The sequence below is a fragment of the Dromiciops gliroides genome, chromosome 1, assembly GCF_019393635.1.
Source record: "Dromiciops gliroides isolate mDroGli1 chromosome 1, mDroGli1.pri, whole genome shotgun sequence".
Lineage (NCBI taxonomy): Eukaryota > Metazoa > Chordata > Mammalia > Microbiotheria > Microbiotheriidae > Dromiciops > Dromiciops gliroides.
The window spans coordinates 566,877,633-566,949,721 of record NC_057861.1 but is presented as its reverse complement, the minus strand read 5'-3'; positions in this window follow the sequence as shown (position 1 = coordinate 566,949,721).

The following is a 72,089-nucleotide window of genomic DNA, read 5'->3' as shown; positions in this document are numbered from 1 at the left end:
ACAGGGTTAAGTGACTTGCCCAAGGTCACACAGCTAGTAGGTGTCTGAGACCAGATTTGAACTTAGGATGATAAGTTTTCCTGACTCTAGGTTTGGCACTTTATCTATTGTACCACCTAGCTGCCCTTCCTCAGCTTTAAAATGGGGGTAATAATAGCATGTATCTTATATGAATATTATGAGGATAAAGTGAGATTAGATGTGTAAAGCTCTTTGTAAACTTTAGAATGTTATAAAATACTATTGTTATTAATTATTATTGTTAATTTGTAGCTATAGATAAATCTGTATCTGAGCATACTCTTGGATTTAGCCTTTAAAAGGGGGACAGGGAAAGTTGATACAGAGACCAGAGAACCAGAATTCAGAGACTACACACAGAGAATGACCTAATGTCTTCTTATTAGGCAACCCTCTCCAAGGAGACTTTGGGCCCCAGTTATACAGCCATGAAATGGCACTGGTAGAACTTTTCTTTCCCAGAGATAGCATTCAGGGAGAGGAATCAGCAGAATTGAAGTGTTTCTGGACTAAGTCTCCTAGAGATAAAAGAAGCAATTGTCCCTGTCCCCAACCTGCTTAGCACTGAGTACAATGTTTGGCACATAGTAAGTACTTAATAAATACTTTGTAAAAAAAGTCATTGATTCACTCCTGCAAATCCTTCACACCTTTTACATATTATGGTTATTTCTGTTCATTTTAATCATCAGCTTTTGAGTTCCTCAGGGCCATTCAAATCCTGGAGTACCAGAAATCCAGGTCTACAGAAGCAGGTATGTCTCTGCAAGCAAAAGTTAATTGCCAGTGATAATGACTCAGTTAAGGGCACTTGAGTTAGGGCAAGTTTTCTCCCTCATTAAATATAGACACACATCATCCTAGTTATAATCACCTCAAAGCTGTCTTCCTTTCCATCCTTTTCCACTTGTTCTTTATTTAAGAACCATAACAAAACAATGGGGAATTTCATCTGGGGAGAAGGTCCCTTAAGGTTTCATTCTAACATAGGGAAGATATCACCTTTATGGACTTGTCCCTTCTCCCAGTCATCCTCAATAAATCCCAGGACATCACAAAAGCAGGGTAATACTTTAAAGGTATTGAATCAAAAGGAACATCCATGTCTCATTCTTCAGCACTAAATTGCCCACCCCTGTATAAGTGACTGCATCTTATTCATAGTTCAGTGATCTGCACAAAGTAGATATAATTCAAATGAACAAACATTTTTATTAATCGCCTTAAGGTTAGAAAGCTGTCCTCCTTAAATTAAGATCAGGGTTCAAGTCCTACCTCAGATACATACTGGTTGTGTGACCCTGACAAGTGAATTAACCTCTCAGTATTCTAGTCAACTCTCTGTGACTATAAGTTGCAAAGAAAATGAAGACATGTATAGGGCTGGGTGGCATAGTGGATAGAATGACAGGCCTGGATTCAGGAAGACTCATGTTCTTAAGTTCAAATCTGGCCTCAGACACTTACTAGCCATGTGACCCTAGGCAAGTCACTTAAGCCTTTTTGACTCAGTTTCTCATCTGTAAAAGGAGCTAAAGAAGGACATGGCAAACCACTCCAATCTCCTTTTTTTTTTAAGGTAATCAACTTTGTTTATTTTTTTTAAGTATTTTATTATTTTCCAGTTACATGTAAGGATAGTTTTCAACATTTGTTTTCATAGGATTTTTAATTCCAAAATTTTCTCCCACCCTCCCTTCTTTCCAAGACAAAAAGCAATCTGATATAGGTTATATATGTACAATCACATTAAACATATTTCTGCATTATTCATATTGTCAAAGAAGAATCAGAGCACAAGGGGAAAACCTCAAAAAAGAAGGAAGAAAAAAACAGCCCCAAAGTAGAAACAGTATGGTTCAAGCTGCATTCAGAATCCACATTTCTTTTTTCTGGATGTTGAGAACATTTTCTATAATGAGTTCTTTGAAATTGTTTTGGATCAATGCATTGCTAAGAAGAGTGAAGTCTATCACAGTTGTTCATCACACAGTGTTGCTGTTACTGTATACAATGTTCTCCTGGTTTTGCTCTTCTCAGTCAGAATCAGTTTATGTAAGTCCTTCCAGGTTTTCCTGAACTCCTCCTGCTCACCATTTCTTACAGAACAATAGTATTCCATTACATTCATATACCAGAACTTGTTTAGCCATTCCCTCAATGTCCAATTCTTTGCCACCACAAAGAGAGCTGCTATAAATATTTTTGTACATATAGGTCCTTTACCCTCTTCTATCATCTCTTTGGGATACAGACCTAGCAGTGGTACCACTGGATCAAAGGGTATGAACAGTCCCATAGCCCTTTGGGCATAGTTCCAAATTGCTCTCCAGAATGGTTGGATACCACTCCAGTATCTTTTCGAAGAAAACCCCAGATGTGATAATAAAGAATCAGACATGAGTGAACAACAACAGCAATTGGTAGAGGGTGTTTCCTCACCTGGGAGTTTCCAACACCAATAAAATCAGAGATCTGTTCCCTGTCTCTACTTCTCTTTATCTTGAGCTTATTGTTATTCAACCTTGAAACATGTAGACAAAACAACCTTCATTAACAAAAGGCAACTCCATCATTAGACAAAGAGAAGGAGTAAAGAAAAAGAGATTAGATTTATTTCTAAAGTATCTACTAGATCACAACACTGTTATTGAACACTTTTACTCCGAATCACATCACTTATTCTTTCATTCATACCTCACACAAGTTATAACCAGCTCAATACAGCAAAGACTTTAAAGAAAGAGATACAACTCTCTTCAGAGCTGCTTGAGGACAAAGAGGTAGCTTTAACTTTTACCTTAAGCCTGGCAGAATAATAAACTTAGGTATGGGGAGGCCACATTTTCAAAGATTATTTAATTATGTTCTCTATCTCCTTCCTAACCCTGTAAGTTAGATAGTCTACATCAGTCTTACTTCTTTTTCACAGTTTGACTATGTACTCTTTGGAGGTCTGGATAATCAGGTTGCAACACATGGGGCATGACAGGGCAGGAGAGGGAGGAAGGATGGGAAGAAAGAGAAGATGAAGGAAAAGGAGAAGAAAAGAGAAGAAAAGGAGAGAAGAGGAGAAAAATGGAAAGAAGGGAGGAAGAAGAGAAGGAAAAAAGAAAAAGAGAATTGGGGAAATGAAGAAGAGAGGAATGAGGAAGAGGAAAAGAAAAAGGAGGAAAAAATGAAGAAAAAATGAAAACTGAAGAAAAGAAAGGAGTGAGGAGGAAAGAAAGGAGAAGCGGAGAAATGAAGAAAATAGAGGAAAGGGGTAGATAGGAGAGGAGGGAGTAGAAGAAGGAAGAAGATAGAAGGAGAAGAAATGAAGAAAAAGAGGAGACAAGAAGAGAGAGGAAGAGGAGAAAAGGGAGAAGAGGAGGGGAAAGGGGAGGAGGAGAAGGGGAGATATGAAGAAATAAAGAGAGGAGAAGAGAAGAGGGAAGAGGAGGACAAAGAGGAGGAGGTAGCATTTATACATTATACTTTCTTTTTTTTTTTTTTGCAGGGCAATGGGGGTTAAGTGACTTGCCCAGGGTCACACAGCTAGTGAGTGTCAAGTGTTTGAGGTCGAATTTGAACTCAGATCCTCCTGAATCCAGGGCCTGTGCTTTATCCACTGCACCACCTAGCTGCCCCCATTATACTTTCAATAAAAATAAAAGGGTATGAGCTTTCATACCCCTAGGACTTGGCACAGTGCCTGGCACATAGGAAGAACTTAATAAATGTTTGTTGACTTGCTTTGACTCCCTGAAGGAATGAGGAATGGCTTCCCATAGAAGAGGTTCCCAAACTGAGCCAGGATGAAGGAAGCTTCAGATTCTAAAATCTGGAAATCATAGCCTCCCAAATATTCCTGATGCCCAGGGCAACATCCACAGTGGTAGTGACCTTCTCTGGGTCCAGTCCATCAATTAACATTTTTAAGCACCTCTCATGCACCAGACACAATGCTAAGCACTAGGGATTCCCCCCAAACACACACACTCAAATACAAAAACAGTAAAATGAAAGTTCCTAAAGAGCAGGGGCTGTTTTCATTTTGGGGTTTATATCTTTAGAAGCTAGCACAATGCCTGAAACAAAGAAGATAATGAATGCTTGTTGAATTGAATGGAATGAATGTTCACACATGCATCAACACTGGAAAACAATACACATTAACCCAATAGGACTGAAGTGACTGATGAACTGAACTGGCCCACTCCTAGAAAATTGGTTTTTAAAATAAAACTAAAAAAACCCACTTCTGTTTGACATTCATAGTTGGCAATGGAAATTTGTTGCTTTAACTTTCAATTTTTCAATAACAGCCCCATCTTCTCCCCCAGCCCTCATCCTAATCTCTGGGTTGTTACCTCCATCATACTAGATACATGGCTATTGGGATGTTGATTTTAATAGTCTGCTTAAGGTTCTTTGGCAGATCACATGTTTCACTTAATTAAATAATGTCCTGATTAATTGATTTGTTTGTAGACATTCTTAATTTAGTAAATGCAGAGTAGAATGCTAAAAATACCATTATGTTTCTGACAGGGGCCCCAGTAAAGTCTGATAATTGATAGCTTTGCTGTTTTCTCTGATGGCCTGAAAAGCTTTTAAAGCTAAATTCAGTAATCATGTTCATCTTTGGAAATTAGTTTTGTGAAACCACACATTTAGTTCTTGCTGAGAAATCTCATTTTAGTCATTTTAACATAATTTATAATGCATAAACTAAATTAGCTTTTGTAGCTAAGCCAGCACATTTTTCTTTAATTTTTATCTCATCCTAATATATTTTTGACCTTGAAAACTGTAATGTCTGTTGGATATTGAAGCCTCTGAACAAAGGAAATCATTTCCATTCCATCACTATGGTTACACTTTCTTCTGTCTCCAGCACTGAACTGCGCTGAAAGTGTTGAAGCTAGATTCCTCAGGAGGGCAAGGAGAACTTCATGTAATATCATTTAGGTCTGATTAAATAAACACATCCACGTAATGGAACCCTGAAAGCATCAAATCGTTGCACTCTGTTTACATTGCATAGGATCTGACTGATATTAAGGGGTAATATATCACTTACAATGGCATTCTCTTTGGGGTCTATTTTTCAGTCAGCCACACATATTTGTCTCAAAAAAAATCAGCTGAAATGCCAGGCTGTTCCAATACCTCTAGTGCTGCTTAAATCAAAAGGGTTTCATCCTTTTTAACAATGGAGACCAACTGAAAGTGTGAAACATGACCCCTCTCAGGACACTAGAAATGGGTTGTGAAATGCACATTTTGAAACTCCTTTTCCCATCCTAAAATGGCTTTGGCTGTCCTATCCAAACACAAATAAAATAAAGAACTGGTCATTCAAATAAATCTGATACATGCTGTTTCTGTTCAAAGGAACAATCTTTTCACAGATGGTACCATTTGGTACAATGTTGCTTGAGATTCTTTCATTACATTGCTGTTCTTCAAAGATTTCAAAGGCAATGGGATTTTCCCCACCCTCCCTTTTCTGCCCCTCTCCCATTCTCTCTAGGAATTCCTTTGTAATATCTTCTCCTGCCTTAGTTAAAATAAATACTAACCTATTTTGGCAATATTGGCAACTAGACAACATTTTGAAGGCATCATGGTTATGAGAAGTCATAAGTAATATATAGCCACCTTGCATACTGCAAAGTCAAATGTTAATAATATCTTTATTCATCCAACAAGCATTTGTGAAGCACCTACCATGTGCAGAGCACCATGTTGGGCATTTTTATATATACATGTATACAAAGTATAAATACTATGTTTTCTTTGCCTTATAGAGTTTGCCATCTAATAAGAGAATAAGATACAAGCACAAATAGATCTGTGATATTTCCACCTAAATGTACCATGGTTATCTGAATCTCTGCATATTCCAAACAGAAAATCCCTTCTTTTTTTTACTTCTACCCAAATATTCCCTTCTTCCTATTTTCCATATTTTTATAAGGGTATTGCCACTATTCCAGTCACCGAGGTTCACAACCTCTAGACACCACACTCTTCCTACCCATGCCCATCATAGTCAATCTTTTGCCCGAATCTTATCTGTTGCATCTCAATCTGTTCCATTCTCTCTAATCGCACAGATATTCTGATAGTTCAAGCCCTGATTTTTTTCTCATTTACATCATTTCAACAGCTTTCTAATTGACCTCCCTACCTTGTGACCCTAACGTTGGGAAAGATTGAAGACAAAAAGAAAAGGGGGTGGCAGAGAATAAGATGGATACATAGTGTCATGGAAACAATGAACATGAGATTGGACAAACTTTGAGAGTTAGTGTAGAAAAGAAGGTCCTGGCATGCTATGGTCCATGGGGTCACAAAGAATCAGATATGACTGAATGACTGAACAACAACAAAACAAGGCCTTATGACAACAATCTAATCCACCTCCATGTTGTTGCCAAAGTGATATTACTTCAGAACAAATCTGACTATGTTGAGTTTTTGCTCAAAATCTCTAATGGCTCCTTATCACCTCTATGATAAAATAAAGTCCATTTGTTTGGCATTTAAAGTCCTTCACAATCGATCTCCATCCTTCTTTTCCAGCTTTATTACATACTACTTTTCAGAAGCCAAACTGATCTAATTGCTAGTCCTCACACATGATCATTCATTCATTCATTCATTCATTCATTCATTCACTCATTCATTCATTCTTCATCTCCATGCATTAGCACAGGCTGTCCTCCACTCCTGGAACAAATTCTATCTCTACCTCAACTTCTCAGAATTGCTAGCTCTCTTCAAGAGTCAGCTCAAGCATCACCAACTATATGAGATCTTTACTGTTCCACCTCCCCTAACTTCTAGTATTTTCCTCCACCCTGAAATTACTTTGTAATTACTTCATATATATTTTGTAGTTATTTATATGTCCATGTTGTTTGCATTAATAGAATATAAATTCTTTGAGGAAAGTGACTAAAACCCAGAGAGGAACTACTAGTGAGAAAATATTTCCTATCTTTCTCTATGAAAATGAAATATTTATACTTCATATGTGGCAAATAAGGGGCTCAAAAAACAAAATATTCCAAGGAGAATGATATTGGTAGCTAAAATTTGGAAACAAAGTATTGATTGGAAAATGGCTGAACAAATCATTGTATATTAATATAATGAAATATTATTGTGCTTTAAGAAACCATTAATATAAGGAGTTCAGAGAAAACAATACATGGGAAGACCAATACGAATTAGTGCAGAATGGACTAAGTAGAACCAGGAGAACAACAGATAAAAATAACTACAATAATGCACCTCAACTCAGATTAATTGCAGTGACAAAGCTTTGTTCTGAAAGACAGATGATGAAACATATTTGGATCTACCATTGAATAATATTGCTTTGTCAGTTGACTTAATTAACTATATTTCCCTTGTTAAAAGTAAGGTTCCATGAGGGGTGGGGGTGAGGGAGTAACTGTGATATGAGAGTCATCACTTTTTAAAAGTTTTAAATCTGAAATATTGGAATAATTAGAATAGAAGTTACTTAAGTTGTCTGAATAATGTTTTTTAAAAAACAGGGTGTGGGAAAGAAATAAAAATAATTCTCTGATTTTCTGCATCCCATTATGATCAGTCCCTTCACTCCACATTCCTAACCATCACTTAAGACTTTCATGGAGAGTGATTAGGAAGATGGACCATTAGTATAGAGAAAGAAAGGTATAAAGAAAGAAGAGAGGAAGGAAAGAGGAAACATCCTGGAAAAAAGAGAGGAGAACAGGAAAAGTAACTGGAAAGGACCTGCTCCAATGTGGAATGATGGAAAAAGTCACAGAAACAATGAATGGTCACTATACCCCCACGACATTCTCCTCCTGTGCCATTCCCCTCTACCCCTACCCCAAACACTTAATCCAGGGTTTAAATTCTCATTTCATAAGTTTGTCTCCCTTAGTCCTTTGTAGTTAATGTAATCCATCCTAGGCAGTAGCGGGGTATCTCTTTGGGGTCCCCTGAGATTGCAGAGTGCCAAAAGCTGCCGCTCAGATAGCATCTTTGCAGAATCTCCTTGGCAAGCTCCCAGCCTTCCTTTCCATCACTGCTGAACAGCATTCCCCCCCCCTTTTAAGTGTTTTAAGCTTCTAACCATCATAATTTAATTTGAAATTATCTTCTGATTTCCTACGTGGGCTGAGAGTGAGAATAGTCTGGGGAGAAAAAGGAACGACAATGAATGAGAAGGGAGGCATTTGTTAAAATCTTTTTCTTCTTTTTAGGAAGAGCTGTAATAGTGTTTTCTATCAACATGACTCCTTCCTTCAGCTATAACAAAGTTAGAGAAAGTGTCACTGCTATAAATTGAAAGTTCAGGGGGTGAATATATTGACTGAACCTTTTCACTAGGCTTGCCATTGTAGCTTTCCTCCAATGCAAACATAGGGATGGTGATATTTCTAAAGCAATTTGCTCCTTTCCAATGACCCTTTTCTCCTCTCACTCCCTTCAATCCTTCTTACTCTCCAGTCTTTTCTTTCCCCCCTAGTGTTCCTACACTCTTCAATCTCCTAGGGTCTTCTATCTGCACTCCTCTTCCAAATTCCAGGCCCTTTCTTCTATTTAGAAGATCAGAATTGGGGCAGAATTGGGAACATAACTCACAGTTTGTCCAACTGAGTTTGAATTTTCTAGCACCCACTGTACAATTTTCTCTAAAACAGAAAAGCTTTTTATTACAAATAGACCAATAGAAAGTATATAGACACAAAGAATATGAAATCTTTAACGCAAACATGACATTATTGAAACAAAAAGAAAGCAGCATAACTGACACCTAATTTTTATGGGGGGGGGCAATTTTTATTCATGTAAGAACTAGACTTGTGGTTTCATTGTTATAGGGAACTCACAGATGAAGAAACATCTCTATCAGTGTAAATCAGCACCTTGTTTTAATTCATAGTTTATAGAGCACTGAGAGGTTAAGTAACTTGTCCTGCATCACATAGTTATTATGTGACTTGGGTAGGACTTCAGCTCAGTTCTTCCTGACACCATGTCTGTCTATCCTTTATGTCATGCTATCCCTCCAATAGTTATATAGAGAGACTGGGCAATAAATGGCTTTTCATTGCAATCATTTCTTTTCTTTCCAATAAACATTTATTTTATTTTCTATTTACATGTAAGGGTAGTTTTCAACATTCATTTTCATAAGATTTAGAGTTCTAAATTTTTCTCCCTCCCTCCCTCCCTTTCCTCCCCCCTCCACAAGATCGCAATCAGGTTATATATGTACAATGCACAAGTGTTCTTTTTATCAGTTCTTTCTATAGGGGTGCATAGTAAGCTTCCTCATTAGTTCCTTGGGATTGTCTTGGATCATTGCACTGCTGAGAGTAGTTAAGTCATTCACAATTACTCATTAAACAATACTGCTATCACTACGAACAATGTCCTCTATACATCAATGTTCATTAGTCTTTCAAGGTTTTTAGGGGATCATCCTGTTTGTCATTTCCTGTAGCACAAGACCATTCCACTACAATCATATACCACAGCTTTTTCCATCATTCCTCAATTGATGGACATTCCCTTGATTCTCAATTCTTAGCCTCCACCAAGAGTTGCTATAAATATTTTTTGTACAATTTTCCCCCCTTTTCTCTTTTTCATGATTACTATTGTTAACTGTTTCCCTTCCATCCTATTCCCTTCCCCATGATATTTATTCTATTATCCATCTTCTTTCATCCTATCACTCTTCAAAGGGATTTGCTTCTATCTGTCCCCTCCTCCACTTTGCCCTTCCTTCTTTCGCCCCTCTCTCTTTATCCCTTTCCCCTCCTATTTTCCTGCATATATTACTCCACCCAATTGAGTGTGTACATTATTCCCTCCTTGAGCCAATTCTAATGAGATTGAGGTCTTTGAGCCAATTTTGATGAGTGTAAGGCTCATTTACTGCCCAGATTAAATAGATTACTCCACCCAGTTGGGTGCGTCTATTAGTCCCTCCTTGAGGCAGCTCTGATGAGTTTAAGATCTTTGAGCCTTTTCTGATGAGTGTAAATTTCATTTACTGCCCTGCTCCTCTCCCATTTCTAACCCCCACTCCATAAGCCTTTTCCTGTTACTTTCATGTAGGTTTTAACTTCTGCCCTTCCCCCTCCCCCAGTGAATTCCCTTCGCCCCTCAATTTAACCCTAAAGATGTTATCATCTAGCTAACTGACACAGTGGACAAATCATCACCCCTGAACCCAGGGGGATGCCAGCCAAAGCCTGGCCTCAGACACAAAACAGTTGCCCCCTGTATGACCCCAAGTATGTCCCCCAGCTCCAATTTTTTTTTTTATGGTTCTCTAGGGTCTTGTATTTGAAAGTCAAATTTGCCATTCAGTTCAGGTCTTTTCATCACAAATATCTGAAAGTCTTCTTTTTCATTAAAGTCCCATTTTTTCGGCTGAAAGATAATGCTGAGTTTTGCTGGGTAGGTGATTCTTGGTTGTAATCCCATTTCCTTTGCCCTTTGGAATATCATATTCCATGCCCTCCGGTCCTTTAATATAGAAACTGCTAGATCTTGTGCTATCCTGACTGGGGCTCCACAGTACTTGAAGCAATCGTTTCTTACAAGTGATTTGCCTAGATCATTTTATTCTTTAAAATGTGATCAAAGAAAGAAATTCAACATAAAGAATGCATAACTGAGCTACAGTGAATCTTTAAAAATACTAGTATTTAAAGCTTTAAAATTGTTTAAACTTACTGGAATAACATGATAGTCTGAAAGAAAGAAGAATGACTGATAAGCTAAGGAGAAATGTGATCAGAAAGGTATAGCAAGAAAAATGGAATTTGCTAAAAAGGGAAAGTTCCCAGACTGCATACAGCATTGGAAAAAGCCTTTCACTTAACCCCAACTGCCTCACAAAAAACCCAAAAAAACCAAAACCAAACAAACAAAAAAGTGACCCCTAGTGTTGACAGTGGTTCTACATAGCCTCTTAGATTTAGACTTCCTCAGTCTGGTATTTAAAACTCTTCGACCTTATCTCCTACTCATTCCCAAACACACAGATGATGTCCTTATTATTTTCTCCACACAACATGATCATTCAACCTCCATATCTTTGTGTTATTTCCTGTCATAGTTAAATCTGGAATACATTCTCTCTTCCTTTCCACCAATCCAAATCCTTTAGTTTAAAACCTGGATCTGAGTATACTAAATTCACAAATCTTTTCCTGGCCATTCCAACTTATTAGCTGTTCCTTCTCTGGATTCCCAGATCATTTATGTTCTATAGATTGCAATCAGGTACTTAAATAATAGAGATAGGAAAGAACTAAGAAATTATCTAGGTCAACTCTTATTCTCTTGTTATTTATATATTGGGTTGCAGGAGTCCTAATCCCTTGCAAATTAGACTAATTTTTCCCTAAAAATGTATCAAGAGCTTCCTGGAGACTTGGTTGGGATCATTTCTTCCAGTCATCCTTCTCCAATACATCTTCCAAGCTGGTGCCAAATTCCTAAAGCACAGGTCTAGCCATGTTAGTCTTCTTTTCATGAAGCTTTAGCTTCATTGACATTTGACATTTAAATCCCTTTACAATCTGGTTCCAACATCTTTCTAGAATGATTTAATATTGTTTCTCTTTTACACATTCAAGTGTACTGGCCTACTTACTTTTCCCCATACATGACATGACATCTCCTAGTCAGTGCCTTTCACAGGATTGTCTTACCTGGGATGCTCTCTCTCCTCACTTGCACTAATTGGAATCCCTAACATCCTTCAAGACTCAACTCAAGAAATCCAATTAAAAGGGGTGGAGCCAAGATGGAATATTAGAGACAGAAACCAAGCTAGAATTACAACCAAGAATCAACTATCCAGCAAAATTTCTGGGGAGGGGAAATGGCTATAATGAAATAAAGAACTTTCAAGCATTCCCAATGAAAAGACTAGAGCTAAAATAGAAAATTTGACATTCAAACACAACATTCAAGAGAAGCATAAGAAGGTAAACATGACAAAAATCATTTTTTATATTCCTTTATGGGAAGATGATTCATATAATTCCTAAGAACTTTACTATTAGGGCAGTTAAATAAAATTTGCATAGTCAGAAGGTATTGGTATGAGATGTTTATGTTGAAATGATCTCCAAAAAAAAAATGAAGGGGTGAGAAAGAGGGATGCACTGGGAGAAAGGGGAAGAGAGAAGAATAATGGGAGCATTTTCCCCACATAAAAGAAGTACATAAGAAAGAGGTTTTACAATGGCAGGAGGGAATGAGGTGGAGGTATAGGGCAATGCTTGAACATCACTTTATTGATGATGATTAAAAAATAAACATTATTAAATCATAACACCTGGGACACCCTGAAGCTTGGGACAGTATATACTAGAAGCAGGACCCCACAATAAGAAGGAGTTAAAAGTCAAGTGAAAAACAGGCAGGATGAGAAGGCAGAGAAAATTGTGAACCATAGAAAGCTTCTTTAGTGAAAAGGAAGATCAAGGTGCACCCTCAGAAGGATAGCAACATCAGGGCCCCTACATCTAAAGCTTCCAAGAAAAATATGAATTGGTCTCAGGCCATAGAGGTCCTCAAAAGGGATTTTGAAGATAAAGTCAGAGAGGTAGGGAAAAAATGGAAAGAGAAATGAGGGTGATTCAGGAAAGACATGAGAAAATAATAACTTGAAAAGCAAAATAATTGCCCAAGAATTAGGATTTAACAAATGGGAGCTAGTGACTTTATGAAAAGCCAAGTCACAATAAAGCAAATCCAAATGAATAAAAAATAGATGGCAATATGAAATATCTTGTTGGAAAAACTGCTGACTGGGAAAATAGATCCAGGAGAGATAATTTGAAAATTATTGGACTACCTGAAAACCATAATCAAGGAAAGAGCTTAGACATCATCTTCCAGGAAATCGTCGGGGAAAATTGCACTGATATTCTAGAAGTAGAAGGTAAAATAGAAATTGAAAGAATCCACTGATCACCTCCTGAAAGAGATCCCAAAAGGAAAAATCCCTGGAATATTATAGCCAAATTCCAGAGCTCCCAGGTCAAGGAAAAAATATTGCAAGCTGCCAAAAAGAAATAATTCAAGCACTGTGGAGCCCCAGTCAGGATAACACAAGATCTAGCAGCTTCTACATTAAAGGATCAGAGGGCATGGAATATGATATTCCAGAGGGTAAAGGAATTGGGATTACAATCAAGAATCACCTATCCAGCAAAAATGAGTATAATCTTTCAGAAGAAAAAAATGGGACTTCAACAAAAAAGAGGACTTTCAAGTGTTCGTGATGAAAAGACCTGAACTGAATGGAAAATTTGACTTTCAAATACAAGACCCAAAGAATCATAAAAAGGCAGAAAGAAAAAGAAATTAAGAGGGATGTTAAAAGGTCAAACTGTTTACATTCCTACATGGAAAGATGATACATCTAACTCATGGGAACTTTCTCAGTATTAGGACAGATGATGGAAAGAGGTTTAGACAGAGGGCACAGGTGGGAATTGATTATGAAGGGATGATATCTGAAAAGTATTTAATTTTTGTTTATCTCTTTTTGTGGGGTGGTTGGAGTTGGATGACATGCCTGGCTTCATGCAGTGGGTGAGTGTCTTATGTATGAAGCTGGATTTGGGCTTGGGTCCTCCTGGGTCTAGGGTGGGTACATTGTCCACCGTGTCACCTAGCTGCCCCATGATGACATCTTTAGGGTAGAATTGAGGGGTGAGAGGAATGCACTGGGGGAGGGGGAAGGGGAGAGGTAGAATGGGGTAAAATTCCACATGAAAAAATAGGAAAGGGCTTATGGAGTGAGGGGAGAGATGGAGGAAGAGCAGGGCAGTAAATGAACTTTATAGTCATCAGAATAGACTCAAAGGCCTTAATCTCATCCGAGTTGGCTCAAGGAGGGATTAACATACATACCCAATTGAGTGGAGTAATCTATTTTAAATGGGCAGTAAATGAGCCTGACACTCATCAGAATTGGCTCAAAGACCTTAATCTCATCAGAATTTGCTCAAGGAGGGAATAACATACTCAATTGGGTGGAGTAATCTATCTAACCCTGCAGGAAAATAGGAGAGGAAAGAGATAAGGAGGGAAGGGCAAAAGAAGGGAGGGTAGATTGGTGAAGGGGACAGTCAGAAGCAAATCCCTTTTGAGGAGGGATAGGGTGAAAGAAGATAGATAATAGAGTAAATATCATGGGGAAGGGAATAGGATGGAGGGAAACAGTTAACAGCAGTAATTGTGAAAAAGAGAAAAGGGAAAATAAATTGTACAAAAAATATTTATAGCAACTCTTTGTGGTGACTAAGAATTGAAAATCAAAAGAATGTCCATCAATTGGGGAATGACTGAAGATGCTGTGGTCTATGATTGTAATGGGATATTATTGTGCTATAAGAAATGACAAGCTCAGAAAAACCTGGAAAGACTCATATGAACTGATGTATAGTGAAGTGAGCAAAACCAGGAAGACATTGTTCAGTGACAGCAGTATTGTTCTATTAGCAATTGTGAATGACGACTACTCTCAGCAAAACAATGATCCAAGATAATCCCAAAGGGCTAGTGATAAAGCATACTATTCACCTCCAGAGAAAGAAATGATAATGATTGAATACAGACTAAAAAAAAAAGAGTACTTGTGGATTGTACATATATAACCTATATCAGATTGCTGTCTTGTGTAGGAGGGAGGAAAGGGAGGGAGTAAGAAAAATTTGGAACTCTAAATCTTATAAAAATTAATGTTGAAAACTATCTTTACGTGTAACTGGAAAAAAGTAAATAAATAAGTAAATGTGGGGGGAAAAAAGAAAAGAAAAAGAAAAAAGGATCTGTCTCTGCCCAAGCTTGAGAACACAATGGCCTTCTCTACCCTAGATTAAATTCCTTATATGATTGGGTGGGTGGGTTCTGACTAAGAGTCAAAGTAGTGATTGGGATTCAAGAAAAACTGGACTGGGATTTTGGAAGAAGGGAAAACTCTGAACCTCCCCCCAAATTATTGGTTATTAATAATCACTTTTCACAATTGGCATTGGTTCAAAGAGGGAAGAACATATATACACACTCAATAGGGGAGTAGAAGTAAAGGGGAAAAAGATGAGGAGGGAGGCAAATTATAAAAGGAAGGGTGGATTAAAGGAGGCAGCAGAGATAAACAAAATATACTTTTAAGGAGGGAAAAGATAAAAAGAGGAAAAAAACCCATATTTTTCTAAAACTTTTGCAGGATGTTTCTCTGATAAAGGAAGTGAGTCAAATTTATAAAAAAAATAAGATCCATTCCCCAATTGATAAATGGTCAAAAGATATGAACAGGCAGTTTTTAGAATAAGAAATCAAAGCTATCTATAGTTATATGAAAAATTGTTCTAAATCACTATTGTTTGGAGAAATACAAATTGAAACAACTCTGACATTACACCTCATAGCTGTCAGAAATGACAAATGCTAGAAGGAATTGTTGGGGGGACTTGCAACCTGGATCGAGAGGCTAGATCAACCAAAGAATTGGAGGCTCATCACGAATCTTGTACAATAAAAAGAGATTTATTAGGAGAGAGGACTATATGGCCAAGAGACAGAATCACTATGGAGACTATCTTCCTGAGTAAGAGAAGAGCTGGCCTCTTTGTATGTTTAAAAAAAAAACAAAGAAAGTAGAAACAACTGGAGAGGGAGAGTTTTTGAATAATGGCACATCAGTAAGATATGGCAGAACCCATCCATATCTTGCATATCACCTTGCAGACCTTGGTATTGCTTATCAATGCACCAGGGTCATGCTTGGCCACACCACATTCCTGAGATGGGAGGCAGAGCTGTTTTTCCCTTAGGATAATTTAAGAATTCTTTGGGGATTGGGTTCCTTTTGTTTATTGGGGTATCACTACAAAATGAGGGGGAAATAGGTACACTAATAAACTGTTGGTGGACTAGTGAACTGGCCCAACCATTCTGGGGAACAATTTGGAACTCTGCCCTAAGGGCTATAAAATTATACATACCCTTTTAACCCAGCAACAGCACTACAAGGTCTGTTTCCCAAAGAGATCAAATAAAAAGGAAAAGAACCTGCATGTGCAAAAGATAGCAGCTTTTTTCCCAAATTATGGCATATGATTGTGATGGAATACTGTTGTGCTAAAAGAAATTGTGAGGGCCAAAATTTGATATACAGAGCTTATTAGGGTGACTTGCCTTAATATTGGGGTCCCAGAAATATGAGGGACTCTTTTAGGTTTAATCTCCTCTTTGAACTTTCCTTTTTATATATTCCTCCCAGGCCAATAAGAAAAGGAGCCTCTGAGCTTTAGTTCATAAAGGATCAGGTTTTATTTCTTGGGAATTAATTAAACCACAAAGGTGAAACCAATTAAGGAAATAAGGAAGTTGAAATACAAATAGATAGTCTTAACCCTAAGTTTAGTTCATGTAATCCCAGAGCGTTCCCAATTAAGCTAGTTCAAAGGAATTTAGGATTAAACTCACCAACCCCAGTCAGTTTACCGTTGCTCATAAGAAAAACGCAGTCGCCCAAAACAGAGCAAAACACAGGTCCAAGGACTGCCACCAGACTGATTTCCAGGCCGAAAAAGAGCAAACCCTTTGAACAGGCCCTGCCTCCCAGAAGTTCCCTCCCTTCCAGTTGCATTCTGGTTTTTCCTCCCCCAAAAGGGGAGGTCCTTCTCAGTAGCATATGTAATCTCAGGGTGGGCCAGGTGCAGCCCCTCCCAAATGATTCAGCTAAAATTTTCTATATTAATCTTTATCACAAATAATTTTTACCACAAAATGATGAAGGGGGTGGTTTCAGGAAAACATAGCACATATATATCAAGGCCTACTAAAAACTGATGCAAAGTGAAGTGAGAAGACCTGAGAGATCATTGTGTACAGTAACAGCAATCTTGTAATGATGATCAACTGTGAGACTTGGCTACTCTATTTAAGACAATTCAAAAAGATTCATGATGGAAAAAAAAGTACTATCAACTACCAAAGAGAGAACTGATGAACTCTTTTTTTTTTTTTTTTAGTGAGGCAATTGGGGTTAAGTGACTTGCCCAGAGTCACACAGCTAGTAAGTGTTAAGTGTCTGAGGCCGGATTTGAACTCAGGTACTCCTGACTCCAGGGCCGGTACTCTATCCACTGTGCCACCTAGCTGCCCCTGATGAACTCTTGAGTGCAAAGTGAAATATACATTTTTCACTTTCTTCATTCAATTTTTTCTTTTGCATTATGACTAATATGGAAATATGTTTTACACAACTTCACATATATAATTGATATCATATTCCTTACATTCCAATTGGGTGGAGGAGGGAGAGAACATGAAACTCAAAATTTAAAAAGAAAAGAATATTAAAAAATATTAAATTTATATTATATATATGTATATATATATATATATATAAAAATATATATAAAGAGAGAGAGGGGGGTGGGTTAAAAGACAACTCAAATGCCACATCTTCCATGAGGACTTTCCTGATCCCCTTATTTTATAGAAGAGGACACTGAAGCTCTGAGAACATCAAAGTGACTTGTCCAAGGTCATGCAGCTAATAGGTATCTGAGGCAGAATTTTAACTCAGGTCTTCCTCATTCCAAATCCCTATGTCCTAGTTTCTTAAAATGTGGGTCAAGACTCCATATGGGGTCACATAACTGAGTATGAGGGTTGCGAAAAATTTGACAACAGTAAAAGGTTATGTATACCTATTTTATATACCTATATACATGGGGTCCCTGGATTCAGGAGGACCTGAGATCAAATCTGGCCGCAGACACTTGACACTCACTAGCTGTGTAAACCTGGGCAAGTCACTTAATCCTCATTGCCCCACAAAAAAACAAACCAAAATGGTAACCTTTTTGCTCATTACATACATGTATACTCTAAATCTTGCTAAAAATAGATGGCTGGTGTTTTAACTTGAATATGAGGATTCAGTTAATGCCAGCCAAACAAAATTGTTTCAAACTCTGATGTTAGTCCTTAAATTAGCTAATTTCTCAGGTACTTTGCAACTCAAAAAATTCCATGATTCCAAACTACAAAATATATTATTTTACTCAAAAAAAGGAACCCTGCCATTTTCCTCAAGCACTCAGTAAATTAAAGCAACAATTATGAAATGTGCGCTTGGTTGTGAGGCTCTGTGCTAGGCACTAAGGCATAAAAAAAATAGAATATGTGATAGTCCTTGCTCTTAGTAAGCCTACACTTTAATGTATGTGATAACCATGATGTGTGGTTAGATGACCATTTATACAATGATAAACTGGGGTATGGAGCAAAGTTCAATGACTTTTCCAATTCCATGTGTGAGGGAGCAGAGTAGAAAAAAAGCTAACTGTCTCTCAAACTTCCCCAGGTTTAAAATATTTAGTTCCCTATCACTTTGTTTTTACATTAATAGAAATGAATGGCCTCAGTGAAAGAAGAAAGCACCACAAAAATTGATGGTTGCCCAAACTATGAGTGAATATTTAACTGCATAACAATGCATTCTCTGTGATCCAGTGACAATGGCCTTTCTGCTGTTTCTCAAACCAAGATGATTCATCTCATAATTTTCATTAACTGCCTTCCATCCCCGGAACTCTCTCCCTTCTTATCTCCACCTCCTAATTTCCCTGGCTTTCTTCAAGTCTCAGCTAACATCCCACTATCTGCAAGAATTGTTTCCTGATCCTGGTTGACCTTTGTGCTTTCTCTTTGAGATTATCTTCATTTCATCCTTTATTTGTCTTTTTTTTCCATACAGTTGTTTGTTGTCTCCCCCAATAAACTGTTAACCCCTTGAGAACAAGAAATATTCTTGCCTTTGTATTCCAAATGCTTATAAAAGTGCCTGACACAAAGTAGGCACCAAATAAATATTTATTAACTAATAGCAGCATAGCAGCCACAACAATAACACCAATAATGAGCATTTCCATACTACTTTAAAGTTTGCAAGGCAGTTATTGGTACAGTGAATAGAGCATCAATCACTGAATCAGGAAGACCTGAGTTCAAATCTGACCTCAGACACTAACTATGTGAACCTGAGCAAGTCACTTAAACCCTGTTTGCCTCAGTTTCCTTGTCTGTAAAATGAGCTGGGGAAGGAAATGGCAAACCCCTCTAGTACCTTTGCCAAGAAAACCTCAAATGGGATAACAAAGAGTTGGAAATGACTAAAACAACTAAACAACAACAACAAAGATGACAAAGTATTTTATATATATTATTAAATTTGAGTCCCTCAAAAACCTTGTGAGATAGGTGCTATAGGTATCATTATTTCTACTTTACAGTTGACAGAGGTTCAGAGGCAATAGTGACTTGCTCTATGGTCACACAGTTATTCTGTCATAGGCAGAATTTGAACCTACCATTTCTTGACTCCAAGTCCAGCACTCTATCTACTAATCCTTGAAAAGAATTGGGTAGTCCTAAAGAGAAGTCATCTGAATACACCCTTCAGTAAAAGCATTAAAAGCATAGCACTGTGCATTTAGAAGATTTCCTTCCACAAGAATGATGAATAGAAAGTGATGATTTCATATGAGATCATTTTTCCTTTTGTTTTTCACTCTTCCCCTCTTACATTATATTTTGTCCTCTTTCTGTGTTACACAGTCAAAGAGAGCTTCAAGAAATTCAGCCTTGAAAACACAAAAGTAGCAATAGAGCTATTTCAGAACAATGCCTATTACTATACTCCAATGTGAGTACCTTCTTTCATGATAAGAATAATCAATTGTTTTGTCTTTTGGAGAGTTCTTAATGCCAACACTAAACAGCTCCTTCCAGTGAAGTAAGATAAGAGGAAAGGGGTGGGGGTAACCCAATTAAATAATTCATTTGCACAACTTCAGAGGTAAAACTTTAGGTTGATTTCCCCATCAGTCAATGATTTGGTTCCCTCGAAAGCAGGGAATTCTTAGAGTTGGAACCTAATACACTGAGGGCCAAGCAAAACATTGTAAGACTCCACAGCAAAGATACAAGTCTTTTTACTTAAAAGTCCCTGCAGGTTTGAATACAGAAAGAGCAGGAGAATCTGAGACCTGCAAGCTATACATACATACATGCATACATATATACATAATACATATACACATATATACATACACATACACACATATATATATATATGTACATATATAAATGCTCAAAAACACCAACAATTAACAATAAGTGCTATCCTATTCATTGACTTCAGATTTTAAATGTCATCTAAAAAAGCAGCTACTAGCTAGATTTCAAGGAAGAAGCTAAACAAAAAGTTAACCCCCAGCAATTATTGCCTGAAAATTACTTGACTAGCTGAGGATGGATAACAAGACCCAGGATTCTACCACCCACTGCCTTGACCATTAAGTAGGACCATTCACCATGTGCCCTCTTGTTGCATTAACCTCTCCACACTTGCCACTAATCCAAGACTAGAGACCTTCCTGGGTCTTTCCTAACCATGGATTATTTACAATGGAGTGAATCCTATCATAGAGATAACTTGACTGAGGACGAAATCCCCAAATATGCTTCAATCCAGTCAGGACCCAGGACTCTAACAACAATTGCTTTGGTGATCAAATATGACCAATGACCCACCATCTGCTTCCCTCCTACTTCAACCACATGCCATTTTCTCTCTGCTCCCTACCTCTTGCTATTGTAAAGGATATGACAATCTACTGTCCACTGACTCCACTCAGAACTGCCTAGGATAAAGCCCCCTTCCTTGGTTATCATTCTTAACTCCCTCATATCTATCTATGTAAGATACATCCCTTCCATGTCCTCACTTTGCCCTACCTTTCCATTATTCCCTTAATAATTCCATTCTGTTGCAAACAAACTTCCATTACTATCTTTCTGGAAATTGAAAGCACTATTTGTGATCATTAATAAAAGGAAGTTGTATTTTATACTTAATTTTCTAGGTATATAGTGTCCCCCCAATAAGTCCTAATAGACTATAAGCTCCTTGAGGGCAAGGACTTCTTGCTCATTATTTCAATATCCCCAGAATTTAGCAGAGTATCTGGCACATAATAGGCAGGTAATAAAAACATGTTGCATTAAATTGATTTAAAGATCCAAAACCATCGGGAACACATACTCTGAATGTTGTCATTTGGATCTGAGAACCTCAAACACAATAATTATAGACAGTTTGGAATTGAGTAGATTGCTTTAAAAAAGAATAAAATTCCTCTGTAAAATGTCTCACTATATATAAGTGTAGCACCTGTCTCGCTCCATAAGGAGGAGCAGTAGGATTTGATTTTTGAAAGCAAGAGTAGGAGAAGCAGGTCACAGGAAATGACAGGAGCTGAGAGGTTCAGTGATCAAGGCTGCCATTCACAGCATGGCAGCAGCAGGTAGGTTCTAACCCTTGGGTCCACTCATTTTGTTTTATGAAGGATGTAGTGAGAAGAACTTAAAGGTACTCACCAACCACAGGATACCTAGAGCCAATAAAAGCACTGGAAGTGGGAGCTTTGTCATCTCCCAAATTTATGTCCAAATGGAAGAGGAGTTGAAATCCCAGGTCCAGTTTTCTTTCAAAATTCCTGGGTCTTCAGCTAAAGGCTGGCACTACTCTTAGAATGACTGGCAACTGGCTGTTATTGTATATGCATTCCTTTGTCCAATCCCAGGGGACTATGACAAATTAAACAAACACAATCTGTACATTTCCTAGAACTCCAGGTTTTAAAACTGTTTATGTTCCATCTGGGGATTACCTAGCTTTTGAACTCACTAGCAGTTTTAGTATGCATTGCTTTATTGTCATTATGTATTTTTTTAGCAATTAAAAGTCAAGAATAAAAGTATTTCATGCAACTATGTCTAACACTAAGGAAAGTCAACTCTATCATGTCAAAGACATGTGGCCCAGAGAAAATAGTAAATTCAGGGGGGAAAGAGAGGATTGCAAGAAATAGGAGCTTTTTTTTTTATTGATTGGGTAAATCAACAATAATTTATGCTTCCTAGAGAGCAAGTTTTCACTGTGGGAGCTGAAGAATAGAAGGTCTGACAACCACAGAAAGTGAGAAATTCTATAGCACTTTTGCCACCCAGCTCCTTCCTGTTGAATAGAAACACCATGGTAGCCAGGAGGTACCTAGAGGTAATACTGCAAATTAAAGTATGATCCATGTGTACTTAACAATATATAGCATTTCAGGCCACTGATGATGAGATAAAAGACCCATAAGAAAGCTATTTTCTTTTCCCTGAACATCAGAGTCAGAGTAAGGTGCTACTGGAGTATCTATGAGTATTAATCACCATCAGCAATTCATAACCTATCCCTAAAAATAGCTTCGTCTTAACATTCTCAGAATCATGATTATCATAACTAACATTTATATAGAGGATTACCTCTATATAAAAATGTCATTTTTGGCTAGAGAGCTAAACATAGAGCCAGGAAAAACTGGTTTCAAGTTTTGCCTCTAACACATACTGACATTGTTATCCTGGGCAAGTCATTTAACTTCTTAGTTAGACATTTGTCTAAGAAAAAAAGTTGCATTCAAGGCACAGACAGGCAGTGATAGTAGAATTTCTCTACACCAGTACACCAGTACACCAGTACACAGGTCTTGCCCTCATACTTTAAATTTCACATTGGACTTTAAATGTATTCTTTCATTTAAACTGTACAACAAGCCTTCAGTTTTTATTATCCCCATTTTATAGATGAGGAAACTGAAGCTTGATGAGTTTAAGTGATTTGCCCAAGGTTAGTTAGTTCACAGTTAGTGAACAAATCCAGGTCTTCCTAAATTGAAGCCGAATACTCCGTACCAAATGGAATACTACCTCCTTCAAATCAATCAATAAGAAAACAATTACAAACTTCAAGTGAGAGCTTTGTGCCTGGAGGATGAAGAAAAAAGAATTGGGGAAAGGAGGGACAACTAATATGGTCAGTTAGTTGGAAATGAAAAGTCTTTGGCAAAGAGTCAACTAAGAAGGAAAGAAAATATTCACTTGTGCACACAGAAGTAAAACAAAACAAAAACAAAAACAACAGACACAATTAGCAATTAATCAGATGACACAGTACACCAAGATCAGAAAATTCAGGAAGGACTAAGTGATGCCAAATTCATTACTGCAGTGGTAAATGATTATTAATAAGATGAGGCCATTAAAACTCAAAAAACAACACATCAGAGAAGGAAATGTTAATTCCACAAGTAGCAACATGAGGTCTTAATCACTTGGAGAAATTACAGGTATGAAAGGAGCATCAACACTGAAGAATGGAAATGAGCAATGTGATAGAAATAACTTGGTCATGATCTCGACAATGCTTTTGTAGAAATTCGAGGTGCTTACAAAGACCCGGCATGCAGAATAATGAATAGTTTAACCTCGCTAACATTAAGTCTGCTCAAAATTAATGAATTTACAGAATTCTGTGTGAAATGTTAGCTCATTGTTTGGCACAGTGCCCCATCCATATGTGAAGAAACAAGAGATGACCTTGTGGGAATTAGCTAAACTCTAGGGATTACTTTACTAGAAATTCTATCTTGCCCTGCTAGTTATTCTCAGTATTTTTTCTTGCTGGTGACCTCTTGTGATCTATAACCTTCCTAAAGGGCTAACTCTGCACATGAGAGCTTCCAAAGAAAGGACAAACAGAAGCTCTCCAGGGCTTATTATTGCTTGTATCATTCATTACATCTCTTTAGAGTACTGCTTTTTTTTTTTTCAAATCTCAATGTGGAGAGACTGGAAAGTGATATAAAGAATAGAGCTCTCTAATAATACCTGCTAGAGAACATAAAAAGGGAAAGGATTCCAGCAGATACCATAAATCACTATACAACAAAACTGTGGATAAGTCTTTTTATTTGATGGCTACTGACAAGGTCATCCCCCACCCTCACCCTACCCTCCCCACCAGATATTTAAAAGGAATTAAAACAAGGAGAATGCATTGGTTAAATCTGAGAATGGATATACTGAAGCTTTATTTGAGAATAGTAATAACTTTGATAAAGCACCAAACACATCCTTACAGTTCAGTACTGCTCTGAGCTAGAAAGAGTCAGGTATATTGTCTTTGACTCTCCCCAAATACTACCTATTAGAAAACGGGGAATAGTCTCAAAGCCAAAGATGAGCTCGTGCTAACATAATGCAACTGCACAGAAGGATGACACATGTGTCTCTCCAATTTGGGCTGAAATGAATAATAAGGTAACCACAAGAAAATATTAAGGAAAGCAAAGCATAGTAGTTGGAGTGATAGACTTAAAGAAGTGGATGCAAATCCCAAACTGGACACTCATTATGTAACCCAAGGCAATTCACAACTTCTCTGAGCTTGGAACATGAGATTAGATTTGTGGTCTCTAAAGTCCCTTCTGGCTCTACCTTGCACCTTCCAGAGCTTGGACATTGCTAAATTATGATTGACTGACTATGAAAACCTGATATCAGCCAATAGAAACTGACCCAAGATTGTAAAAATAAAAAGTACTAAGAGAAGAGTACTATGCTTCAAGGGGAAAGATCAATTGGAGATAAGGCTAAAACCTAGATCTAGAGACAAGAAGACTATTCAGGAGATTTTGTAGCCACTATTAGATAGTGAAACAAGAGAAAGGAAATCTAAAAAGGGCCTGTATCAAACAGCCTTGAATGTTATACCAACTAATAGCTCACATTTAATATCTAATATTTATCCTTCAAATTGTTCTCTTTTTTCACTCCAGTCACCTTCCTGCCCTGTCACCCCTACTTTCTAGCTCCCTTTTATGTGTTATTTTCCTTCATTTGAAGGTAAGATCCTGAGAGTGGTTGTTAGCAAAATGCTAACAATGTAGATATGCTTAATTCATACTCTCTCTCTTTCTTTGTCTCTCTGTCACTCTCTCTGTCTCTCTGTCTCTCTGTCTCTGTCTCTCTCTCCTCCCTCTCTCCCTCACTCCCTCGATCTGTCCATTGTCAAAAGTCCTATTCCAGTTTCTTATAATGTGTCTGCAGGATTTAGGCTCTAGTAGGCTCAAAAAGTCTCATTAAATACTAATCTGAACACTAGACTAAGTACAGAGAGACTAATTACCAGGAAGCTATTCACCAGACAATTTTGGTTTGAGGTACAAGCAATTCATGCAACAGAAGAGTATACAAAGTGGCTCTCATTTAGGGGGCCCCTTTCCATTTCTGCAGAGAGAGTAGCAGTGACATAAAAGGAGGCAGAAGGGGTTAAGTATAACTTTTAGAGCACCTATGAAGTTTAATTTAACTTCTGGTACTCAACATGTAATCTTCGTTCAATGACACAAGTTAATATATAAGAAACAACAACACCTCTGTGAGATTTAAAATTGGATACTAGAGCATTAACCTCCCTTTTTAACTTTTCCCTTATTTATCTCCCAGACTAGTAAATGGAAGAAGCCTCTGGTCTCTAGTTAGAGCTTTTATTGTTTGGAAATTACAAGGTGATGTTGATTAGAGGGATAGGAAAGTAGAAGTACAAAACAAATAGTCTTAAGTCTAAGTTTAGTCTATATTCCATATAAAACTCACCAAAAGCCCAAGGCCACCTTTGGGGGGGAGAGCCGCATCAAGCACATGCTGTTACGGCAAGCCGGGCCAAGTCCAACCTCCATCAGCCTCTGTGTGTGCAGCGCAGCCAGCGAACAAGGAGAGCTGAAAAGAGATCCCATTTCCGTTCTCTCCTTGCCTTTTAAGCTCGCACCCTGGAAGTGGAGTGCTTAGCAGCCGGACTGGCGTGCGTAGCCCATGCACAGCCGTCGGTCTCCTCCCCGAAAGGGTGGTCCTTTAAAAACTGGCGTCTTTCCGTATTCACTAACCGATTGTTAAAAACTTTTTACCACACCTCCAAATGGACAGTTTTGCTATAAATGAAACAAGAAAAGATAAAGAAAATACAGCTAAAGGGTTCTCATCTAAGGGGTAAATAAAGGAGGCAACAAAGTTAATGTCCTCAAGTACCTAAATGTAAGAAGCAAAAGTATTTCATTAGATATTTGGATCAGAAACAAGAAAGTTTGGTGGGGTTGTAGCTGCAGGGTTGAAAGCTGTAGGCTTCAGGGGCGGTCTGTGTGTGTGTGTGTGTACATGCATCTTTTGGTGGGGAGGAGAATGGAATAAGAAGTGATGTTTCTTTTTTAACATGTTAAGTTTCAGAAGTTGATGAAACATTGAAGTAATAGTGTCCAGCAGGCATTTGCTTTTGGTGATAGAAGCCCGGAATTCACAAGTGTTCCACTTACTCCAAAATCCATATACCCACTCTTCATCTCTCTTGATATCTAGTTCCACAGCATATACAATTGCCAGCTATACATGTCTACCTAGGTGTCAATAAGCACCTGAAAATTGGAATATCAAAACTCAAATTCACTATCTTCCCACCTACACCCATACCTCCTCTTAATTTCCCTAGCTCTGTTGAGGGCACCATCATTCTTTTTTTTATTTCAGGGCAATGAGGGTAAAGTGACTTGCCCAGGGTCACACAGCTAGTGTCAAGTGTCTGAGGTCGGATTTGAACTCAGGTCCTCCTGAATGCAGGTCCTGTACTGCCTCACCATCATTCTTTTAATCACCAAAATGGAAAACCTAGGAATTATTCTTAAGGCTGAACCTTCCCATCAGCCAAACTGTCCTATTTGCTATTCCTTATACATGACCTTCCATTTTCATTTACCACCTATGTGTCTTTGCTCAGGCTGTACCCCATGCCTACAATTTTCTCCTTCCTCACCTCTACCTCTTGGAACTCCTAGCTCCTTTAAAGGCTCAGCTCAAGTGTAAATTCCTTTAAGAGATCTTTTCTGATCCACACAATTGATAGCACCCTTACCTTCATCTCATTGTACTGATTTCTTATTAATCCTGAATTAAGCTATGAACATATTGTATTCCCTTTTAACACTTATGAAAATGCAGTTGGGAAGAACAGTTGCACCTAATCAAAACTGCACTAGAGACAAGGTGTCTTTTAAGATGCTTTAGCAAGAGGGGGCAGCTAGATGGCGCAGTGGTTAAAACACCGGCCCTAGATTCAGGAGTACCTGAGTTCAAATCCGGCCTCAGACACTTGACACTTACTAGCTGTGTGACCGTGGGCAAGTCACTTAACCCCCACTGCCTAAAAAAAAAAAAAAAAAGATGCTTTATCAAGAGATAGACTTTTAAGCATTTATTAAGGAGAATAAGAATTTGGTAAAGAAAGAGAGAAAGGCCTACATTCATCTATCTATTAAAGGGAGCGAGCATTCCTTGCTCTGCTCTCTGCCAGAATCCACAGGAAAGAGAGCGAGACAAAGCGCCAGGCTCCCCCTTCTTCCTCCCACAAGCAAACGTCACTTCCTGACACCAAAGAAAAGATGCATGGTCTTGCCCTCAGAGACCTTCACCTCATGGTGGAGCTTTTCTACAGTAAGTCTCCAGCAGGTGGCGTCATTCCAATCGTTACAGATCCTAAAGGAGTTAAGAGCCCAAAAGGATGTAAAATAACAAAGATGTTGCTCCACTCCCCTGCAAAGTAGACAATAATAAAGACAACTAAAAAGACTTCTACTCATATGTTTGCTTTATAATCTCTAAAATCATTGTGACAATGGTTTATGCAAGTATTAATAGGAATAATTGATGGAAAACTGAGAAAGGGACTGGCAGATTTTCACAGATAGTTTTCAACATCAAACCATATCTTCACCATTATGAAGCTCACCAAACAGGGTAAGCTCCTCCTTTACTTATTGTTTATTGAACTTTATAAAACATTTGACTTAATAAAATAAATGAAATCTTGAGAGCTCTTTTCAAACAATGTATCTCCCACACATATGTTGAAATTATATAAGACCTTGACAAATATGAATATGGAGACCCACCTGTGATGCTAAAGATGTCCTTCATAGAGTACAAACAAAAGATGTATATTTTACTGATGGCCCTATTCTCCAAATACTTCTATTTGCAGATATTTCAATCTTACAGGCTCCTCATTTAAATCTACCTTTGAGCTTTGGCATTATTTTCACTATTCACTCTGGAAAACAAATCAGATTGCTCAGCAGGAACCAGTGTCTGGATGAGTAGTTCATTGATAGAAATATACACAGCCATAGGCATTGTATATGGGCAATGTACTGGGGTCAGGACTGAATAGTAGTAAGAAATACGGTTAGATTGCAACAGGGAAATTATATAATGATTTCATGACCAGTGAACCATTTCTTGTCACAAAAACCTGTGTCTTTAATGAAAGTATTCTCTTAATGCTTTTACATGGTATCTTAGAATGCCTAATTACATAAAAATAAAATAATAAGTAACCCAAAGGGCAAGAGAAAGACAAATTAATCAATAATAATTTATTAAGTAACTACCATATGCCAGGTGCTGGGATTACAAAGACAAAAAGAAAATAGCCCTTGCCTCCAAGAAACAATTAGGGGAAATTAGAAGGGGAAACAATTAGAGATATGCATTGAATGTAGGCCAGACCCCACTTGGGCCACACTTACTAATCCACATTATAAAAATGTGGTCATAAATATGTATTTAAAAATATATACAGGGGGCGGCTAGGTGGCGCAGTGGATAAAGCACCGGCCATGGATTCAGGAGTACCTGAGTTCAAATCCGGCCTCAGACACTTGACACTTACCAGCTGTGTGACCCTGGGCAAGTCACTTAACCCCCATTGCCCCACAAAAAAAAAATATACAAACTAAATCCAATTTTGAGAGAGGGTATTAGCAGCTTGGAAAGGGGATCAGAAATCAGGGAGAATCAGGAAGGGTCTATAGAAAGTGGTATTTAAAATAAGTCAGAGGAAAAGATGATAGCAAAGCCACAGAGTTAGAAGAGGGAGTATTTTATGTGAAGAACAAGAGATGGCTAGGTGACTCAGTGAATAGAATGCTGAGCTGGGAGTCAAGAAGACCTGATTTCAAATCCAGCCTCAGAAACTTAATAGCTGTGTGAATCTAGGCAAGTCACCTAATGTCTGTTTGCCTTAACCCACTGGAGAAGGAAATGGCAAATCATTTTAGTATCTTGGCCAAGAAAACTCCATGGACACCATTGGTGTGATTTGGTTCACAGGGTCACAAAAAGTAGGACACAACTGATCAACTGAACAACAATGACAATGTGAAGAAAAGGAAGAAAACCAGTTTGACTAAACCATAGAATTCAGGAAAGGAAAAAATGTATTAACAAAGCTAGAAAAAACATCTTGGGGCCATAGTGAAAGACGTTAGAATTAAGCTCTTCTAAATAGAGATTGTTTCATTCTTTATATTTGTATTACCAGCACCTAGTACAGTGCCTAATGCATAGCAAATGCTTAATAAACACTTGATTATTGATTAATTGATTGATTCACAATGAGCATGAGAAAGTTGAGCTTATTGCCAACAATGACATGCATGAGAAAAGTTGTGTAAAAAACATTTTCAAGCAAACATAGAACCAGAAAATGTGGAGGGCCAATCATGCAGCAAGAATGAGAAACAACAGAGGATAGCCCAAGTACCAAGTTGATATCCCTGAGATATTAAAAAGAGCCAGGGTAAGGACTAGAGAGACTAGAGGGATCTGATATGAAGAATTTAAAGATAAGAAGCACAGAGGATGGAAAAAGTGGCAAGAGTTTCCTGTTGTATTATGGGAGAAGCCCCCACACCAAAGAGTTCAAGAATACCTAGAATTATGGCTACAAGTATAATAGGAGTGATGGAATTGGGAACATGCATAGGCCTCTTGGCAAGGGGCATACACTATGTTAGGAAGATGAAGTTGGCGTCTTACTGAAAGCATGCATGTGGGGCTTTTGGATGATGAAATAATCCTGTATTTCTCCTAGTGAATTGAAACTGGGTCAAAGAGGACTGGTAACTGAGCCAGAAGATCCATTCATTTTGAGTCCTAAGGAGTGAAGAGAGAGATTCCTAGCTTCCTTAAATGTTGCCTTTTTGATGACATACAGCCTATTGGTTTCTTCAAAGATCATGACAGGTAGGAGATAGGGATTCTTAAATCTCTGGCTGCCTATTCTATTTTGTGTTTCTTTCTCTGAGCCCTGGTGACCAGGAGTTCCTTAGCTACTGCAAGTTGCCCAGCACGGGGCGCTTCCTATGGCTGCACAATGTATTGGAGTAAAATATGTAAGATCACCAGGAGAAATTACTAGAAGTAGCAGCAATTAAAAGGACTAAGAAGATCCAAACAATTCCCTGGCTTATCAGGAAATTCAGAACTGTGTGTAGTGCAGATATGGCATGAATGTGAAATATCTATTGAGAAATCTTACAAAGTTGTCTTTGTCTCCTGGGAGAGTGTGCTAGATGATGCACTATTGTTTCATGTTTTAAATATTTGCTCTATGTCTTTACAAGCCTTTTGTGTTTTAAATGTTCCTTTCCCAACCCCCAAAAGCTTCCTTAGACTTGATACCCACTTTGTATATTTTTCAAGAAGAAACCCTAATAAACCATTCCCTTTTAGGAGAATACCCTAGAAATTAGCTGTACTTAGGGTTTATTTAAAAGATTTTCCCAAGAATCCTGGAGGCTGGGTCATTACTGGGAAGAGGAAAATAAGGGGAAAGAACAGATGTTTATTAAGTACCTATTATGTGTCAGGCACTGTGCTAAGCTTTACAAACATCTCATTTGATGGATGAGCCAGAAACTATAAGATAAATCCTGATCCCCATTCTTTGGAAGGAGGGTCCCCCAGGATTGAATTCAGCCTTCTTGAACACACAAAGTCAGAGCCCCTTTGTGGGGTGGGTCTCCCCTAATCTGTAGATAATTAAAATTCATGATCTCATCTAATCCTAAAAGCAATTCTGTCAGGTAGGTAAAGCAAGTACTATTATCTTCATCTTACATATAGGGAAACTGAGGCTCAGAAAAGTTAGGTAGGCAAGGGGAAATAAAAATTCATAATCTGAAATACAATAAAATTCACGTTTGGCTAAAAATAAAATTTCAGAAACAGTGAGAGACCTTTGAAAGAATGAGTAAAAAATAAGTGGGCAAAGAATTGCAAGGAATTATGTCTATCAATACCTCTTTTTTCAAGTCAGATATTGTTCATTCATTTCAATCGTGTCTGACTCTTCATGACCCCATTTGGGGTGTTCTTGGCAAATACTGGAGTGTTTTGCCATTTCCTTTTCCAGTTCATTTAACAGATGAGAAAACTAAGAAAAATGGGGTTGACTTGCCCAGGGTCACATGGCTAGTAAGTATCTGAGGCTGGATTAGAATTCAGGTTCTCCTGACTCCGTGTCTGGTACTCTGTACACTGTATCAACTAGCTGCACCTTAAGTCAGATGACATAGGTTCAAATCCCAGCTATGCCATTTACTTCCTGTGCGACCTTAAGCAAGTCATTTTTACCTCTCCAAGACTGTCCTCTTGTAGACTAGCTTTTTATGGTTCTTTCTAGCTCTAGAATAGTTCTTAATCTTTTAGAAAGTTATTAACCCCATTAGCAGTCTGCTGAAATCCCAAGAATGGTGTCTTTAAACTCGTATTCAGTGGAAAATGTGCATAGTGTTTCCAGTGATGCTTCTCTTTATAGAGGATGCTGAGAAACCCAGAGAGTTTTGAGGAGAGTTGTAATGATATGGAATGGAAGGGACTCAGCAAGATTGTGGAGCATGTGTGGACATTCTGTAGCTGGTTCCAATCAAGTAACCATGTGATTAAGAGAAGACCCTTTGCTTGGCTGCAGAGGCATTTTAAAAGGTCTATCAACCTTGGCCTAGACCTTTGGGGCTATTATTTTCTTCTGCTGCCCTCACTTGGTGTTTCTCTTTTTTTATAGACTAACTCTTTCACTGGTGAAAAAAGATGCTGTAAGGAGAGAGGCACTGGTCCTTCTTTCTTCTGAGACTGGCATGTGGTCCCATGAAAACAAAGCTTCTTTTTTCTTTGATTTTTTTTCTTTCATATAAGAGGAAGGAAATTAATCTGGATTCTTCAGTCTTAGAGTTTCAAAAGGTCAGAAGAACAAGCCTCCAAGAATCCAAGAATGTGGGAGTTCAGGAGCTAGAGTACAACATGGGTTTTGCAGCCAGCCCAGAATAAATGCCCTGAGGAGTAAGAAGTGACCTTCATGACTCCTCCCCAGTGGTAGCTGAGACAATGATTCATCTGGCAGCAGTGCTCCCATTGGACTTTAACTTGATTGAATCAATTCTATATAGGAATTGAGCTAAATTGAGCCTGCTTCCCCCAGAGATGGAGACAGAAAAGGGGAGAGCCTGCCCCCAGTGTGCCACTAAAATATTTGTATGTTTGTTCTTGCTATAATTTCAAAGTAAATATCCTTTTGTAAAAGCTAATTGATGTTAAGAGGTTAAATTGAATGGTTTAAGTCACCGGGTCCTAACAACTGTGGGGAACATAGTCAGTTGGGCTGAAGCAAATGACAGTAGAAAATAGATACCCCAATTTGGAATTCAGTCTTCTAAAAATGAATGTTGAAAACTATATTTACATGTAATTGGGAAAAAATAAAATACTATTGAGAGAGAGAGAGAGAGAAATGTTAAAAAAAAGAATGGGGGAAACTAGGTGGTGCAGTGGATAAAGCACCAGCCCTGGATTCAGGAGGACCTTAGTTCAAATCCAACCTCAGACACTTGACACTTACTAGCTGTGTGACCCTGGGCAAGTCACTTAACCCTCATTGCCCCCCCCAAAAAAATAGATACCCCACACACCCCTCAAAGTATCCTAGAATTCTGAGGGGCAGATGCAAAGATTTGACTTTGAGAGAGAGAGAGCCCAAGAATACTTGCTTTAAAAATGCATAAAATAAAATACTTAAGGAAACTAATTATATTGAATTAGATGTAATTTTTCCCATCCAAGTTCATAGGGTCTCTGGATCCCAAGTTAATAATCACTACTTTAGAGCCTATGAATCTACAATCCCTGTAGAGGCACTCTCAGAAAATGTGGTCATTCTACCACTTTCTCAAGACACAGATGTTGTGGGTTCATTTGTAAAAAGGGCATTTTCCTCTTCCTGAAAAGATTTACAACTATGCCCATCTTACTGAGGAGAGCACAAGGAAACAAATTATGCACTTGAATGTAATTCAGCAACTGGAAAGGACACACAGTCAACATCATGCATAACACTTAACCTGAAGTAATTTCTTTGTTTTTGGTTAGTTGCTTTCCCATTTCCCATAAATCTCAGCCCATTTAATCACTTACCTAATGCCTGTCACAAGACTTAGGCTCCGAAATGATAAAATGCACTAAAATAGGATAGGAGGAAAGAGAAGGATTAATATTAGAAAACACATTGAGCATAATAAAATCATCCCCTTATTTATTTTTAACTACTCTTGTCACTGACAAAATTCACCCTCTTCTTTTCCAGAAGGAGAAATTTCAATTTAGAAACATCTTTAGACTTTTTAATGTAACTTGCATAGGGTGAGGCCCTGGGAGAGTGAATTTCTACAACTGTTCCTAATTCTGAATCTAGGTAATCATACTCAGAAGGAGAATGTTTTTTCTGACTTCACTTGCACCACGGTGAATAGTGACTGGCTGGCTTCTTGCTATGGCTAACAGAGTACAAGTAAGTTCAAGAATCACAGCATCACAGACCATTAGAGGAGGCATAGCATCCTCTTGGTTCTAGTGGCTCTTTTCCCAGGAGAATACAATTAATCAATTAGTCAACATTTATTAAATGCCTACTATGTGACAGGCATTGTGCTAAGCACTGGAGATATAAAAAGACCCAAAAGACAGTCCTTGTCCTCAAGGAACTTATACTCTAATGGGGGAGAAAACATGCAAACATACACACACACACACAGATAGATAAATAGCCAAAAGTCACAAAGGAGTCTGACATTTTAATAACTTTTTGAAAATTATTTTTATTTACCATATGTAATGCATATATGTGTATATATTACCTACATTTACTATATATGATGCTATCGTACTGTAAATTAAAAACAAAAAATAAAGGAGTTATTAAATATTGAAACTCCTTTGTGACTTCATGACTTTTGACCCACCCTGTTCAAAGCAAGTTATATACATGATAAACAGGAAATAATTAACAGAGGGGAGGTCCTATATTTAAGAGGGGTTGAGAAAGGCTTCCTATAGATGGCATGACTTAAAGGAATTCAAGGAGGTTAATAGTCCAATTCAAGGAAGAACAGTGTTTCTTTCAGGTAAGAGAGACAGTCAGAGAAAATGCCTGGAGCCAAGAGTGTCTTATTTGTGAAACAGCCAGAAAGCCAGTGTCACTTGATCAAAGAATACATCATGGTGCAGTAGAGAAAACTTGCCTGGTCATGAGTGGCTGTGTTTCCCTGGGCAAGTCACTCAATCTCCTAGTTTCCTGGATAACTCACTAAGACAATAAATGGCAGAAGTAATACCAATCTGCATTGGTAAGAAGAAAAGGGTAAGTGGGATGGCCCTATATTTATGAAATCACAGGTCAAAAGTAAACAAAAATCCTCACTTTCTAGAAGCTTAGAAGCAATGTAGTATGGAATGAGCTAAAGAATTGGAGGCAAAAGATCTGGGTTCAAATCCTGGCTCTTCTACCTGTGTAAAAAGATCTTGGGGAAATGAGTATATCTTTATACCTTTGGAGAATCATTATATCTCCAAAGTTTCCAATTTCCTCATCTAGAAAACAAGAGGACTTGAATAGAAGAACTCAATACAATGACTGTGATTTAGAACCAGAAGGCCCTTGAAGTTCATCCAGTCTAAGCCTCTTAATCATTTTTTCTCTTTTAAAATGGTTTATTGATGTTTTTATCCTTTGGTTTTTTACCTCTTAGTTTTAGAGTTGAAGAAACTGATAATAAGAGAGGTATAATGACCTGTACACAATTAAATGGCACAAGAGGCAGGTGGGACTAAAAGTCAGGTCACAGAATCATAGAATCTCAGATTTGTAAGGAACCTTGAATGCCATCTTAGGCAATTCATGCCTAAATAGAGACTTCTTCTATACCATTCCCTAAAAGTGATTATCCAATGTCTGTCTGAAGACCTCCCCTGTTAAGGAGCACACTACAATCTAAGACATGACTTCTTAAACTTTTTCCATTTGCAACCCTTTTTGCCTAAGAAATTTTTATGCAACCCTGCGTATATGAAATGGGTATACATAACCTTTTATGGTTGTCAGATTTTTTGTGACCCCCCCACATTCAGTTGCATGACCCTATATTGGGGTCATGACTCACAGTTTAAGAAGCTTTGTCCTAAAATATCCTTTCCATTCTGTGACAGCTCCAATTTTGGGAAGATTTTCTCACAAGGAATGGAAATCTGTTTCTCTGCACCTTCTAGCCATTGTTCTTAGTTTTATCCTTTGGGGAGTTTTCTGGCTACAAGTCCACATGTCCACAAAGACATCAAGAAGCTTCCTTCTTCCCTCTAGACACCTGAAATTCCACCACTGAATTCTCTCCTTCAATATCCAGTCCTTTGGGTATTGAAGGCTCTTCTGCCTTGAAGAGTCCCCTTTGAAAATTAAAATGTCTCTGCGCAAATAGCACCTTAAATAGTTACCAGATATTTCCTTAGTAGGGATTAGATCACAGCTAACTCAGAACAAACCTGCAAAGGAAAGAGACATAGTATGAAGGGCACAAGAGAGGGAAAAAGAGAAAGGTCCTCAGAGACTTAAGGACTCCAAAGAGAAATGTTACCCTCATCACAATTTTAATGTGCCAAATGCTGTAGAAATAAATATAAATGCTCATAGTACCTTCTGTAGATAAAGACCCAGGAAATTTCCCTGAGTTGCTGAGGTGCCCACAATAAATGCTTCTGGCAATAGAGGTGAGTAGCCAGACTCAGAAAGAAAAGGCAACCATTTACTCCACTAGCAGGGGAGAAAGCAGTCTTCACTTGATTCTTTAGGAAATGGCTCCAAGCCTTCTTCAGGGCTTTCCAAGCATGAGTGGGAAACTGCCTTTTATTTCCATGAATTTCAATCCACATCCTCATGTATCTTTGCAACAGACCATAGGTGAATTTCTGAGATTGCAAATTGTTCCCATGGGCATCTACTGAGGCAGTCATTCTAACAAGACATATAAGAAAAGGCTTATATGTTCCGCTTACTTATTGGTTTAAGATGATGTACTATCTGGGCAGTGTCATTAATAGTTCTCCTAGATTCCCAGCATGCTCTTCATTTATAATAAGTGGAATAATTAGGATTTCAAATTTGGGCCAGTAGAAGAAAATTATTTAAATTTACACTTCGTTATGTGACCTTCAGAAGTATTGAATGGGTTGAACTTTCCTGCATTTGTAGGATCCTATATGCATATTTAACAAGATTAGGAATATGATTGATTACAGTTGTAGCTTAAACAAACCAAATCTACTACAGCTAGAAATCTAGGGGTTCATTTAGGATTCAACTCAGAAAAGCCACAAGGAGATTGATTCTAAATTGCCCTAGTAAAAATTCTATCTGGATTACTTTATCTGGTCCAGTTGTCATATTAGAGAAAGGATACTGAGGAATGGGAGGAAGAGTAGGATTTTTAAATAAGTCAAATAATGACATAGTTGAAGAAATAGGGATTTTCAGGCAAGAGGAGAAAAGGTTTGGGTGGACCTGAAGGCTGTCTTTAAATATTTGAAGGTTAACCTTTTGAAGAAAGATTAGATTTTGTATTGTTTGGTCCCTAAGGAGAGAATTAGGACCAACTTAGATGTCACAAGGAGACAGATTTTGACTCAACACAAAGAAAAATCTTCCTTAAAATTACAAGGCCATAAGATTTATACCATGAAGGGACCTTGCAGAGTACGTAGCATAACCCCCTTCTTTTTCTTTTTTTTTTCTTTTTGTGGGGCAATGAGGGATAAGTGACTATCCCAGGGTCACACAGCTAGTAAGTGTCAAGTCGCTGAGGCTGGATTTGAACTCAGGTCCTCCTGAATCCAGGGCCAGTACTGAGCCACCTAGTTGCCCCCTATACAACTCCCTAATTTTACAGATAATATAGGATCTTCTAGATGATGAAATAGTTTGCATAGGTTAACTTTACAAAAAATAGAATAGGTTCCCTTGAAGAACACTGAACCCTTTCTCCTTAGAAGTCTTCAAAGAGAGGCACAAGGACTTCTTGTCATTTATGTTGTAGTTCAGATTAATGCTTTGGGTGCAATGAGACATTTGGTGTCCTTTCCTACAGATTTATGAATATGTAAGAAGAGAACTCATACATACCTTGTAGTAACTGGGCTAACTTTACAAATGAAAAACAATTGGCAAGTTTGTGAATGGTGCATGTATTTATGATTCACACAAGAAATCTTATTTGCTTCTTCACCTAACAAATCTTACTTTGTAAAATAAGGAGGTTGGATCAGATGTTCTCTAAATTCTCTTTTAGCTCTAAAGTCTATGATATATATGACTGAGTTTAGTTCATTTACAGGACTATAAGTGATATGGGAGTTTCCTTCATAAGTTTGCTTGTGAAATCCCTCTTTGGGTTTCCATAGAAATAGAATGCTTCAGTATAGGTTATCAGTTAAATCTAGGGCTTAAATTAAGTACATAGTTTTGTTTTTTTTCTTTTGCCTCATAGTATAATCCATTATTTAGAAAAAATACTGTCTCAAAATGCAATAAAATTGACTTATTTTTATCTGGAGACAAAACCAATTATAGAAGTTATAATATCAAATAAGCCCAATTTAAAGTGAGCAGGAATCTACTGATGGTAACTGATGTCAGTTTGCCTGGCAGAGGTGAAGCAGAAGAAGAGAAAGAAGTGGAGAATGGATTAATGGGAATGTCAGGGAAACAACAAATTCCGTCTAGGCAGATTGTTCCTTAAATGTATCAGTCAGTGACCCTAGAAATTGACAAAGTTCCAACTGCCAATGATTATATTCAGTTTGAGGTAATGGAGACCATCATATGCAATCAGTTGGCTGATGGACCTTTTTCTAGAGGCCTTCCCCTCTCTAAAGACTCGAAAGTCCCAGTTTCCCCTCCTCCTTCTAGGTTTCTGCCTCCAATGATCTTTCACAGGCCTCACCATGCCCCAATCATCAGAATTTTTCTATGTTCCTTCAGTCCCTCTTTCCAAGCTGGAAGAATCTGCTTCCCATCAGCTCCCTTACCAATAAGGGGCGACATTTAAATTTCACAAGTCTTCATTTTTCACAGCAAGGTTTCAAGTTCAGTAAACATTTCCATTTGGAAAACTCTTTTCCCCCAAAGAATACAAAGCATAGTTTAATCTAACGTTTTAGAACTTTTGAAAATGCAATACAAAAAGACCACATCTTAATTTGCTAATGGTCTTTGCTTCTGAAACATTTTTCCAGTAATACTCAAACACTCAAATGGAGATTTAACTGAATCTGTAGTGACCCCTCCCCAGTGATGTGGTTCATCTTGTCAAACTCTCATCCATAGTTTCCTGAAAGTTATAAACATAGAGAAATAAGAATGAGCACCCAAATAGAAGGCACAATGCTGCCCTCCCAAAGTTTCATTCACATTCCACAGAAGCCTTCCTGATTCAGCCACATTAATTTCCTTGTCCCTTTCTACCCATTTTCAAGTTCCCTTTTCTTATGTCTTCACTGTTGCTATAGAAAATAAAAATAAAAGGACACTTGGATTTGAAACAAGAGCAAGCTTTAGCAAAAGGTACAGAGATCACAAGGTTAACAGCTAAGTAAAAGTTCAAAATTCACACACTCTCCCTTTAAGATCAAAATTCCAGATGATGTAGATATAGGAAAATGAGCCCTCATGAACTCTGACAACTAAATCAATGGAAGAAGCTAAATATTCAAGCCACCTCAGCATAATTCTTCCAAGCACAAAGTCTCCAACCCTGTGGGCTCTTGTTAATTACCATCACCAACACTGAGATCATATTTCAAGATATGATCAAATACCTAGTGGCTTCACTTAGCAGAAGCAACATTATCATCTTTCTGGGCCACTGAGATTTTTAACCTATTCCATTGGAGGTGGGAAATAGGTAGATTCTAGCTGTAGGACCCAAGAATCAGGCTTTAAAAGCTTTTGAGGATGAGGTTAGATGGCATAATGGATAGAATGCTGGATTTGTAGAATCAGCAAAGTCTGAGTTCAAATCCAGCTTCAGACACTTAATGGTATGACTCCCAGAAAAAGTTGCTTAAACCAATCTCTCAGCCACAGTTTCTTCATCTGGAAATTGTGTATAATAAAAGCATCTACCTCACAGAGCTGTTGTGAGGAGACAACATATGCAAACTGCTTTATAATCTTTTAAAATGCTATATAAATGCTTATCATTATCACCACCACCACCATCATCATCACTACATAGCACAGTGGATAGAGCACTGAACCTGGAGTCAAGAAGACCTTGGTTCAAATCTAGCCTCAGACACTTACTAGTTGTATGACCCTAAGTAATTCACTTAACCTCTCTCTGCCTCAGGTTCCTCATCTGCAAAATGGAGATAAATTCTATCATTTAACTCCCAGGATTGTTGTAAGGACTAATTGAAAAAATATTTATAAAATACTTTGCAAACCATAAAGCCCTATATAAATGCCAGTTCTTGGCTATTGTTTTAGATTATCATTGTTTGGAGCAGCACTGGAGCTCCTAGAAGCTAATGAGACTCAGATAAATACATTACTTAATTTAAATGCTGCTGCTAAAGGTTGGGAGGAAGGGCAGCAAAGCTCCCAAGTAAGTCTCCATTGTTACTAATAGGAATATTGGAGCAGATGGCCAAGCTGATCAGTCAGCCTGGCTGCCAGCTCTCCCAATCAAGTTCCCTGGGGATGCTGTGGTTTCCTCTCTGTCTCTCTCTCTCTCTCTGTCTCTCTGTCTCTCTGTCTCTCTCTCTCTCCCCCCTTTCTCTCAAATCTCATCATATGTTTTCTCAGAATGAATGAATGCTCTGTTTTATAATTCCTCTGATTTAGACTTGTCTGAGTCCCTACTTCACTCCTTTATCTCTTTTCTCCTACCCTATAGCCCCAAGACAAAACCTGATACTTCTGAGCATCCAATGGCTGACTCACTAAAGAAAAAAAGTGATTTCTTTTGCCTTCTATTAGAGCTCTCCTCTTGTCTAGCTGCTTCTGACTGGCATGCTCACTCTGTTATTTAACAAATTACTCTGCTGCTCTCATTAGGACTATTGACATTTACAACTAACCAGCCCCTACCATTTACTAATGATTTTGCTAAAGGACTTTTCTGCTTTTCCTTAACTCCTTTTTAAAGAATCATTTTATAAATGGGAATGACAACTGCTTGGATGAAATGGGCTTTCTATGATCTGCATGACATTATCTTAAAAGCAAGAAAGAAGATGAGTCATTCAAGCTTGGCTTCACTTCCCTTAATATGTCCAGATCTAAGTGAAATTAGCATGGGTCATCAATATTATTCTTATGTGCATCCTTTAGGAATAAATACTGAGGTAGTACTTCCACAGATGGCAAGATCAAAGATGTATTAGTGATTTGACAGAAATCTTTACCTCAAAACACTTTCAAAATACCCCAATCCCTTGTGCCAAAGCTGTTTTCTTTGCTTTAAAATTGAATCAAAGGTTGTTTTTTTTTCACACATGTTATTGTTAGATTGTTTTACACTTTACATTATATGGATAACCTAGTCCTTGACTATGTTTTCTTTAAGTTAAGTAATACATAACCAATTTATCGGAATCCAGTCACAGGTTTGAGAGACTGAGATACATGGAGGTACTTGGAAATTGAAAAACATATTATGTTCTCTCTTCTCTTTACCCAGAAATTGGGACAGAAGGACAATAGCCTTGATGACCAATAAAATTTTTGGTTCCTCCACTGGATTTGTGATTTCATTGGCACAAGTAACTCCCTCTACCATTGAAGATTTGGCACACACTCTGTGTGACTTGCCTAGGTCAAAAGCTAGTATGTATCAACAGTGGGACTTGAACCCAAGTCTTCCTGTCTCAAAGTTTAGTTCTTTAACCACTATACCAACCTTTTTTGTGTCATGGATCCCTTTGGTAGTCTGGTTAAGCCTATGGACCCTTGCTCAGAATGATGTTTTTAAATGCACAACATAAAAATAGTATTATAAAAGAAACTAATTACATTGAATTAGTAATAACATATTTTTAAAAATACATTATCCTTGCTTACCACCTCAGGGAGGGGGGAAGGGAGGGAGGGAATGGGAGACAAAAATTGGAACCCAAAACTATAAATGAAAATGTTTATTACTTCAAAAAATACATTATTTTAGTCTCTCAGTTAAGAAATATGCCAACTTGGTCTCACCAACTACCACACCTGTCAAATGTCACAACTCCACCATACCATCACCACCCTGCTCATGTCAGGATGGTTAACATCTAATTTTAGAATCCCTTTAAAGTAAATGAGATATTAAAACACTGAAGGAAGGGGGAAATTGGAAACATTGCAGAGTTGTCATCTAAAAGACAAGAGTTCTGATGGATTCAGCTAGAATATACCATGAGGGAAAGTTTTACGCCCTGCCCGTGGTAGGATCTGATTACAGAGCTTCCCACTCTTTGGCCATTCATGGCTCATTTCTGCATGCTGAGCAGCCCTGAGGAGAAAGATATGTTTGATCAATGATAGACATTCACAGTTACTCTCAGAAAAAACAAACGCAAATGCATTTTTTTATTCATGGCAACTAGAATGAGCCCCAGAAAACCCATCTTCCACAAAGATATCCCTATCACAGTGATCTATTTAAATGTGCCAGAGAAACCTTTTTCTTTTTCATTCCCCAAGGTCTCCTCCAAGTTAGAAATCAAAGAACGAGTCACAATTGGTTACAAGAGAAATGATAACCAAAGCTTTAAAGGAGCACCTGGGGAGAACGAAGTCCTTTTTTAATTCCTTTCTGCATGACCACCCTCCCCCATATGAGATGGTGACAGAAAGCACTTGATCTCACCTTTTCACCCCCACTCTGTGGTAAGAGCTTTATATCATCTTTATATCACAGATCTTTTTTCTGTGTCTTTCTAAATGGAAGTAGTATTCATCCTAGGCCCTAAAACACCTTCGAATCATAAAATGTAAGGACTTCCATTGGCCAGGAGTTCCTGATCAGCTTATTTTTCAACCACCCAAAATGTTAGTAATAGGATCAAAACAAGTAAAATATGTATGCTCTAGATCAGGGGCAAGTGACTCTTGTCTTTCTATCATTATAACAGAGGTTCTGATCTGGTTGGGCTACAGTCAAGCTTCAGTCCCAGGGGATTCTCCTGGATAGGGCATGTTTCAGGTTTCTCATGTGGCTCCAGGGTCACCAACAGAGTGGAATGGGTTGGTACTTAGGAGAACAGAATTTTATCCCAGATTTTGTCACTACTGACCATGATGTTGAGCAAACCATTTCTCTTCCCTGGAACTCAGTTTTACCATCTACAAAATGGGGGGATTTGACAAGATGACCTGTGTAAAACCTCTTATGCTACTAAATCTATGATTATCCTGTGGAGCTGGAATAGCTCTCTTAATTATTTAGCCCAGTCTTTTCATTTTACATATGAGGAAATTGAAGATTGGATAGATTAAATGAGTTGTCTAAGATCACACACATAGTAATGTAACAAAACCAGGATTTGAACACATCTTCTGACTCCAATTTCAATACTCTTTTCACTAAACTGATGTCTTAAAGAACCTCTCCAGCTTTCACAGTCTGCTTCTAAGGTAAGAACTGGTCCTTTTCTCTTATGGATAAGTGGTCAGCCAAGAGAGTCCCCAATATGGAAGCTGCCATTAGCCTAACTCTGTCTTATGAAGATTCTTTTTAATTGATATAGGCCAGATATCCATAAGCATCTGGAGCTAGGAGAGAATCCCCTTATTTTATAAATGAGGAAACTGAAATTCAGAGAGGTTCACTGATATAGGGCAAAGATTGGGGGATTAGGGAGTATAGGAAAGGAGGTAAAGAATAAGGGTAATAATAAGGAATCCTTAGGGCCACTTTCTGGTATTTCCTCTTTTTTGTCACCCAAACTTAATTTTACTATTTTTTTTCTTTTTAATACATTATTTATTTTTTCTCCCTTCAACTTCTCTTCCTAACTCCAACCCACTCTTACCACTTATCAACAACTTAAAAAAAATAAAACCCTCCTAACAAATATGCATAGTCAAATGAGACAAATTCCCACATTGGCCATGTCCAAGAACAGATGTTTCATTCTGCATTATATGCATTGGTTCTCTGAAATCACAGTTTGTCATTGCATTAAATCAAGTTCTAAGATCTTTCAAAGTTATTGTCTTCAAAGTTATTGTCATTGAATAAATTTTTCTCCTATTGCTAAACTCATTTCACTTTGCCCAAGTTCATAAAGGGTCTTCTGAAATTGTCTTTTTATACCATAAGTTTTTTAACCATTACCCAAGAGGTAAAAACCTTTTTAGTTTCTAATTGTTGTTGTTGTTTAATGCAAAATGGACCCTACTATGGATCTTTTTTCTCTTTTTTTGATCTCTTTGGGATATATGCTGAGGACTTCTATCACTTGGGTCAAAAGGTATGCACTGTTTAGTGACCTTGGGGGAATAATTCCAAATTGCTTTCTAGAATGGCTAGACCAATTCACTAACTCCACCAATAATGCATTTTTGTACCTTTTTTCCCAAAGGCCCTCCAACATTTTTTGTTTTCCTTTTTTGTCATCTTTGCCAATCTGACGAATGTGAGGTAGAACTAAGTGCTGCTTTCATTTATATTTCTCTAATTATCAGTGATTGAAGCATTTTGTTTTACATATATATATATATATATATATATATATATATATATATATATATATATATATATACTCATAACTTGGATAATTTCCTTTGAAAACTATCTGTTCAAATCCTTTGACCATTTATCTGCTGTGGAATGGCTTTTAATTTTCCGAATGTGATTATCTCACTTCTCTATCCAATGGAAAACAAAACAAGGCTATGAAGGACCTCATCAAGAAATATAAAAATTTTAAAGGCAAAAAAGAGGAGAAAACTGAGAATACTGAGGAATATAGTGAATAAGTCCAAAAATACATGCAATGTGTACTATCATAATTTTTATTTTTTAACACCAACATAATTTTATTTTTTCTGGCAATAGATGTCTAAAAGATCCTACATCTTTTATATGTGTTTTAAACCAGTAGTGAGATTACTACAAAAATTACTGACAGTTATCTCTGTTAACCTACTGAAATAAACCAGAAGAATATGCAATATTTTATATCTGTCTTCTAAATAATAAGAAACCAATCAATGTGACCTAATTTCTGATACCTCAGTGAGGCAAGTGATTTTTACATATCTTTCTCTCATTGACATGCCCTCCTCTTTACTTGCACTAAGAGGAAAACCGTACAATAAAAATATAAACCATGGTAGGGAGGACAACAAGGAGGAGGTAAGGTTGATTCTACTTCACCAGATCATCGTGTCCAGTGCAATGAATTCGAGATCTCAGAATATGTAACAATGAATGGTCCTGAACAAATTATACCTTAGAATCGCATGACACTTTAGGAGGTAGTAGGTTCATCCAGTTAACATGTCTATTACAAGTCTTCCCTCCAATCTAAATATGCACAGCTCACCCCATCTTCATATAGCATAATCTTGAGATTGTTCACCATCCCTGTCACCCTCTTCTGGAAACTCTCATGTTTTACTAAAAATTGGTACTCAGAACTGAGTATCGTACTCAAGATGTGTTCTGATTAGATCAGAGTTTTCTTTTTTGATCCAGACCCATAACTTCACTAATGTAGGAAATTCCCCAGTGAGGAAGCTGACTTTACCATCAATTTTTCTGCCACTGCCTTAGAGAAATGTCTAGGGCACTAAAAAGATAAATGATTCAATGTGGGATCATATAGCCTATATGTGACAGTGGCATGTCCCAAACCCATATCTTCTTCTTCTTCTTCTTCTTCTTCTTCTTCTTCTTCTTCTTCTTCTTCTTCTTCTTCTTCTTCTTCTTCTTCTTCTTCTTCTTCTTCTTCTTCTTCTTCTTCTTCTTCTTCTTCTTCTTCTTCTTCTTCTTCTTCTTCTTTAGTGAGGCAATTGGGGTTAAGTGACTTGCCTGGGGTCACACAGCTAGTAAGTGTTAAGTGTCTGAGGCCGGATTTGAACTCAGGTATTCCTGACTCTAGGGCCGGTGCTCTATCCACTGCGCCACCTAGCTGCCCCCAAAACCCATGTCTTCTTGATAGAAAGGCCAACTCTCCATCCTCTTCTCTACATTACCTTTCATAGGGTTGAATATAAAGGGACTATCACCAACCTTCTATTAGATAGTAACTTCTTCATTTCTCAGCAGAGTTTGCTTTAGACTTCACTATCAAAGCCTAGAAATGCCTTCATTCTGGAAGATCTCTTCAGCCCTGGAATTCATACCTGAAAAATATCCTAAGGGCCCTCCCTCTTATTTAAAAGGTCCACCCAGAAACTACCTTAAGGAGTTTGCCCAGACCATCTCTTCTTTTTTCATCAGACTGCACTATGGACTTCCCCATTATTCACTGTTCATTATTCACTGCCTAATACCTCACCCTCTTCAAGCACTACCTTTTCAGCTTCCTTTTATGTGTTTGTCTTCCTCCACTCGAATGTCAGGTCCTAGAGGGTAGAAACTTTTGTTTTGCTTGTAATATATTCCTAATGCTTAGCTTAGTGCCTGGCATACAGTGCTTAATAGATGTCTGATTGACTGAATATTAGTGCTAATTAAGGTTACATTAGGTGGGGCGGGGTATCATACTGTTGACTGATATTGTGTGCAATCCATTAAACTACCATAAGTTTTTAAAATAAATTTTTATTGATTTCTTTTTTCAAATCATCATAATTATCCTTAATATATCTCTACTTCTACCTCCCAGAGAGCCATCCCATATAAAAATTTTAAAGGCAAAAAAGAGGAGAAAATAACCATACTGAGGAATACAGTGAATAAGTCAAAAAATACATGCAATGTGTACCACCATAATTTTTATTTTTTAACACCAACATGGGGCAGCTAGGTGGCGCAGTAGATAGAGCACCGGCCCTGGAGTCAGGAGTACCTGAGTTCAAATCCGGCCTCAGACACTTAACACTTACTAGCTGTGTGACCCTGGGCAAGTCACTTAACCCCAATTGCCTCACTAAAAACAAAACAAAACAAAACAAAAAAACACACACCAACATAATTTTATTTTTTCTTAATTACACATAAAAAGTAGCATTTAAATTTTTTTTTCAGTTCCCAATTCTCTCCCTCCATTCTTCCCTTACCTGCCCCAGAAGACAAGCAATTTGATATAGATTTGCAATCATAAAAAACATATTTCCAAATTAGCCATGTTGCAAAACAGTCCAACCCCACCCCCCCAAGAAAAATAAAGTAAAAAAGTATGTTTCAATCTGCATTCAGACTCCAGCAGTTATTTCTCTGAAATGGGATGGCATTTTTCATCATATACCAATATTCATAAGGGAAATTGGTCTATAGTTTTCTTTGTTTTGGATCTTCCTGGTTTAGGTATCAGCACCATAATTGTGTTTTAAAAGGAATTTGGTCGGACTCCTCCTTTGCCTGTTTTTTCCAAATAGTTTGCATAGTATTGGAATTCATTGTTCTTTAGATATTTAGCAGAATTCACTTGCAAATTCATCTGGTCCTGGGGATTTTTTCTTAGAGAGATCATTTAAGCCTTTTTCAATTTATTTTTCTAAGATCAGGTTTTCTCTTTTGTTAATGTGGGTGATTTACATTTTTATAAGTATTCATCTGTTTCACTTAATTTGTTAGATTTATTGGCACATAATTGGGCAAAATAGCTCCTTGTAATTAATTTCATCTTCATTGGTGGTGAAATCACACTTTTCATTTTTGATACTGGTAATTTGGTTTTCTTTTTTTTTAATCAAATTAACCAATAATTTATTTTTTTTTCACAAAATTAGCTCCTCATTTTATTTATTAGTTAAATAGTTTTCATGTTTTCAATTTTATCCATTTCTCCTTTGATTTTTAGGATTTTCATTTGGTGTTTAATTAGGGATTTTTAGTTTGTTCTCTTTCTAGGGTTGTTGTTGTTGTTGATGTTTTTGTTGTTGTTGCAAGCCCAATTCATTGATTTGCTTCTTCTTTATTTTGCTAATATGTGTTTAGGTATATACATTTCCTCCTAAGTACCGCTTTGGCTGTTTCCCACAAATTTTGGTATGTCATCTCATTATTGTCACTCTCTTTAATGAAATTACTGATTGTTTCTATTATTTGTTCTTGACCCACTCATTCCTTAGAATTAAATTATTTCATTTCCAATTAACTTTTAATTGCTATTTCCACAATTCTTTATAAAATATTATTTTTATTGAATTATGATCTGAAAAGAGGTGCATTTAATATTGTTGCTGCATTTTGTTGAAAACTTTTAAACTCCTAATACATGGTCAATATTTGTGAAGGTACCATGTACAGGTAAGAAAAAGTTGTGATCCTTTCTTTTCCCATTCCATTTGCTCCAGAAGTCTAGCATATCAAACTTTTCTAAAATTCCTGACTTCTTCCTTGTTTATTTTATAGAGTTATCTAGTTCTGACAGACAGTTGAGGTCCACCCCTAGTATAGTTTTAATGTCTATTTCCTCTTTGTCATGGGGTGCAGAGCACCCGAGAAATTCTCTGGGGCACATCAAGGAAACTTCTCCTTGAGAAACTAAACCAGAGGACAGATAACACCTAAAGGAACCAAATCGGACTGAGCTAGCTTGGGATTCCTACCCTTCATTCTGGTCTCCCTTACCCTGGGGAGATAAATTTGGGTGTGGCTGAGGCCTTTGTGTTCTGAAGAGGAATCCGTAGCCACCCCTCACCCAATTCCTTTAGTCACTACCAGTGGGGGATGGTCCTCCACTCCTCACCCAATTCCCCCAGCTACCACCAGTGGGGGATGGTCCTCTCTCACTAAAGGAACTTTTCACGGGCAGATGGGCCACCCCCATCAGTCCCCTATAAAAGTACCTTCCAGTCTCCTGTTTGGGGAGATTTGGTACCTCTGAGCCATGTGCTTTATGTCAAATCTCCCCATGAAAAGTCCAAGGATTTCTTTCATGGTTTCCCTCCCCCCACCCTTCCCTTCCCTTGTTCCTCAATAAACTACCACCTTATTCTAACTAAGTTTTGTGTGCAAGAGGGTGTAATTCTTTAAAGAGGAATTCCCAAGAACCCCATACCCTAACCCCAATCCGTACCCCATTTTCCCACCATAACATCTTGTAACACATTTAACTTTCCTTTAAAAATTTGAATGCTAGCTATATCATTTGGTGCATATGTTTAGTTTTGAAATTACTTCACTGTCTATGGTGCCTTTTAGCAAAATATAGTTTCCCTACTTATCTCTTTTAATTAGGTCTATTTTTGCTTTTGCTTCATCTGAGATCATGATTGCTAACCCTGCCTTTTTTACCACTGCTGAAGCATAATAGATTCTGCTCCAAGTCCTTATTTTTACTCTGTGTGTCTCTCTGTTTCAAGTAAGTTTCTTATAAACAACATATTATTGGATTCTGGTTTTTAATCCATTCTGGTATCCACTTCTGTTTTATGAGTGAATTAATCTCATTCATATTCACAGTTATGATTGCTGTGTATTTTCCTTCATTCTGTTTTTACCCTGTTTATCTTTTTTGCTTTTTACTCTGTCCCTCCTCAAAAGTCTGTTTTGTTTCTGACTACTGCCTCACTTTACCTACCTTCCCTTCTATCAGCCCTTTCACCTTCTCTTATTCCTGTCCTATCCTACTTCCCTGTAGTAGATAGACTTCTTTTTTTTTTTTTTTGGTGAGGCATTTGGGGTTAAGTGACTTGCCTAGGGTCACACAGCTAGTAAGTGTCAATTGTCTGAGGCCAGTTTAAACTCAGGTCCTCCTGAATCCAGGGCCAGTGCTCTATCCACTGCACCACCTAGCTACCCCTAAAACACTGGGGAAAGGGAATACTTTTTTTTTTTGGCAGGGCAATGAGGGTTAAGTGACTTGCCCATGGTCACACAGCTAGTAAGTGTCAAGTGTCTGAGGCCAGATTTGAACTAAGCTCCTCCTGAATCCAGGGCTAGTGCTTTTTCCACTGTACCACCTAGCTGTCTTCTAGTAGATAGATTTCTATACTCAAGTGATTGAGTTTCTTTTTAAGATGTTATTTTCTTTAGTATTTTGTGCTTCTTTTATCAAGATATTGACTCTATTCATAATTTGCTTGCATCACTCTTAGTTCCAAATTTTTCTTCTACCTCTCATTTAATTTTTAAAATCTTTTTGAGGATTCTGGGAATTCTTTTTGAGCTTGTATCCAATTCACATTTTTAATTTAGGACTTTGCTTGTGTCTGTTTTGACAATGTTGTCTTCTGAGTCTGTGTCTTGGTCTTCCTTACCACCACAGTAGGCTTTTTATATTCAAGTTCTCTTTTCATTTGTTCATTTTTCCAGTCTATTTCTTGACTTTTTACTTTATGTTAAAGTTTGGTTCTGCTCCTAGCATGAAGAGGGCACTGTTTCAAGCTTCAGGTTTTTCCTGCTGCTGTTTTCAGAACTAGTTTTGGGGGGGGTGTAAGTTTTTGGTGCTTCCAAGGTAGTATACTCAAAGGAGAGGTGAGATCACTGCTCTCGTGGCCTGTGCTCTGATCTTTACCCAGGAAGGAATTATTCCCCTGTATCTACAAGTGCTAGAGTTCCTCTTGTAACCAGGCCCCTGATGCCCAGCAACCACAAGTGCTATTGCTCCTTAGGAACTATGTATAGACAATGGAACAGGGTCCTGAACCCAGTACCAACAAAGGATTGATTCCCTGTAATATGTTTTTCTGACCAGTTGACAGAGTCCCTTACTATCTGTGGGCTAAGAACTCTCAAACCTGTGGTTAAAGCACTGGCCCTGGATTCAGGAGTACCTGAGTTCAAATCTGGCCTCAGACACTTGACACTTACTAGCTGTGTGACCCTGGGCAAGTCACTTAACCCCCATTGCCTGCAAAAAAAAAAAAAGAACTCTCAAACCTGCTGCTGATGCTGATGCTATTTGCAGCCACCTCCAAGGCTTGCTGCAGACCTGGCCTATGCTCTGGGCCTAACCACCACCTTGGTATGACACTTTTCCTGCTAACTTCCTAAGCTGTCTTGGGCTGTAAAATTATTTCAACTTGACCTGTTAGTGGCTTTGCCACTCCAGAATTAAATTTGAGGTGTTATTTTAGAGTTATTTGGAGGGGAATTTGGAAGAGTTCTGGTGAGTTCCTGCCTCTAATCTGCCATCTGGGATCCACCCCCACCACCATAAATTTTTTTTATTTTTTTGGTGAGGCAATTGGGGTTAAGTGACTTGCCCAGGGTCACACAGCTAGTAAGTGTTAAGTGTCTGAGGTCGGATTTGAACTCAGGTACTCCTGAATCCAGGGATGGTGCTCATTCACTGTGCCATCTAGCTGCCCCCACCACAACATTTTAAGACAAACTGCTGGTCAGTCATACCTCACCATCTCATATGTGTGAGGTTGATTAAAAAAAACTAACATTAATAATGTAAATTTGTCTAATTAAATTTCATCAAATTAGATTTGGCCCAAAGTACTAGCCATTTAAGATCTTTTTGAATTCTGATTTTGTCAACCATTTTCATTCTCTCCTACCTTAGTGCCATATAAAAATTTGCTGAGCATGTTATCTATGCCTTTATCTAAACCTCTGATGAAAATATTAAATAGCAGAGTACCAATCACACATCACTGCATCAGAGCCACTAGAATAGAAACATACCAATCTATTGATTCACTTGCATGTGGATTTGACTAAAGCATTTGTGACTATCCTGGGACACTTTTATAAAGACTCTCCAAATTAACTTCAACTCACTGCTCCAGCCACCACTGTAAAGTGTCTACCTGACACCAGTGGGGTTCTCCTAAGATGAGGAATAGTATTATAGAATTAAGATTTAACAGGACTTTAGAGATCATTTACTATAACTCTCATTTGATAGATGAACAGAGATTCAGAGAGATAAAGAACTCTAATCCCATGCTGAATGAGGGATATATTCTATTTACTCAGGAAAAGCTATTGTAGCAGGATAAAATATTCAGAGTGGTAAAACTGAAGGCACAGGAAGCAGCATAATATCATGAAAAGAGCACTTGATTTGCCATCAGAAGATCTGGATTTAAATTGTGACTGTACCATTTTTTATCTATGTGTTGTGGGTAAGTCACTTTGCCTCCATAAGTCTTAATTTCCAAGTTTATAAAATGAGCAATATTGTCAGATAAGCAGGTCTCAAACTTTTTGGTGTCTGGACCCCTTTTCACTCATAAAAAATATTCAGGATCCTACAGAACACTTGTTTATTATGTGCATTATGTCTATTGCTATTTTCAATTAAAACCGATGCTTTTTAAAAAATCTTATTAATTCATTTAAAATAACGATAATCAACCCATTATGTATTTACATAAATAATATTTCAGAAACAATAACTATTTTTACAAAACAAGTGAGAAAAATGGCATTGTTTTACATGATCTTGCATATCTCTTTAATGTCTTGCTTAACAGTAGATGGTTGAATTTTTCTATTTGCTTCTGCATTTAATCTGTTGCGATATGTTGTTTTTGTTGAAATATAAGAAGAAAATCCAGCCACATGCAGATATGTAGCTGGAAAAGGGAGGAGTATTTTAATCAGCAGTGTGCTGGTAAATATTTAATACCTGGCTCTCTGAAGGAGAAAGGTAAGTATGACATACATTTAAGTTAATCTGCATTATTACCATTTTCTCAATCACTTAATTAAGACTAACCCACAGTTGGGCACACTATCGAGGAAGGTCAAACCTGGCCCCACCTATTTTTGCATGGCTGGCAGCTAAGATTTTTTTTTAATTGTCAAATGCAATAAAACATTTCAAAATGTAAAAATCATTGTCAGGACTGTACACAACTGGGAGTGGGGACTGATGGGGAGCAATAGATTTGATCCTCTTGATGTAGTTTTGGCTATTTGCTGTCCACTGATTGCTTAGATCAACAAAATAATCAATTAGGCCCTAATATGAATTCTGGTCATTTCTAAGGTATATTTAAATGCTCACACTGAAAATTTTTAAATCAGCTCTCTTGATCAGGTTTTAGCCAGCTCCAACATAGTTCTGATTTTCACAAGCAATTAATTTCTTAGTAGAAGGTTTCCTAAACCAATTAATGAAGTTTAACTGCACTAAGATTTTTAGGACACCCTATATCATTATGAAATTAGTTTTAATCTCATAGACCCCCCTGAAAGAATCTTGAGATCTCCCATGGGTCCATGGACCAACCTTTGAGAACCTCTGGACCATTGTTCTTTCCACCTCTAGATGCTATGCTTACCATAAGTGTTTACCCCAATTAGTGTTGATAGAAAAGCTGGGCCTAGACTTTGAGTTTCTGGTTCTCTGATGTCTTCCAAGACTACTTCTTACTTATCAATGTATGAAGGACTCCATGGCCTTTGTGCATGCTTTATGGTACTCAAACCATATCAAAAGAAAATAAGCCTTGATCAAGGACACAAGGAAGAGCATAAAATATAGCTGCCTAAAATATAATTTTTTAAAAAATATATGGATGCCATGTGGCTAAATCTGAGAAAGCTAATACAGTTTGCAGGTTTTCTTTGTATTTATATCCCATTGTTATTTCCTTCCACACTCAGTGCATATTAAAGATCTTGCTGAGTATACAGAATCTTACAGTTCACATATCCCATCCTCAGGCAAAGCAGGGATAAGCATTTGCTTCAATTTCTGTCTCTACTCTTCTCTCTCTCTCTCTCTCTCTCTCTCTCTCTCTCTCTCTCTCTCTCTCTCTCTCTCTCTCTCTCTCCTTCCCTCCCTCTCTCACTCACTCTCTAGAGAGTAGCAAGTTTCAATAGCTTTAGTCATATTTACTATAACCAAGTGAATCAATGGACCAATAAGCCACTACTATGCTGACTCAGATACAATGATGTGTATATATAGATTGAGAGACATATATGATAAATATACATGCACATATAGAAATACACCTATAGGTATGTTTATGTATTTCCAATTTAGCATAACTATCTAAGAATACCAGAATTAGAGTCAGAGGAATAGGTTCAAACCACAGTTCTTCCACTTAAACTTGAGTGTCATTGACTTCACTCCTCTGCATCTTATTTTCCTTATCTATAAAATGAGGGGTTTGGACTGCATACCTTTGAAGTCTCTTCCAGCTCTAAATGTAAGATTCTGTGATGTTTCTAAAAAAATCACCAGCACTTATATATCCAAGGTAATATTTGAGCAGATTACATAACATAGTTTTAAACATAGTATTGGGAAAGCCTGGTTTTAAGATCCCACCTACCACTGACTGGCTGTGTTACTATGGGCAAGTTATATAAAGTTGGAATATTAATAAATGTAATAAGTGTAGTTGTGATATGGGATCATCAAATGTAATATTTCATGTAAAGTGCTTTCTGACCTTTGGAGAGCTATATAAATTTTAGTTACTATTATTAGTAAATGAACACAAAGGCATTTGTGGATGGAACACCAGGCTTGAAATCAGGAAGAATTGAGTTCAAATAGTATGTCTCTGGGAAAATCACTTAACCTCCCTATTATGGCAATTCTCTGGGATGAATCAAGTCCGAGAGTCACAGGTGCATTGGAAGGAGTTTTCCTGCTGACTTAATCATAGATTATATTCATTTATTAAAAAAGCATTGTTCTTCAAAATAGCAACTTTGGGAGGCAATGCTTACTTCTCAACTATGTTATTCATCAAACATCATTTTGGGGGCAGCTAGGTGGCACAGTGGATAAAGCACAGGCCCTGCATTCAGGAGTGCCTGAGTTCAAATCCGGCCTCAGACACTTAACACTTCCTAGCTGCATGACCCTGGGCAAGTCACTTAACCCCAACTGCCTCACAAAAATTTTTTTTAAAAAATCATTTTGGAACTCCTCCAGGGCTAGAAAAAAGTCATTCTCATTATAGTGACAGCTATTCGAATCTAAGAGTTGCATTATACCATCTTATTAATTTACTTAGGCAAAATGACTTTAGGCTGTTTCCAAAAGTTCAATTCACCTTCAAAGTATAAAGACTTGCCTCTACCAAGAATGTTTAGGAAGGTCGTCAGGGTCCTTGACAGTAAATCCGAAAGTGCTTCAAGTAATAAGTATACAGTGTTGTAAAGTGACTCTTTGAAAGGGACAACATGAATTTGATTTTGTAAATTTAGGTATATTTGTTGTTGAGTAAATATCAATATCCCTTTGGATCTGTTGTCTCACCTTTTAAATGAGTGATTAGTACTATGGCATCATAGAATTAGAGACTGTTAGAGCTAGAAGGATACAAAGAAATTTTGTAGACAACCCTCCTCCCCCCTTGCTAATTTTGCAGATGAAGAAATTAAGGCCAAAAGAGGTTCAGAACATTGCCCAAAGTCACATAACTAGGAAGTGGCAGAACAGAGACTCGGACCCGGGTCTTGGACTCTATGAATTTTATCCAGTCCTTTCATCTCTAAAATGGAATTGTTTTCTGGTTTGTCTTATATTCACACCTTGTATATCTATATGAGAGACTTGGGTCTTTTATAGCACCAGATGGCCACCACCTCCTTTTATCCACACCCACTGCCTCCCTGAGGTAGTTCTAGCCACCTGGTCCTAGCAGCAACTGTGGGTCTCCTAACAGCATTGGTTGAAGGCAATTGTCCCAATGTGTTATTCCCTGGGGATGCTATGGGGTTTAGGATAAGCAGGGTTCTCTTCAGAAACTCATCAGTGGTGTCAGGCAAATGTTTATACCAGCTGTCTGACATATGTGTACCCTCTCAGTCTAAATCCTTGTGACATACTATCTTGAATGCCCAGGCACAGAGCATGTGCTAAAGTGGTAAACACCCCCAAATGATACACTTGACAATCTGGGAAAGCTGCTCTATGGGTCTGTGGGTTTGGTATTTTTCCCTCTCCTTGACCTGAAGCATTATCATGGAGAGCCAAATGGACATTTAGTTCTGGAAATCTGTCACTCTCCCCAAAATGCAACAGCAGCAACAGTACATATATACTCCACCCTGAGAGCCATGGAAAACCCAACAGATGCTTTTGCTTGAAGCTATTGTTCCATTCATTATTTCCTAGACAAAGAGCTGACTGTGTGGCACTGCCCTATATTTACAAAAGCTCCCCAGTCCCATACCAGGGCCTCAAAGAATAGAAAGAGCTACTATTTGAGTCAGAAAACAGGCTTAAGTCCCAGTTCTGACATTCAATACAGGTAATGCTTGCAGTGAAAATAGTGCTGTATTTGCATTCAAAGTATCTGTGTTTGAATCCTAGTTCTGATTCTTACCACCTGTGTAATATGGAGCAAGTGAATTAGCCTCTCTGACCCTCAATTTCCTCTTCTATAAAATAAGGAGGATAAACTAGATGATGTTTAGGGTCATTTTCTACTCTAAACTTCTATGATTTTGGTAAAGGAGTGTGACAGGGAGTGGATGGAATGCCAGGCCTGAAGTCAGGAAGACTCATCCTCATGAGTTCAAATATGACCCTATACACTGACTAGATATGTGACTCTGGGCAAGTCATAACCCTATTTGCCTCAGTTTCTTCACCTGTAAAATGAGTTCAAGAAGGAAATGGCAAACCATTCCAGTATCTCTAACCAAGAAAAACCCTAATAAGGTCATAAAATGTTAGACATGACTGAAACGACTGAACAACAAACTTCTATACCACTCAGGCTGGAAGTGGAACATGACTCACAGGTTCCATCCCAATACTGATTAGCAGAGAAGCATCAACATTCCACACCTGGCCAGTTCTTGTGGCAGCCTGGTGGTCTTCCACTCCCTGGAACTCATCATATTCCTAAGCCTGGACTTAATGCAGACACCTGATTGGCTTTTAACCCTAGTTAGCATAAAACTCCTGAATCAAGTGATCCAGCAGCTTCAGCTTCCCAAGCAACAGGGGGCTACAGAGGTGTGCCACTGTGCTTAGCTTTGCTTTATTTTCAAAGGTTCCCAAATCCTGGAATAAAGAGCTAGTATAATAAGTCCTTACTGACTAACTAGTATGTCTGGTGGGATTATAATACCCTGAAAGACCAAATCTATCCTTTGCTCTCTTTTTTTGAGCTTCAGCTGGCTTACTCATGGAAGGAAAGGGACTTAAAATCTCCAATATCAACATGTGCCTAAATACTGAACCTCAGGCAAAATTCTGCAGTCAATGAAGTTGGTATAGGGAAAAGAGCAGTAAATTTGGAGTCAGAGGACCTGGGTTTAAATTCCTAATCTGCTATTTGTTACTTGTGTGACATTGGACACTTAAATCCTCTGGGTTTGTTTCTTTATCTGGATAATCAGAGGGGTGGACAAGATGATCTTTTAAGGTTCATTCCTGATTGAAATACTAATAACCTGTTTGTCTTTCATGCCCAATTTGTATACTTTTCCCCTTCGTGGTAAGTTGAAAAACATACCATCAGTTCATATTCAGCAAATAAAAGAAAATGCCTATTTCATTTTTAAAACATTTCTGTTAATGAATGAGTACAATAGCTATTGTTTTGTCCTTCATTCTCAAAGGGACCATGACATGGGGTGATGTCATAACTTGCACTGGATTGGATTTAAGTGAGGGAGGGCTGTGCAAGGTCACCAGCCTCACTCTCTCCTCCAGAGCCAGAGAGAGAGAGAGAGAGAGAGAGAGAGAGAGAGAGAGAGAGAGATCTGGGTGACTGGAAATGGCCCCCAGATGTTTTCTTTTGTTTTGTTTTGTTTTTTGATTTTTTTTTGCGGGGTAATGGGGGTTAAGTGACTTGCCCAGAGTTACACAGCCAGTAAGTGTCAAGTGTCTGAGGCCAGATTTGGACTCAGGAATTCCTGAATCCAGGGCCGGTGCTTTATCCACTGCTCCACCTAGCTGCCCCTTCCCCCCCCCCAGATGTTTTAAGGCAATTGGGGTTAAGTGACTTGCCCCTGGTCACATAGCTAGTAAGTGTTTGAGGTGAGATTTGAATTCAAGTCTTTTAACTCCAGGGCCAGTGATCTATCCACTCCCACCTACTTAATAACTATCTATTAATCTAACTTTCTGAAACCTGGTGCATTTGCCTTTGTTGAACCTATTTTTTCTACTCCCCCCCCCTTTTTTAATTCTCTAAACAAATATTTGTTATGGAGAAAATAATGAGCAGTTCCAGGAAACAAGTACTAACATTGCCTTTCTATGGCATGTGTGGAAAGGAAAAAACAAAACAAAATAGATGTATGGTAGGAAAAAGAGATTTCAGTTTCAAATTACCCAGGGATTGCTATCAAACAAAATGAAGAAGGTTGATAAGTTATAAAACAAGCTTTGATCATGTCTTAGGACTTCTAGTATTCAGGCAGTGCCTTTACTTTAGATGGGTTTCATGTAGCCTCTTGGGTGTCAGGATGAAAGAACGAGTAGCTCGTCTTCCCTTTGTCATCGTACTACTACCAGTTCTGCTATTACAGGATGATATCTCTATTTAAGATTGCAGTGTACTTTCTACATTCTATTTTGTTTGAGCTTTGCAACAAACCTGCAAGCTAACTACTACAGGGGAAGGAATCAATATTTATATAGCCCCTACTATATGCCAGGCACTGTGCAAAACAGTTTTGTAAATATTCTCTCATTTGATCCTCACAGCAATCCTGAGGGGTAGGGTGCTATATTATGTCCATTTTACAGTTGAGGAAACTGAGGCAAAGAGTTAAATGACTTGCCTAGGGTCACATAGCTAGTAAGTGTCTGAAGCTTGATTTAACTTTAGCTCTGTCTGACTCCAGGCCCGGTGTGCCACCTAGCTGCCTCCCTATTATGGAAATGATTATTTTCATTTTACAGATGAGGACACTGAGGCTCAGTGAGGTTTGGTGATTTCTTAAAGATCACACAGCTACTGTCCGAGGCAAGATCAAAGCCTAGGTCTCTCCTAACTTCAAGTGCAAAGGTCTTTCCAGTATACAATACCATTTCACCATGATGATCCAGGGCACACACTGTTGCTTGTCTGTTTCACCAACCAAAGACCTGAGAAATTTATGATTTCTCCTTTAACATAAACCCAAGATGCCCCCACTCAAAGGTCCACCATGTCTACACATCATTCAATCAAGCACCTATTATGTGCCCAACATTTTTCTGGATGTTGTAGGGAATAAAAACAGGTTATAAAGCATGATCCTATCTTCAAAAAGTTTAGAGTCTGGTGTGAAATATACACCTGAACCAATGATGAACACAAGAGGCAGCATTTATTTAAATATTAAAATGTGGGGCAGCTAGATGGTGCAGTGGATAGAGCACCGGCCCTGGAGTCAGGAGTACCTGAGTTCAAATCTGGCCTCAGACACTTAACACTTACTGGCTGTGTGACCCTGGGCAAGTCACTTAACTCCAATTGCCTCACCAAAAAAAAAAAAAAAAATGTTATAGGGGCAGCTAGATGGCGCAGTGGTTAAAGCACCGGCCCTGGATTCAAGAGTACCTGAGTTCAAATCCGGCCTCAGACACTTGACACTTACTAGCTGTGTGACCATGGGCAAGTCACTTAACCCCCATTGCCTAAAAAAAAAACAAAAAAAAATGTTATAGAGTGGTCTATAAAAATGCTATTGTAATTTAAAGTAGAAGATTAATAAAGGCTTAAAGAATGAAGGTGGAGAGAAGAGGGATAACTAATTGCTGGAAGTGTTTAAAGGTATGAGTTCAACTAGATATCTTCTTTACCCGTCCAAGATTTTATCATTCCCTGCCTGCAAGGTCTTTACCCACCTCCCACCCTCAATCTAAACTTACCCTTATTGTGAGTTTACATAAAGGTATAGAGGCTGATGATGAATTGAATTAGCACCCCTTTTTCTTAAAAGTATTTGATAGAAATCAAAGCTTTAAGGCAACAGAATTAAGCTAATTAATGGTAGGGTTTCAGGCATCAGGTAGTCACGGGGGAAACTGAGAGGGTATTCTCCATTCTCAGAATTCCATCCTCCCCTGAAATCATACCATGTAGGCAGTCAATACTATTTTTAAAGCTGTTCATGGAGTCATTTGCTTACTTTGACATAAGCAACTCATAAGTGGGTGGGGAAGGGGGGTATAGGCTAGGGATAGGATTTCACCCAAAGAAATTACAAGGAATATCTTGGAACGCCATCAGATAAAAGCAACAACCAAATAGTAATGAGTGACTATGGAAGTATATCCAAGCCTACCTTTGTAAATCAGGCTGGGCAAATGGCCAGGCCACTAGACAATTTCCAGGGATGCCAGACCAGTGTTATCCCCCAGCCCATCCCTGATTGTCAGGTGGGAATTTATGAGCACTGCCAAGGAGATGCACAACTGCCCCTTTGGAAGTCCAGCCCTGGCTACTGTTACTATGGATCCCTTTATATTTTCTGTCTGATTGACAGAAACAATTGTGGACCAAAGCAAATGCTGTGAAGAAAAATTTCTGGCTTCAGGTGTGAGTTCAATTCTCCCTCTAAAGGTTGTTTTTTAAAGAAGTGTGTATATGCACACACACCCACACACGTGTCACACTGTGGTAGAGTGCGACAGAGGGGGGACAATCACACTGACTGCATGTCTTTTTCTGCCTAATGACAGCTAGGAAACTACATGTGGGTAGATTACAGTAAAAGATAAAAACAGGAGTTATTTTTCTATAGCTTTCTCATTTCTGCTTTTGGGTTCCTTCAGTTTTAAAGACTATTGTGCTGTCTTATGTTAGTCTGTGCTTTCATGGTTTCTATTGTTTGCACCTTTGTGGAACCCAGAAAATATTTCCTCTGAATAGTAAAGCTATTGCTTTTGTGTGTGAGCCTGAGAGAAAGTAAGAAAGTAAGAAAGTGAGAAGACCAACAGGGAAAAAGGGAGAAGCAGAAGGAGAGGGAAAAGGAAGAAAGGAAGGAGGAGGGAGGGAGAGGGAGAGAGAGAGGACGAACACTGGTGAGATAGTGTGCATGTGTGTCAATCTGAATGGAGCGGAAATTGATACAGCTGTTTTTGTTTATCTGTATCCATTTATAGAGTATGAAGGAAGTATCCAGCTTCCAAACTAGGTCATATCAGCCTTGTGATCAAACATAACCACAGGTGTATGGTGAATCAGAGAGTATTTGTTATGTAATTACAAAGTTTAGTGGCATGGCCAAAGTCATGGCAGGCTGCTCAATTTATGACCATGATTCATCCCCTTTTTAGACAGTTTCAATTCTGCAAAACATTTAGGAGGGGACATGGAGTGATAGAGTGGAAATAACAGTGAGCTGGGAGTCCAAATACCTGCCTTTGTGACTAATGAGATGCATGACCTTGGGCAAGTCATTTGTCCACATTGGGCTTCACTATACTTATAAGTAGTCTGGGGCCCACATCCACTTAAACTATGATTATTCTAATTATTTAATCATTGGTGTCCCTGCTTCTGTCTACTCCATCACTGGTCTATCTACAGAAATGCTAAAATAATCTTAAAGTATATTCCTGATCTTGTCACCCTCCTGTTCATAAATCTTCAGTCAGTCAGTGGACAAGAATTTTTCAAGTACCTATGTTCAAAGCACTGTGCTAAGTACTGAGGTTACAAAGAAATAGAAGGAAAGACTTTCCAACCCCCTAGGAGTTTATGTTCTAATGGGAGAAGACTACACAATGCATCAAAGGAAGCTGAACAGGGGAGGGAGAGTATGTGGTATTTATTGGTGGGAGAATGGTAGAGAAATGCTAGAGTGAGGCTTGGAGAGGAATGAGACATGACTAATCTGAGTGCCTTCCTTAATTGGAGTTTCCAGGAATCATCCAATCAAAGGAGATGCAACAGAGGTAGAGGGAACTTTCCACCTGTGAATCTGATAGCTAAAGTGAGGCATCAGGATAAAGAGCTGAGGCATGGTGAGTGAGGCTTCAGAATGGTAAAGGAAGTCAGGAATGCAACCAGGAGACAAATCAAACATCACTGGCCTCAGGGTCCTCCTTATATGAAGTTCAGGTTCTCTCTTGTCTCTAGGCTAAAGGAGAATTTCCCGAACCTGATGCTGAGAACCCTCCACAGTCTGGCTGCCTTCTACTTTAAGGACCTCATTTTGTATTACTAACCTTCCTTCACTTGGTGAAATCCAGCCAGATTAAACTACTTGCTGGTTCCCAAAACAAACATTTTACTTCCTGCTTCTGAATTGCATCAGACATCCCCTCTGCCTGGTTGCATGTGTTCCTCCTCCCATCTTCATTCATGGATCAGCTCAGATGCTCCCTCTTTCATCTTTCATGAAGTCTTCTTGTATCTCCCTAATTTGCTCATGTTCTTTGTCTTTGCTGTATTCTGCCAACAAAATATAACCCCCTTGAGGGTAGGGACTATTTTATTTTTGGTTTTGTATCCCTAAAACCCATCCCAATGCTTTATGTTAAGTAAGAGTTGACTACCCAGTGTCTGCTGAATTGAATTGTAGTGAATGATCTTTAAATTCCCTTTGGTGTCCTGGCATTCTATGATTCTGTTACTCTGTAATCCTGGTGTAACCAACTGCATATCATGTCTAACCTCAGTCCTTCGCATCCCCATAATAACCAGTATTCTCAAAATCTACTCTAAGGATTTACTCACCCTGAAGGGGACTGATTTCTGCATTCAAAGTATCTATGGATCATGCTGCTTCCTCACCTTTCTTTTGTCAGCAGAGGTGCTTTCTGAAGTTGGCACAGCAAGTGGCACAGATGGCCCCATCATCTGAGCGAGCATGCATGGCCAGACTCTATTATTTAGGTTAGGAATCATTGGGCCCCTTGCTGGGCATAGACTATGGGAGTGTCCGATAGCCAGCCATGCACCTAAGGACTTGTGTTGAATGAGCTATTAACCCCATGATGCTCACTTAAAAAAATTAAAAAGAAGAAGAAATTGACTTATTAGTAAAGGAAAGCTATAAAAACATGAAAATAAATCTAGCTAGCAATGATGGTTTTTCTATCTGGGGAGAAAAGAAGGAACCTTTAACATCCAATCAGCCTTTCTCTTACTATTTTCACCACCTTGATGAGGCTATCATCAAGTCTTGACTATCTATCTTCGTGTAGGTGAGCAGAAATAGGGATTATCCCAGGGTAATAAAAATCTAAGCATCATTTGTATTTTTCTTGGAAATGTGAAGATAGTTAAACATATATACTATATACAGCTAGCGATGAGTCCTCTTTATATCCCCCAAAGCATTCCTTTCTAATCCTACTGAAATACAGCTGTTGACTACTCCTTCCTCTGAATATTATATGTAATACTCATTTAGCAGCATTGCTTTAACACTTAGTATATAGACTGCCCTGCATTGTTACTTATCTTTGTAAACCTGAAAGCACCACATGGCTTTGAATTATTGTTACTTTCTTTCCCTTAATCATTGATTCAACAAATTTTTAATAAAAGACGTACTATGTGCAAGGCACTGATATGTGCTAAGGATACATAACCTAAACATAATAGAACCTGACCTCAAGGAATTTACCTTTTGTTGGGGGAAAGCAAAATATAGTAAACAGATTTTTAAAAAAGGGAAATAGTATGTGTGTCTGTTGTGTGTATGTGTATGTATGTGTGTGTATTGGTGGGGGGTTGCTAATGGAGGAAAGTAGTGATAGCATTAGAGAGAATAAGAATCAGTCTCCTATAAATAGGAGGTGAACTTCAAGCTAAGCCTTTCTGTTTCATAATGTCTCCACAAGGCTCTTTCAGTAAGGCTTTTGAGAATAGAGATCATGCTTTATTCCCCAACCCTGCCACCTTCAGCACCTCCCACAGTTCCCTACACATAAGTAACACTCGATTAATTTTTGTTGATAATGAAGGTGGCAGAGAGAATGTCCGTGGTTAATCCACTTGCAGATAAATCAAAGGCTCTGTATCTTTATTTCAAATCTTCCTATAAAAGATTGAGTCATTTCCTCAATAATAAGACATGTAAGTCTCTGATACAGAGTTGTACTTCTCCGACTTAATGGGATATATTCTATTAACTCTCTCCCTCTTCCCCCCCAAAAAAGAAAGGGGGATCGGGGGGAAAGATGACTTTAGTTTTGGGGGTGGCTTTTTTTCTTTCCAGAAAGAGCCTGAGGTAAACAAACCCTCAGTAAATGCTGCCACAGCACTAAGCCTGCACGATGAATTCGGCAGCCAGGTGCTGCCTCTCTCCTTTCGGTAGCATTTACACACAGCTGCATCAGCTTTTCCTTTCCATTTTGGTCAACTAAACTACAAATTCACTTTGCTCTACATGAAGACTCCCTTAAAAGAAATGAAATGCTGACAGCATCCCAACAAAATGCAATGAATAGGGGTGCTCACAAGCACTGGCTTTTTGCTTTGTAAATAGCTAGCCTGAGAAAGGGACCACATAAATATCACATGGATGTCATCTTTCTGATGGGATGCTCATAGTGCTAGCCCACCACTATCTCTGGCCCACGAGTTTAAAAAAAATTCCCACACTGCATATAGTAGGCTTTAATACCTCAGTGGGTCTGGAACATTATTAGTGTTATTATTCTCTCCACCCAGAGAAGATGTTGTTCCATTTATGCATTCACATCCTATGAAATTCAAGTTAATATTCTCCCATTGGTCCTACACAGAGTCACCCAAAGTACTGGAAGTCAGCCTCTAAGCCTTTTTTATGTTTCCTCTTTTTCTAATCATATAGTTTCTCAATCGTATTCTTTATGTCACTTCTTGAACTTAAGTTAGCGTTGAAAACGTGCTGTAGCTTACTTGTATCTACTTCATGTCTCACCACTGTCTTCTGGATAATCCACAGTTTTTATTTTCCAAGACTATCATCTTTACTTCCTGACCACCACATCGAAACCCTGATACCTCTACTCTGACCATCCTTCCAAACTACCCATTTATCCTTTTTTTAAAATGTTATCAATCTATAAGGAGTTAATTATTGAATTTTGTTGTTATTGTTCAGTCATGTCTGACTCTTTGGCAAAGATACTATAACAGCTTGCCATTTCCTTCTCCAACCCATTTTACAAATGAGGAAACTGGGGCAAACAGGGTTAAGTGACCTGCCCAAGGTCACAAGCTAGTAAGTGTCTGAGGCCATATCTGAACTCAGGTTCCCTATCCCTGGAACTGCCCTGGGGTTAGATAATGAACTTTTTCTTTATCTTGCCTTAACCCAGGCCTCCAATTTCACTTTCCTGCTACTAGATCCAAACAGTGCCAGCATCTGCCTTCATTCCCTTTTTGTTCCATTTTCTATGATGTCTTCCTCAATTAGAATGTAAGCTCCATGAGAGCAGGGATGTCTTGCTTACTGGTATTTATATCCTTAGAACTTAGGATAGTGCCTGGCACATAGTAAATGCTTTATAAATGTTCTATCTGTCATCCATCTACCTAAGATTTGCAAACAGACTATATTACAAGGAAAACATTTCTTTCTACAAGACAAGATTTTGTCCCATGGAGCAGCTTATGATCATTAAAAGTGTTGTTTAATTTTACAAATGCAATCCAGCCTATTCCCTATTTAATTCTGGGTGTATCTGTAATGACTGAGATACAGGTGGCAGTATAATAACTCAATGACTGGCTATCAAACTGCATAACCTACTCTGGACAACTTTTTCTAGACAATTCTGATAGATTTAGTTTTTCCTATTTGGATTGTTAGGCTACTCTTTTGTTTAGTATTCATGGATCTATTGAAGGGGTCCTATAGTGTTCTGAGGCTTTCCATACATTTTCATCTGCAAACAGAAACATCTGGGTGACCACATTATCTATAAGAAGTTCATGACAAAGATGTTTTCTGGCTCTAAGTCTATGATTCTATGACTCTTTTCAATTTAGAACTTCAGTAAGGTCATCTTTATCGGCACCTTTGACAACCAAGTATCACCCTGTTTTATACCTGTTTAACAGGAATCAGAGGGTCATTGAACAGTATTATTTCTGGGATTGCATTTATCTAAGAGTCAACATATGCATGGAGGAATCTCTTTGGAAAATCTTTAAGACTTTGCCTTCTCTACTTAGACTATTTTTCATTTTTTAATACAAAGAAAACTAAAGCTAAATGAGCATTTTTATTAGATGAACATGATGTGAATATATTTAATTCTTTAATTGTGTATTGACTGCTTTGTATATAAGAAGCTATTCTATTTATTTATAACCATTTATTGCAATAATATAATAGTTTCCTTCACATAAATAAGGATTAGGCCTCATACCTCCACTTTTTTGTGGGATGATAATAAGGGAAAGGATGAACATTTTTATCCAATAAGATCTTCATTAAATGCTGAGCATGCATCAAAAGTCTATAGATGTGGACCTACATTAAGAAATTTGAAGGCCAAATTGACATCATGGTCCAAAATGGCTGCCTTTTAAAAAGGGATTAAATAGAGATTTCAGATACTAAAATCAGAAAGTTTGCTCAATATATCTGTGTTTCCTCCATAAAGGGTGGAGGCAAACATCTTCTCTAACTAATCAATGATAAATTTAATTCACTAATTATTTATTAAACAACTGCTTTATGGAAAACAATGAGCCAAGTGTTGAAGAATATCAAACAGATCTGCTAATGCTCTCAGTTCTGTGGATGTTCAGTTCAGAAATGCATATCTTGACTCATCCATGTTTACCCAAACTGTAATTCACTTGTCCATGTACTACCAGAAATTTGCCACATGGAGTAAAGCCAACATGCTAGTAACTTTCTTTGCTTTCCACTGACATCTCAAGGTTACCAGTGGAGCCCTCAGACCATCCAAGCTTCCTTCTCCATCTTTATTTTTACTTCTACATTTCTCTCATAACATCTACTACCTATGTGCTATGTGTGGCAGCCTGCTTTCACCCACCATGCACTGATTCCCTGCCTTTTGAGTGAAACATGACTGTAATGTTCCATGGCTGGAATCATGAAAGAAATCTGACAAATCATCATATTAATATTTTTTAAAAGAAGTCTGGGGCAGCTAGGTGGCTCAGTGAATAGAGCACCCACCTTGGAGTCAGGAGTACCTGAGTTCAAATCTGACCTCAGACACTTAATACTTACTAGATGTGTGACCCTGGGCAAGTCACTTAATCCCAATTGCCTCACTTAAAAAAAAAAAGATGTCTGTATCTGGAAGAAGTTTAGGGTCATTAAGTTTTGGGTCTCAAATTTCCTGAAGCTTACAATTGTTCAAAAGTCTTATGATCATAAATATTAGATGAGGTATAACACAGGGAGATATATGCTTACCAAAAGCATTTGCCATTATCATGGAGGAGAACACAGTCCAAGTTGAAGAAGGATTTCCAGTGGATGGTAAACTCAGAGGTGGGATTTGAACTTTGGTCTTTCTGTCTCTGACGCCAACTCTACTTCAATATGGTAGGATAATATGGTAGTGATATGAAAGATGATAAAATAAAATGAGACCAAAGGTAAGAAGACCAGTTAGGAGACTATTTCAACAGCCCAGGAAGAAGATAATTAGGAACTGACTCTGGTGACAGTGGGATTAGAAAGAAAAGGATGGGTTCACAAGATACTGTGGAAAGAGAGGTGGTTAATTGATTGGACGTGGGAGAGGCAAAGGAGATGGAGAAATCAAAGATGGCACTCAGATTTTTATTATAGTTTGGGTCACCGAGAGTTTGGTGATACCATTGACAGAAATAATAAAATCAGAAGGAAGACTGGATTTTGAGGGAAAGATTATAAATTTGGTTTTAGATATGCTGATTTTGAGGTATCATATTGCATATACCCAAGAATAGAAATGAAACATCAGGAATCAGGATGTCATCTACATTATTGTACGCCACTAATTGGGGCACAGCTTGGCATTGATGGCTCCACCAGACACCAATCACTGAAGTTTCATGTTCAGCTCTCTGATTTAAGCCTTAATGGGTGAGAGATCACTTATCAGTTTTGTTAAGTGTGACTAAATGTAACATGGACCTGGGGTCTAGGAAAGGAGCCAAAACATGCAAGAATAGAAAATACAGTAATAAGACAAGCTGCAGGAAAGACCTTTTAGACAGAAGCTGCAGCAGCAGCACCTGCACAGATTGCAAGCTCACAAAAAGAAGGAGCTCCCTAGGGTGTATGTCAAAGACACAACCAAAGACAGTGGGGTTTGGTCAAGTTTTGCTTGGAGACCCAAAATTAAAATATATCCTGCTGGGATAAGCATACTTTGTCAGTGGGAACTTCACAGGTAGAGTATGTATGCCAATCAAATCTTTATGTGCTTTTCTATAATTGTGTATTTAAAGGAAAGAGGTTGGGTGAATGGGTGGGGGTGAAAAAAAGTCTACAATATACAAAGTGGAAATGACAGTTATAAAATGACTGCATACGGTCCTAATTAAGAATACCCAGGGGGTGGGGAAGTTAGAGGGGAGAATATCCCATCCCCATAAAAATCCTCTTATACCCATTTTGTTGCTGCCAAAATTATAAAATTAAATCTACATTATTTGGGTTTACATGAGAAGTTTTCTCCAATGGTTGAAATGCTGCAAGGTTAGGCCTCATTGGTCATTTCCACTGTAATATAAATGAGTTCATAAAATGGAGTCAAAATTGTACTAGACCAGAGTCAGACTCTAGTAGAAGGAGGTGATTTAGGCTCCCAAGATGTTTTTAAAGGTACTTAAAAATGTATGCCACGGGCAAGAAGTGAAGAGCTTTCACCTTTGTCTGTATATGTAATGCTTGGGCTTCATTTTCAATCACCTCTGTTCACTTTCTCTCTCTTACCTCCCTTCATTTTACTTTTGTTTTTCATTGACTAAATTGGTAGAACCTTCAAATAGTAAACTAGTGGAGAAAAAAAGGAATTGAGTGACTAAACTCTTTGTTCTCAACAGTGATCAGAGAAGAGGCTAGCCTGGCATCTTTGTATACATCAGTTTTTATAAGGGTGGACTAACTTTTCATTTATCAGTATGGTTTTTTCGTTCCAGAGATAATTTATCTGTGTGGTGATTACATCCCCATATTCTGGTTCTCTCATCAACTTGCCTACCATTGTATTATGTCCATGTACTACCATGTACAGATTTAGAAAATCTGTCTGCATTTAGACAAAGTGCTGAAGAGCACCTGAGAGACAATGAAAATTTCATTTCCCTCCTCACTGCAATGACTCAGCCAGGGTCAAAGTTCCTGAAAAAAAGGGGTTTTCTTTGTCTTCTCTGTCACATAGCACCAAAGCCAGTCCCAAGTCACCACCCCACAGGCTAGTTCTACCTACTGGGAATATTTATAGAATTCTAGACATGTGAAATACTTGAGATCTTAGAGATCACTTACTGATATAGTAAACTCCTATAAAGTTTCTACTATATGAAGAACACTGTACTAGGCACTGGAAGAAGTGAAAAATTTAGGGAAGGTACAGTCTCTACCCTTATGAATCTTAGAGAGAATAGTAAGATACAGACAGCTATAATACAATGTTGCTTGACTAAATGCCATTTGATATCTGAAGAGAGAAGCTCGTTATCAATCTCCACATTTTACACATGAGGAAACTGAGGGGCTAGTTACTAGTCCCATTGGCTTGTAGGCACTACCTAGTGATTAAATAAATAGAGTTAAGTCTACAGAATAGTCTCCCTGTGAATACTGCCCTACTGAATTTCAGTCTGTACTGAAATGGAAAGAATGTCTCTTCTCTCTAGCCACAGGTTTACTCTTAGGATAGGTAAACACACACAGCAGCCAGGTAGAATCAAGAAAAGCATAAAAGAAGGACACCTCTAAGAATGATACATTAAGCCACGTCTGTGTTTTTGGAAGCCAGCAGTGTGGGAGGAGAATGGCATTTGAGGAGACTTTGGCAGTGTGCCAACCTGAGTAATCTTATAACTGCTTGATTCTGATTCTGTGTTTTCAATGTGCCCTCCTTGTCCTAGCTCTCAGCTTTCTTTTGGACTCGAGAAAGTACTATTTAAATATTAAGCAGACTTAGAAATTCCAAACTCTTGACCTGCATGTGACTGAGAACAAACCCAATCCCAAGAAATCTCTTGTAAAAAGACAAGGTAAGGGAGAGTACTTTGAATATTAGTTCTTCTCAAGCCTCAGAGTTGATACCAGCCATTCCCTGTACTTGATTTTTATCAACTAGAGAGAGTGAGAACAGCACTTATCCCATAATACACAGTCCCTCCTCACCTAATTGCCTCTGTCTTCACCACTGGTGCTACAATGGCATAAATAGAACACTTCTCCATGTACAGGAGGGCTCTTCAGTCCCATATGCTCGTCTTGCAGTTGGGCACCCTCTCAATATGCATCACTGGTACAGTCACAAAAGCAAAACAATCATCCGAAGTCACAGAGAAGTCACTCTTGATGGAGTGCTATTCCCTGACCCAAATCAGTCTTTGCCTTTGAATCCGTTTATGTGACTAGTTATTTAGCAGACTGATTGCTACTATGGCAACTGCACATCCTGCTGCACAGACGGAGGCAGGAGTCCTTGATGCATTCCCTGCTCACATAGCTTCCCTTCTCTCTTTCCTCCCTCTGAATGCACTCTGTGCATGCCAAAAATTAGTGGGGGAGGTAAACCCTGGAGAATTAGTTGTCTATTATACTATAGACAGCATGGCTATGTTGGTATAAAGAAGATAAAATGAGGGACAAAGAGCTAAATGATATTTGTGTTTATCCCAGTGGCAGCCTAGGGTTAGAGGGTTGGAGGTAAGGATGGGGAAGGGGGTGAGGAGCCTGAGACATGCATTGCCATGACTGCTCTCCTTATCAGTTTTAAAAATTTCAGTCAAATGTCAATCCAGGATCATTCAGCTTGATATGCCCAGAGATAAAATATACTATTTTAAGTGATTCCAGAGTATTCTAGATATCCCTGTTTTCTTTCCCCTTCAATCCTTTGTGCCAAAATGGGAAAGACATATGGAATTAGGTCTCCTAGTTTATGTGAGTACTGTTGGCCTGCAAGGAAGCAAGAGAAGGATCCTTTGGGGCAGCAATTCGAAACTAATTTGTTCATAAAACACTTTTAAGCTTGAAATACATTGACAGAACCCATAAATGCTGGACTAGGGGTTCATGAGTTTATGGCATACCCCAGAGATAAGGGCTGGAAGTTTTGGCACAAAGCAGAAAAAAATAAACCTATTTTCATACTGAAAAACTTCTACAATGTGTTTTGATATGTACATAATTTTATATTTTGTATTCAATAGGAGAAAAATATTGCAAATGTGAAAATTTCGTTGTGTCACTGTACTTATATTATAGAACAATAGCACTCCATTGAATACAGTTTGGAAAACACTGTGCTGCTCATAGACAGAGCATTGGCAGATTTATGAAAGGTAGTTTGGGGGACATACCCCACTCCTCAGATATACTTGCTAGTCCATGATCATTTCTGATTGGGACCCTTAAGCCCCATCTAAGAATTAGGATTCCATTGAAATGTGTCCAGTACTTCTATATCTGCCTTAGTTAGTTAGTTCAGCCATTCAGAGATAAGGTTAGCAGGAGTTGAGGGAATAAAGCAAGACTTTATGTAGAAGGTGATATATGTCTCGAAGGAAGAGAGAAATTCTAGGAAAGAGGAAGGGGATACACGTTTATAAAGCACATACTTTGTGCCAGGCTCTGTGCTAAGTGCTTAACAAATCTCATTTAATCCTCACAGCTTTGGGAGGGAGGTGTTGCTATTAAAGTTGAGGAAACTGAGGCAGAGATTGTGACCTGCCAATGGCCACACCACTAATAAGTTATCTTGAGGCAGATTTAAATTTAGGTCTTCCTAATTCTAGGCCCAGCACTCTATCTATTACAAAACCATAGCTGCCCCACCCCAATTTTTTTTTCTTTTGAGTTGCAAATGAAGAGGGACCCAATGAAAAGGGATGGAGAAGAGAGAATAAGTAAGGTGGGTAAGTAACAAAAAGACCAGTTTGGTTGGGTTTTAGAGGGAAGGAGGAGGAATAATGTCCAACGAAGCTGGAAAGATAAGTTAGGGTAAGTTGCAAAAGGCTTTCTTTTCTCCTTTAATTTCTTTTCATTCTGACCTTAGAAAATACCAATTAAAATGAATATGTGTGTGTGGATGTACATAGAAGAGAATTGTGTGTGAAATGGCAAATTTCTTATAGAGCCTGCTTTTTAAAAATATACAAAAATCGAACGTGTAATTTTCAGATCTCTTCAGCTTGTTTGTGATTCCTTCTGGAATTCTTTCTTTTTTCTTCTCATTTAAGAGAGAGAGGGAAGAGAAGCTATCTCTACTTTCCCTCTCCATCCCACCTCCTGCTGCCCCCACTGGAAAAAGAAAAAAAAATCTCTAAAAATACATATGATCTAGAAAAACAATTTGCAACATTAACCATGTCCAAAAATGAATTCTCATTTTGCATATTGTGGACTTCAGCATTAGTACTCTGGAATTATGATTGGTCTTTACATTTATCAGAGTTCTTAAGTCTTTCAAAGTTCTTTGTCTTTACATTACTATTATATTTGTTGTTGTTATATAAATTGTTCTGTTTCTGATCACTTCACTTTGTATCAGTTTGTATAAGTTTTCCAAGGTTTCCCTGAAACCATGGCTTTCATCATTTCTTAAAATGCAATAATGTTCTATTTTATTTATGCAACAGAATTTGTTCAAACATTCCTAAATCTATGAGTCTTCCCCTAGTTTCCAGTAATCTGCCATTACAAGAAAGCAGTATTTAGGCAGCTAATTGCTAGAAGTAGAGATCCTAAAGCCAGAGTTAAGGCATG